This window comes from Dipteris shenzhenensis, chromosome 30 (genome assembly GCF_047967505.1).
Source record: "Dipteris shenzhenensis isolate YYH24624 ecotype China chromosome 30, Dip_SZ_1.0, whole genome shotgun sequence".
Lineage (NCBI taxonomy): Eukaryota > Viridiplantae > Streptophyta > Polypodiopsida > Gleicheniales > Dipteridaceae > Dipteris > Dipteris shenzhenensis.
Window position 1 is genome coordinate 47,547,555 of NC_141625.1, and position 72,089 is coordinate 47,619,643.

Consider the following 72,089-nt stretch of genomic DNA (forward strand, 5'->3'; position numbering starts at 1 on the left):
GAGAGGAACCATGAAGTTCTGGCAAGTTCAGTTGAAACAAGAGAGTTTTCTTGTTTTAATTAGTTGGTTGTTTGAAAATCCCCATATGCTATGTAGACCATGAACTCCTTCAATTTTCTCGCAATCATGCTAACTTCTCCTTTGCACTTCATCCACTCACTTCATGGAACACTCTGCATACTACACTATTGTTAAGGACTTGTTTACTGTATGTTGAATATGCACCTATGGAGAGGTTGGTTGTAAGCCATGCTATAGCATCATGGTCATCATTGAGTTTTTCTTGAGGGCATGTTAATTGGTGTTTAAAGAGAGCTTGCTTAATAACAACACCACATTCATCATGTTCACCCTTGCCACGGCTAGACTCAAAGAAATTCCACATCATGTCTAGACTGGTCATGGATTTGAACCTTGAGATAGAGTAGAATTCATGGGTTGATTTAAATTGAAAGGCAGCACCATCTAACCACACCCAATGTTGTTTGATATTTTATGCATGGGGATTTTCCTTTTTTAGCCATTCCTAATGCAGTAGAAAAGCATGCTCACAAATAAGGTGTCATGTTCCCTATCATCTAAAATCTAGAAATGGTATGTGCATTGCACTGACCTAGAATCTTGTGAGTCAGCAAATAGATTGGCATCAGTCCATCGAAGAATCAAGCAAAGGACTGTACGTGACATGCACAAGAATTGTTATCTACTTGTTGTACCAATATTGAGTACTTTGTATCTCATCTTGTTCTCAAAATGAATAATTTTCAGCAAAATCTATGACAGAGACAATAGTGCCATGGGGAAAATCGGCAAAGCATGTCTTGAACTACTTATACTTCCAGTTGGCCATGAAATTGTGAAGCACATATTTTAGGATGGATTGAATTGCATGCAATATAAGCTCCCTCACCTGAGTGCTCTTATGTGATAGTAGCCATCTCTTTTTATTCGATCCTTCAACATTGACATTTTCAAATCTCCTCCATTTTAGAGCAACATGGATGTCTTCCCTCATTTCATTTGGATAGACATGAAATGTCTTCTTCTTTAGGTTCAGACTGCAATGCTTGCATGTGCCATGAATGCATTCAATTTGGTGCCATTCACGGTCTCCCTTTGGATAAACCACTAGCTCCGACAGAGACCTTAGGCTACAAAACTTGCTCTCCCTTGCAACACATGATGAGGATCCAGGTGGCCTACAGACTAGTTTCTCCCTTCGCAAATGTTGCAAAGGTGTCTTTCATTTCTGTTTCAATACCATGCCATTTCTTCCCTCGACCCACAACCTACTCCTTATGCATTGACCAGGCTTTTTAGCTTTCCTGTCTCGTCGCTCTATCAACTTCTCTTGCAAGCCATCACGAGCTGCATGTTGCATGTTGTCATTGACGCCATGGTCACGATTAGTCTAGAATAGACCCAAAGAAGCTAGCTGGTGAGGCAAGCAAAGAATAGAAGATAACTAACCCAGAGGACAATGCCAAACCAAAGTCTCCGCAAGGTCATGTTGATATAGCAAGCAAGTGCATGGAAAAAGAAACAATTCAAAATTATAAATAGTGTTGGATTTATTAAAAGATCTTTGCACATGCACAAATTGCATATTTTCAACTTCTTCCATTTTAGGGTGAATCTAGATACCGATATCAACAATTATCAATGTTTTAAGACCACCATGCAGTAGTCCCACTAATTCAGATTCCAAATTTTCAATCCGTTTTGGTTCTAAACAAATAACAAAAAAGTTATGGAGCATGCTCTCAAATGGGTGTGCATCACTTTAGCACAACATTGGAGGCCCATTAATCCATGTATAAAGTTCTCATTTAGGTGTGTCTTTGGGTCGAGGAGAAGCTCATGTAGTGCACTTTTGGATTATTACTTGGTTGCATGTATGTACAGAACAAAGTTTTGATGTTTTTGAATAAAGTGCTATATCCTATAGCATTCAGGATGCATGCTTCACATGCAACATAGCACTTGTAATTGTTTAATGGCCTCATTCCAAATCCTTGTTCCATAATTTTCTAGTCTCATGTTCATGTTTGGAATGTGTACTACAACTTGAAGACAAAGTTTGCCGAATTCCATTGAGCAATGCATAGGTTATGGGTCATGCAAGATACCTATATACAAAAAATTCCCTGAACCTCACTAAAATGGCTACACCGAAGCAAACAATGACTTGGTTAGCCTAGGAAGTTGCATTATAAGTCGCATTCATAAATAAGCATCTTCACAAAGCATCATATCTTAAACTTGTATAACAATATTATATCATACGGGAAAGTCATAACATCACAATAAAGGCTAAAACTAAAAGAGGTTAAGTGCTCCTAATATCAACTACCAAAACAAGTTCTGCATTAAATCTCACTTGTATAGTTTTGAATTATCATGTATATAAGTGTTTTGCATATAATTTTTTTAAATTGGTATCACTCATTCATGATTAGAGGCACTCTATAAGTATAATTTAAACGTATGAAGGTTCTTATGATATCCTTTAACCCTTGTATTTTGAATTTAGTGTGAATTATAGCATAAGAAACAATCAATATACGATTTGAATTTGGTGTTCTACATGACATTAGGTCACCTAAAAAGTCACGCTACTCCATAATATCCTATTGAGACATATACGAAGTATGGTTGAGTTTGGAACTTGTTAGACATGTCAAAGAATTTGTAAAAGATCAAGTTTTGCCTCGCCATCAACATTCACTAAAATTACATTTAAGGCCATAGATCATAATGAATATGATTATCTAGCTCCAAGGAAATATAAACATATGTGTTATAGATATCCTTAGACTCTAAGACTTACAAACTGTAAGAAAACTCATTCTAAGTAAGAAGTATGGCCATTTTATCTAAAACCTGAGAAAATAGCTTGAAATATCGGTGTTAGGTTGACCTTAAAATTTTAGGTAAAACTCAAAGTAATAGGTGTAAGTTCCAATCCATAATAATTCCAAGTTTTTTCCAACATATAAGCTATTATGGAAAATAATAAAAACCCCAAAATACCTTATCAATGCTTTTGAATAATTCTAGGACGTGGCTAAGTTAACAAGACATAAAAGTATCCTAGGACATTTTTATGTCCTTCTACCAAACTAGTGTTAATAAAGATCACAGGCAAATGAGAAACATAATGCTCTAATAGTGTTAGAGACCACCAAGGATAAAATCATCACCATTGTTTATGATTCAATACTAAGCACGCCTTCCTAGAATGCTATACATGGTGTGGAATCTTTATCTCCTTGGGGTGAATTATGGCTTTTTATACCCCCACGACCATACCACCAAATCAACACATTCCCATACATATGGATCTAAACTATTCTCTACCCAATACTTGTTTTAGCAACACAAATAGGCATCTAGATCACTTATACATTTTTCTTAATTGATGGTGCCCAATACTGAACTATTACTTTCTTAACATTAGGAGATGTTGCATCCATGCTTGATTGGGCAAACCCAAGCCATATGGGATAAATAGGGTTATATGGCCTCACTAAGACAAAGTCACGTTGCTTAATGCCTACCATTGGCCTAAACTCCTCCCTTGGTCTTAATGTCTACAATTGGTCTAAATTCCTCCCTTGGCTTAATACCTCTTACCTCGGGGGTCCACTTCCACTATATAAGAGTCCCATATAGCATGTGCGATGAAGGGGTATAAACAAAACCCCCTAATTCTGGATTTTTATAACCTATCTAGAGAGTATATACACCCCTTGTGTAAATTTTGAGATGATGAAAGTATCCCTTATTTATGAAACCTTTCGCATTTTGAATTAAAGAACCCCTTATGTAGGTATACTTTTAGTAACTCTATAAAAATATAAAACCCCTTTGGTTGATCACACGTGCTAGCTTACATATTAGTGACCCCCCCAAGGACCCCTTAGAGGACCTCCAACGTTATTGTCTCATAGCGTAAAAAATCATATCTTCCCGATTAAGTGATTCTATTCTTGGCCAAAAATATGTTTGTGCACTCTTATCTCTAGGCCTTTTTATTATTCAAGTTCTCTAATCATGTTTTTCTAATAATCTACCAGTGGCCTATTACGAGATTCATATGATGCATTCTTTCCTCTTACGCATGTCTCCCAAATCCTAATGTAATCCTTTATTGTTGGCCCTTGGGTTAGGCCAACACATGAACGAGAAGCAATGGCACCTGTGGGTGGTGACTAGGCGAGCAACAGTGAATGGTGGGTGGTGACTAGGTGAGCAACGTGAGCACCAGCACCAAGAAGCAATGACCCTGCATTTGAAGTAGAGGTTAACAAAAACCTTATGGTCGACCAATATCAAGTAGCGGTCCAACGAGCTGAGTATGGCAACTACATAAGGTGGTTTTGTAATAGACTTAGAAAAGCATTATAATAGGAAGTAGGGAGTAGAGAGTGACTTTGTGTGCTTCATGCTCTCCCTCTCACCTGGCTTGCTAGGTTAGGAAGTTTGCCACTGAGTGTTTGCTATAAGCAGAGGCGGCTAGGTTGTAATAGATTTCTTTAATATGTACATGTGTGACTTTCCTTCCATTTGCCTACTGTGCATAGATACTATAGTGTTATACTTTCTAACTGTTAAGTGTTCTCTATCCTCCATCATCGCATGGTTTTTCCTCCGACCTCCAAGTTATCTTGTTGACATCTGTTTCATCACCCTTGAGCATGCACAATTAGTACTTAAGGATTGCAAGATCAAGCATCTTCACTCGAATGCTACATAGGGTTGGGGTATGTTCACAAGCATCGAGCACATGCCAAATTAACCCGTCGAGAGTGAGTAAACTAGAGCATCAACATTTGGCGATTCTGCTAGGGAAGGGTCAATTGAATTCACAATTTGATGTGCTGTTAGTTAAAAAAATTGAGAGGATTGAGTTAGCAAGCCTGGACTTCAGTAGTCATTGAGAGGTTCATGCTAACTAATGATGAGTTGAAGCCGGTATAGGATATTGTGAGCTATTACAAGACAATTCTTTGACTAACTACAGACAAGTAGCGCAATCGGGTATTGTGTTTGAAGAGCAGAGTGTGGAATACAAAAAGTATTTGGACAGCTCGCAGCTCGCTAATCGGCTAATCTCTGACTTAGCCAATGGGTGATACACGTTCAAAACGAATACAAAAAGTATTCAGATAGCTCGCTAATCAGCTAATCTCTGACTTAGCCAATGGGTGATACACATTCAAAACGAAGATGTAGATATACAGTAAGGTGTGAAGAGGGGCCTGAGCCAAAGGAATTGGCTACATCCAACCATGAGAACTGATGCAATCTCAGATCCAGAGCTCAATGCCTAAAGAAGGCTAGTAGAAGCATCGATTGTCCAACAAGAGTGCAGAGTACGAGGAGAGAGACTCGACCACGCTACCCTAAGGGTGGAAGTTGATTGCTATGTAGAACTAGAAAGATAAATTGCTAGTAATGGGCTGAGGTGTTCGAGAAGGATGACAGATGAAGGTCCATTATGGCAAATGAAGTCCGAGCATTCTTCCACAAAAAGTTTGGACTTTGGACGATTGGCCATTTCCTCTCAGGAACATCAAAATGGGCATGCTAATTATGCTAATGGATGAAGAGATAGACTTCTTTGCTACTTGACTACCATTCTAGAAGAATCTGGTTGAGAAGGGCATGATCGAAGAAGACCAACCACCAAAGATGGCCAAAGAATCAATAGACAATGAGAATGGCATGCTTCTGATGGAGAAGATGCCACCGAGTACCTAAAGGGGTGAACATGGAGCAGTTAAGGTAATTTGCCTTAGTACCTATAACCATGGATGTAAAGCCCATTTGGCCCACTGGTATAAATCAACTTGCACCCTTAATGCCTAAAAATCTTCCTATGGAATAGTTGCATGTTGGTCAACAATGACCTCTTACACATGAAGGAGGGCATGACAAATGTAGATCTAGAGATTCTTCTGAGTGGACGATCTATTGACCTAGGTATGGAGCAAACCGAGTGGAAGTGCCCATGGAATGGACTTGGAATGGATATAGATATCAAGGGTACTCATGGCGAACACTCATATAGTCATCTTCAAAGTTTCTTGTGGATTTGTCACATAAATGGTGCCATAACAGCCCCATAACAGATGAAGAATACATGTATTATTTCCCATATACTTTAATAAAAAATGCACAAAGGTGGTTCAACCAATTTCCAATTGGATATTTTCTTGATCGATCAGAAGCATTCCTGCGATGGTTTATACAAAAAATTAATGAGGAAGATGTTCTGATGAAGCTGAGCGAGTTAAAACAAAATAAGGGAGACTTTATCCAAGACTTTGTACTTTAGATGTGAGCTCTTATCAATCAATCGACTTCTGTTCCAGTTGACAATTCCATGAGAGCCTGCCTAATTATGGGTGGTTGCATAAACTAGAAATAGTTAACCCGACTAAGACATATGAAGAGCTGCTTGACCGAGTTGTAGCCCTTGAAAAGAGTGAAGGTGTGAAAGGAAAGACAAAGAAGAAAGATGTCGATAGTGATAGTGAAGAATTGATAAGCTCAAGACCGAGTTGAAAAAGGCACTTAAGGAATTGGGCATACAAGGGAAACCAATCAGTAATGAAAAATGGTGTAATAGGTGTGCTAGGGGTGGTCACACTAATGATGAATGCTTAACTAAATATTGCAACACTTGCACCAAGTTTGGGCATGATAAATCTGACTGTTGGTTCAATGGCAAGAATCATCAAGGGTCTGCTAAGTAGGTGACAAATGACACCCGACATGACAGTGGTGGCAAACTACCATGCCCTAAGTAAAAAGATAAGGGTAAGAATGGTAAGGAGAAGAAGATAGAACCTTCCAAGATTTAATGTTCCTATTGTGGAGAGAATCATCTCCGTTCCGACTATCCAATTTGGGCTGAACATTTGAAGTTTCTCAAAACTAAAATGGAGCAAAAAGAAGTTGATCCAGAATGCCGAGAAGTTGTAGCTGAGCTACTAGACATAGTGGAAGCCCAAGTGGTTACTAGGTCAAAAGGTCCACTTGCAACCTCAGTCGATACAAGTCCATCAGATAAGGATGTCAATTGGAATGCACAAAAGGAATTTGATGCTAAAATTGCCAAAGATTTGAAGATCAAAGCACTAGCAGTGGGGATAGCATCCAAGCAGTCTCAACTACCCAACACTGAACCAGGTAAGTCTTCAAAGTCTAAGGAATAGCGTGCACAAAGCCCGAGCACTTCATAAAATTCTAGCGCAGAGGTAGCTCAAGTATGGAAAATATTCAAGAATATGAAGACGACCCTGAATTGATGCAGATAGCTCCGTATTGTCGTGAATTCTTTGCTCAACAAATTAGGGAATCTGCGAGTGTGCTAAATCCAAATAAGTGAGAAAAGAAGATGCATGAAGCAAGAAAGTTCCTATATGAGAAATTTATCACATGCTATTGATTCCAGTCAGACACAAACACCACAAAGATTTCCCCAATAGAAATTGGTCAGAAATTGCTCCATACAAATTGCATTAGTTTTGACTAACTTTATGGTTATCTACAGAAGAAGCACAACCTCCTAGAGTAGTGGACAAGAATAGTCCATCAAAAAAATACTTCGCAATGTCCTTACCAAAATATTGGAACCAAAGCAATTTGACTAGGCAGAAAACTAAGTGAAGCCTTATGGGCACATCTCGCCATGCTCAACGTTAGTACATGACTTACACCTTTCAATTGGTGTACATACTATAGATAACAGTCCCACAGGAATTTATCATAAGAAGCCTATGTATAGAAATACAAGAATGCTTGGGAGGTCAAGATTCCCTCCAACAAAGATTTTACCAACCAGAGAAGCATTTAGGGACAGAGTTAATAGCTACACACACACACACATGCGTGCACACACACATGCACACATGCATGCATAGATGCACCACGCACATGCGCACACATGCACACACATGCGCATGTGCATGTGGACACACACACACACACACACACACACACACACACACACACACACACACACAGAGTTTTAGGGTGGATTGAAGTAATTTAGGCATTGACATACTATAAATTTTTTAGAGGGACTTCAAGGTTGATTTAACCATTGAAACTTGTCTTGAAATTTCTTGTAATAGCATCATTACAAATGTCGATAGAAGAATCCATAATAGATTTATTGACATTTATTATTACAGGTGCACATCTTCTAATGCTAGGTCCAAGTTTGCCTGCTAGTGAGCTGCCAGCCATCATCTCGCATGGTCGCAGTTCACCCATGACTGCACTGAGCTCTCTACGAAAGACATCTACAATATGCCAAAACTCGTTAAATAGATTGCCGTGGGAATGCATCACCTGATTGATTGTAGCCCACTATCTCTTGTGATTAACTGATTGGAAGAACATTTTTGATAGGCAATCCCCGACTGCCAGCCACGTTTGTCTGCTATAAATGCGGGCATGTTCGACCTCCTGGAGCTCCCAATCGTGCATTGCGGATTCAGTATTAGTCAGCAAGTAAGCTACGTACTCGTCTTTGGGGGTCTCTTTCAATGCCGCTAGAAGAACCGCTCTTATGTAGCTGAGATCTTCCCAAGACTGCTTTCTTCCTGCTCTGAATAGAATGTCCCCCTCCTTGATTACTTTCATTACCCTTCACATGGCGGCGTCCCATCTAGCCTGTGGATCGGTGGCCCCTTGATCGGATTCCTTCCATGTCTTCTTAATGGTAGTGCAGAAGTTTTTCATTGTTGTCAGCAGCCTCTTATTAAATTTTAGTGGCAGATCCATGGATCTCACCAGCTTGTGGGGAAGATTGAATCGCCACATGACCGGGGATGGTTAGAAATGGAAGTCGAGAGAATGTATTCCCCCCTCAGTGGAGCTCACAGCCACCACCCTGCCCTTGAAATGTAAAGCTGATCCAACCTAGCCGCCGCTTGGAACCCACCCGCTTTCCTCTGCTTGCTCGAAGAAAAGCTCGCGAGGCCCTCCTGATCTAATTCAATAGCATCAACCAAACCCAGATCATTGAGGCTTAATTTTTCCCAATCCTCACATTCAACAACTAGGAGAGATGGCCCCACATGAGTCTAATCTTCACTCCTCTTTGTGAAATTCCAGTCCTTGCTTAGGACCTAATGATCTCCCACTAACTCAGATTCCATCCACGCCCAACATTCGGATCTCTCCGAGGGCAAGTTGGGTGCATACACACTTGCTACGCTAAAAACAAACCCATCTACTGTGACCGTAGCCCCTAAAACCCAACCTTGAGGATTGTGGATGACTTCCCTATTGGCTAGATACTTCATTGCCAGTATCGCTGTGCCTCCCTTCCCCCTCACCGGGAAGTGCACAATTGTGTCATAACCTAAGGCCCTAATCGAGAACCAAAAACTATAATCGCAACCACATTTAACTCATGAAGAAACACAATTTTGGGACGTAGACGAAGGAGCATAGCCATACAACCTTTTTGTTTATTCTTTTTACAATAGCCTCTCACGTTCCACGACAACATCGCCACCTTCACCTTGGATGAACCCAAACCCCTCTGCATGTTAGTGCATGATGGACCTATATGCATCCTTTAAAAAATTGAACCTATTTTCTCGACTTCCCCTAGCAACTTCCTTAATCCTCTTGGAGAAACCTTTCTGCGCAGGGGCTGGGTCTTTCACCTGCTCTTTCTCAGAAGCATCGGTCTCTCTATCCTTATCTTCATGGAGCCTCTTCTTGTGGTTGGCGTCTGTCATGGTTTCTTTCCTCTCGCCCCCATCTTATGTGAGTGGAACCTACAAAACAAGATCCACCTCTTGAACCAGAGTGGGGCTTTTGGCCTTACCTTTATCTACTAAGGATTCATGGGGCACAGACATTCCTTGTGTATGTGACAATACCGGATCATGATGTTGTAGGATGAGTTTTTCCTTTTGTCCCACCACCTTCCAATTAGCCACCCTCTAAATCCCCGTTGCACATCTCCTCCAAAGTCCAGCTCCTCGCACGCTTCAAGGGTCCTTCATTCGTCTAAGACTCGCTAGAGCACGTGGACGACATGCACCGGGGCAAACTAGACTTCACTCAAGCTAGGCGACTCACTTCACTTGTATATCTACATTAACAAGGAAGTGAAAAACTCTAAGAATTTGAACTTCATGTACAATCAACACTTTGCAACCAGACATAGTAAGAGTTCTGGTTATTCTTTAAAAGACATGTAAGGATCCAAGCATCGGAAGTGAATAATAGTTGTAATTTTATTATACAAATGAGGTTGATAAAACCTTGATGAGTGTTAAATTTGTATTTATAAAGACATCATATCATAACTGAGCTCATTGTATCAAAACTGGTTTCTCAAACTGTGTTGTCTTATTTGCATGTCCATGGTTAAGTCTATTTATTGATGCTTAGAGAATTTTATTCAAATTGTTAGCACATGTAAGTATGATTCCCATTTTCAATCATAATTGAGCATTCTTGTTATGAAAGGGACATTAAAGCAAAAACTAACTCATCAAACCTAGTTGTATATTCCACCAATGATTGAGACCATTGAATGTTCATATTGGAAAGACTTCGTTGCACTTCTTGTTAATTTCCTTAAAAAAGGTGCATTACTTCTAAGATAAGTGCTTGACACCTACCCCCACCCCCACCCCATGAAACTTGGTTGCCCCCAATAATTCTCATTATACGCTTTCATATACTTGTAAAGCATCAATCTTATCTTCAATTATTTAACTTTGCCTACCATACTTTACATAAAGTTTACTAGGAATAACTTCATGCCCAGACGTGGATGATTCTTCTAAACCTACCATACCTGTCTCCGTCTTTCGCTTCTCTCTCTCCCCCCCCCCCCCCTTCTTGTTGATGTGTGTGCCAAAACGATATTAGAGGCTTGTCATACATGCCCCCTGCCACCAAATCAATATGTTTTGGGCTAATTTAATATGATCACACAAGAGGCTTTGGGAAGAAGCTTGGGCCTCTTTTAGCCCTTCTTAGGATAAGTAATTCCCCAATAGCACCGTGCACGTTTAACTTCTCTAGCCAACACGTTTGGGATGGGCCCAATTATATCTTTCCCAAACCTTGAAGATTTTACGCTAACATAAATCTACTTTCACCATTGAAGATTTGGCAACAACTCTTCTGAACCAGAAGGTGTCTTGTGAATCTTAAAGTCCACATTTCAATACAGAAGACGCCGTGCCAGTGGAAGTCTTCGGTCTATCCTGAAGCTGGAAACTTGCCGTGGCAGGGAGGCTTGGGGTTGTCTTGAAGAGGCCTACAAATTTTCATTAAAATCTAGGATGGCCAGTTCGTCCTATAGATTGAGCGACTATGATAGATATTGTGAGACGAATTTGACTAAAGTTTACTGTACATAGTCCTTCTGCGAAAACGGCCGTAGCGGTATCCACGTTCTTCCCGTCCAAAAAATACTGGGCTAATTTGCCGACTGGATTTCGCTTTCAAGGAGTTTAATGTGCTCTGGGGAACGAGTCCTAAAGAAATTGAGCATCTCCGTGATTGAAAAAAAGACGACCTCACATCCACACTAGAACGAAGAACGCTGAAGTCATACTATTTACGCAGCCTCGCCCATCCATACTTGATGTGTATAACATGAAAGAAATGGTATTCCTCCGCTCTCCAGCTCCCTTATATTTCTCATGTCATATATAGTTCAAGCATGCTATTTCTCGCCGCATCCAATTCACAGGAGATTATACGCCTGAGATTTTTTAAACGATTGGTGCTTCCTTGACAATGGGATGCCAAAGGAGAACGTGAAGTGTTCCAGCTAAAAAGTGTCGTGGTGAACGGTTGTCACCGAAACATACGTCAATCGCAAGTTTCTAGCAAGCCATGTAAAGTTGACCAGCCGGACTCAACGGCCATTCTTGAAATATCGAGCAAGGCATCAAGGTCCGTCAGTGTTGCAAGCTGGACGTCTCCGTGCCAGAAACCCTGGCCTTTTCGTGTTTCATTCTGTGAATTAAGTTTGAAGGCTTTGTGTGAAGCAGTACTGCAGTCGGGCAAAAGTTCCAGCGCTCGCTGACCTCTGTACTCTCCAGGTTCGCGGACGGCTCAAGTCACTCCACGCTTGAAAAACGGGAGTGTTGACGTTATATACACAGAAACCAAAACGGCACGGCGTGAGTACTGTAAACCTGTTCCCCGATGGAATGCCGCTCAAGATTGCGAAATCAAATGGCGCACAGTCAGGTGGTCCAGGGTGTTTCGGTCTTTGCAGAAAGGGCGAGGACCTTTGAAAGATCCGAATTCGAGCACGACGTTGAGAGAGGCAAGGACGACGCAGAGCGCAGTGCGCAGGGGATAGCCTTTTTATAGGCGGGGCTGATTATTGAAAGCGGTGGCGAGTGGCAGAGGGCGGAGGCCACACAGCATGGGAAGCCTCATGATATTCAGCGTTGAGGGAGGGTGTGTGGAGCTTGTTGGCACTGAAGGCTTGTGAAAGACGGGCCAATAAAGCTGCGAGTTTTGATGGTCGTCCGGATAGGCTGTCTGTGGCTTGCCAGTAACAATAATAATCAGTGTGGAACGTGGAGGGTGAAAAACTAAAAGAGCTTGAGGCTTTTTTGACCGGTAGAAATCAAAGTTCCCAAAGAGAGGGCCCCCCCCGCCCATTATATAAGGACTCAGCATCTACACACGTAGGGGAATGGGTGGCGCACGAGTCACCACCCACCTCCCGCGTGCGTTGTGCACATGCCTGTATGGCGCACGGGGAGCCTACAACAAAAAACACCGGCCATTGGTTTCCTTCTATATATTTTATAGACGGATTTTTTATAGAGTCTCGCACAATCCACTACCGCCAATTCAGCGCCAGTGGCCAGTCTGGCGGGTCTGACCCCACGGTCACCACGCGTTCACATTCACATTTGCATCTACGACAAGGACGGCATGGCCTTTCGCAGCCCGCGCGCTTCGAGCTGTAGATATTACGGAGTGTGCACAGGAGTGTAAAAGGGGAAAAAAAATTGTTAAAAAGCGTGTATCAGACAGTATGACTGTGTTGTTGTGGGGCTGCGGCCACGGGGGTGGGTTTTTTTAGAGACTGCAGCGCGGCAGGAGTCAGGCGGCAAGCCGTAAACAATGGTCGTGCGCGGGGCACTTCTTCAATGTTGCTTCTGGCGGGGACCACCGGTGTAAGAAAGGAGCGTCAATGGCAATTATATAAGGGGCGCGAGCTGACATATCACCAAACCGAAAGGGGCGTACGCGTACGTGTCAGGCTTTGTGCCACGCACAGTTTTTTTTTAAAATTATTATAATATTTTTCATATATATTATAGGAGTGTGGTAGCAACAATCATCATCATCATTATCCTCATCGAAATTGCAGTTCTCTTGTTTGCTAATGAGCAGAAGCAGCTTCTGAATTTCTGAAAAGGTCCCTTGAACCTTCCTTCCGCTAGCGAGCGAGCAGCTTTGCGTCTGTCTCGCCTCCAGCTTTGACGCGTATCACCATGTTCTCTGTTGCCTCTCTCTTTTGTGTCTTTCTTCCCCCCGTCCCCCTCCCCATCCTCGGTCGATCCATCCACAATTCTCAGCCCCGTCCCATCCTCCCAACCTCAATACTTTCGTTTCTTCCGACAACGACACCCCAGCTGTGTCGCGTCTTTTTCGGGCTGCAGACAACACACGCGTACGAAAAAGTCTCGTACTCCGACTGTAGCTCTAGAGCGCTAGTAGTAGCTAGAGGTCGGAACTCGGACGAACTTGACAGAAGGTATCGTTTTTTAAAGGTATTGTGCTTCATTTTGGCATGGTTTCGTCTTGAAATAAATTGGTGGCGCACAACCCGCATCATCTTCATGGCTCACGGGCACGCTCTACCACATCACAGGCCTAGGTTTCTAGTTGTTGGCTCCTTGAGGCTTGAGCTAGGACCCAACCGGGCCAGCATCAACTCAGCTTCAGTATGATGATGATGATGATAGGCGTCTTGACTGGTTTGCCTGGTGGTCACTCTGGGTCACTGTGGGTGCGCTACAAAAAGACCGCCCCAGTTGAAATTGAGGCGGAGATTCCACTCCATGAACGCCATCTTTGAAAATCTCGGATAAGATTTCGAGCAATCTAGGCTAAAAACTGGCAAACCAGTATGTTCATTGTTTTCAGATGCACGCATGGGTAAATTGATGGCCGTTTAATTTGATTGGTTGGTTAGGTTAGCCCATGTCACGTAGTTGGGCTAGTAATAAAGTGGCTGCCTACCTGTGCTTAGGTCACGAGCACCACTAGTGACTATACACTACTACACAGCTACTGTTGAGTAGGGAGTGGGTGCTGCTGCTGCTCTTCCTCACGAGGATCATCGTCTCCTCAAAATTCCTCCCTCTTCCTCTTTCTATCACTTTATGACTCGAACGGACAGCCCAACATCGAAATGTCATTCGGAAGGTGCCCTCCTCATTGCGGATCAAACACTCCATCGGAGTTACAGTCCACTGCGAGCGAAGAGCTCTCTTCCACGCTTGTTTTCGCTGGGCTTTTGTAAGTTCTCAGAGTCAACTTCCATCCTACAATCCCACAAACCTTTTGCCTCTCTGTACTGGCGCACCAGTCCGTCGTTGCCCATCCGAAACGATCCTGTTTTCCTTCTTCGATACTCCTCTTCTAAGAAGAAGAAAGTTGCAACGCTTCTCTAACATAATCCATGCTAACCTGAGGATCGTCAAATCTTTAAGCCATCTGGCGCCTCACTTGATTTGTTCGCAATCTTATTGTTTAAGGATTAGCGTCATATCTTGCCGTCATGTGTAGACGGTCAGGCCAATCATCCGAGCTCTACTGAATCAATTGTATTGGGATCATGGCCTCTCTTCGTCTACAGAGTCTGCCCTGGCCTCCGATTAAAGGCTGCACAGTGCACAAGCACATACTCCATCGCAAAGGGACGTGTTTATCAAATGTACTTTGGGTTCTCGACCTTCTGTAATACAACTGGCGTGTCTGTCGGACCTATTTGCTGTTGGGTCTCGCTGAAGCGAGGCATCTCTATCAGGTGGCGTATGTTGCCGTCTAGTCGCGCAAGCAGGAAATGCTCATTCCAATGAGTCGATCACATCCATGGAACTCTCGTGTCTGACCACATACCTTTGATTTTATAATTGTTCTGCTATGAAAGGTCATCCTTCTTATCAGCTGAATTCGTCGTATGCATAATTCATGCCTGCAATGCAAAACTTATTTTACCTGCCGCAAATAAACATTCGAACGAAGGCATTCTCTACTGACAGTCATTCCAAGGGCCGGAAATATTGATGTGGCTGCTACTTACGAGTTCAGGTCCGAAGGTCTAGAGTTGATTTTTTCTTAGTCCGCATGCCTTCTGACCCACTCTTTTAAGCTAAGACACAAGGATTTCAATTGGGTCGAACCTCCCGCAATTTAACTTTGCTGCACAGCTTCTAGTTTGAGGCGCTCATATATATGTTCTTAAAATGTGCGCCATTGGAAACATTGAAATATCTCAATCGTTCGATTTGGATGAATTGGCTTTGAATTTTTTAGGTCGGAGGGCTTAAACATTCAAGTAGATAACAAGTGGTGGATGCTAATAGTACTCGAGTTTGATCTTCTGTTGCCCAGGACAGGAAAATGATTCGAGGGCGCGCGATATACACGTTCCCCTGTAAAGATAGTGGCTGCTGAGCCTCGATTTTCGGCATAAGTACAGGAGAATGACGGATGCAGGCGGTGTTCGAAAGACGCCTCAGGCTTTGACGTGTACGGATGGAGTATTGCACAGCCCGAAACTTTCCGAGTCTCACAATGCTTTCGATCTGCCTGTGTCAAACATCAGCCTGCAAAGTTTCGCTACTAAGGCCCGTTTCGATGATAGAACGCTAGGTTTAGGGTCGCTGAAGGAGATTAACGCCCCCGAGCAGGGAGGTTTAGCATCCGTCGGAGAGATGGAGTATTCTTTTCTTGACCCTGCAACAGTCCATAGCTCCTTCAGTCGGATGAACCATCTTGATCAGCAGGCCCACATAACCCAACAACTTCGAAAGGAAAAGCTGCGCGTGCAAGCCTCGTACCACTCTTCTCCCGCAGAATCGTGTAGACAAAGCGAGCGATCTGCGTTCTCTTCATTGGCATCACAGCAGTCGGGCCAATCACCTCTATCTGAAAGCTCTGAATTGTCCTCGAATCCCTTCCGAACGACCAAAAAACCATCGGCACCGTTTTCATCGCAAACGGCTGTCGCGGATGATTTGCACTCCGCTTACAATGCCGGTTTAGCCTCTTCACAGGTTTACAATTTCTCGGAAGTTGAAACTCCTTCTAGCGTCGTTAACAGCGTGTTCCGGAAGCCTGCACAGCCGGAATTATGTTTTGCTGAGCAGTCGAGAGAATTCGGGAACACTGAGTGCGAGGCAACAGCACCCAGAGTCAAAAGCTGGACCTTTGGAGAGAAAAATATGCAGAGCACTCTAGTTCTACAAGGAGATGACGCCACGGACAATAGCAGGGCATTTTTAAGTTCACAGGCAGGTCCTTTCCTTGGAGCCAATATGCAAGCTACTTTTGACGGCCCGAGGCTCGGAACACATCAGAACATGCAGAGTTATTTTAGCTCCAACAATCCGCAAGACGGAGTAGAGCCATATCTCATCAGGTATGGTTACAATAATGGAAACACAAACTCCTCCAATCTTGAAGATCTGAGAGTGGGTTTCGGACAAGCCTTTGGTCATCATTCCAACGATGATAACGCGCGGCAAGTGTACGAAAGGGTCTCCGTATCGCCCTCTTTTCAAGCACAAAGGCAGCCTGTCATATCGGGAATATCGGCCAGCCATGACACAAACGGTCGTAGTTATAACATGTCCCGAACAGCGCAGTACACTAACAGTGGTGAGTGGGGGAACGCAGGGACTGAGCTGCTGCTTTTACCAGGGACTGGAGCACTAGAAAGTGCCCATGAAGGAAAGTCGAGCGCCTTACACGGGAGTAATGTGAGCTCAATGCATCATTCTCTTCAATTGCACGACCTGGGGCAAACTGCGCTAACGTTTGAGCAGTGTGATAGGCTAAACATGACGCTCGGGAAAAACGCTGGAGGGATTTTGCAGGCTGGTGGGAATTTGAGACAATCGCCCGGCCTCTCTCTTTATTTGTCATCCGGGCAACATCGCCAGTCAAATGTTTCAGCGTTGGATGCTAGGTTATCTCACTCAGGTGTGCTGACATTGTGCTTATGAGCACATCTCCTTCACAACTGACGTGTGATTGCCATCCTATGATCTCTGTCTTGATTCCCAGGTGCTCTCAATTTCACATGCAGGTTCCTTAGGTGTGCTGCGGCATTCCAAGTATCTACGCGCAGCTCAGCAAGTCCTTGACGAATTTTGCAGCGTTGGAAGGGGAACTTCTAAAGGCCTGCCTGTCCAAACACTGGAAACACCTCAACCTTGGATGGATCAAGGCTCGAAAAAAGTAGATGAGGACGAAAGGAATGTTCAGGAGGCTATTCGTGCAGACCAAAAGATTTCACGTGCACCAGGGTCCAGCTCAGTGCAGCTTAAGGCCACTTCCCAAGATATCCAACCGGATGCCACCTCCAAGCAGATGCCTCCAGATGAGAGATGCCAGCTGCAGATGAAGAAATCTCGACTCATCGCAATGGTTGAGGAGGTATGCTCACACTTTCCTCCCATTTTAAAAGAATGCTTTGCCTTTGATAACAATCCGATTACTTTTCCATTTTCGCATTGTATATATTAAGATCAGCCCGACGCAACAAACGCAAGTTCTTCTTTCACGTTTGATAACCCGATTACAAAGAGGATCCTTGAGTGCCTAACGAGCGTACACTTATCTTTTATAGAACTAAAACTGACAACAGGTTTTCCATGATTGTAGACGTAACCTGATTTGCTTATTAATTCGGGTTAGATTGGACATTTGCATCATCACTTTCCTTTTCCATTACAATCCAAAATATAATTGAGGTGGGTAAAATGAGAATTGAAGTTTTGTGCTGAAACTGAGAGACCACGACAAAAGTGTCTAAATCACATTGATCTTTGCGACTGCTTGGAATCAACGTGATTTGGAAATCACCATCACAAGATGGCTTAGGCTCGTTAGAGGTGAGAAAACGTGATTCAGTAGAGTCTTGCTGGAAAAATCTAAATAAATAGAGAAGAGGATTGAGATGGGACAGATGTGTCTCTTCCAGAGTACGTAATGAATGTATGGGAGATAAAAGAGAGGAGCGACCATAAAATATAAGCGAACAGACCAAGAAGGATGAATTAGAGAAGTGTCATTGTCCGTGTCCAGTAGGTCTCTCCTTGGGCTGCTATACAATGCCCCAACAGATGCATCTCAGAGCCGCCTGGACTGCTTAAAAATGTCCCAACGTTTGGATACATGATTAGAGACATCTGTTATGATAAATATAGTTCATATCTATAAAAGTATATGTATACACATATATATTTAACCACCTGGTTGTGTGAGGAGGGAGAAAAACTTTTTGTTTTCAAAATTTAAAAGCTAACTAATCCAAAAGTGTGGGTTTGTAATGCCAACCAATCATGTAGATAATATTAGGAATTGGTTATTAAGAGAATCAAGATCCAACATAAGTATGATAAAATTTTTACTCAACTCTAAGAAAAGTTAAGATACTTAAACCTCTTGCTCGAAATCCAATATGGCTGCTACTAGGAAGCTTGGAGCCTTCCAATTTTGCACTATAGTCTAAAAAAATGTCCGTGCTAGTTGAGTTGTGCAATGCTAGCTTTTAAAGATCTCTTGTCCTCTCTAGCTCATGAGAAGCCTTTGGAAGCCTCCATAATGAACCTAGAAACAATCATTGTTAACATGGTTTATGACTCCTTGTTAGCGTAACTTATGTCCCTTTACTAGCATCCACCTAGGGGGACTATAAACATTTTGCCTTTACAGGCAATCAGATTGCCAGGCCTATCAGTGGTAGCAATAATGTGGGATCCCTTATAATTTGTAAGGTTGAGGGTACACAAGTCCCATAATGGAACTTCTAGAATGAGTCTATCAACGCCTACCTCACTCATAATCATCATTTAGAAGAAGGTACATATCCAAAATGTGACTATTGTGCCAGCCACCATTGAAATTTGATCCACATGAAAGAATAAGTAGGATGATGGTTGCTTTCGATAGATGATGCAAATAAATTTTGAACTCATGTAAGCATTATGATTGTCACTACTGTAAAAACGTGTGGACTTGCTCGTTGAAGCAATTTGTGTAAATACATCCACATTTTTTGCTGAAATCGAGGTAGCTTTATTACTTGTTGCTCATTTGACATGCAATGAGTTAGCCATGAGATAATTTAAAGATGATGTTGCCATCAAATGGAGGCCATTGATGACATTGCAATTAAATGGAGGATATCAATGAAGCAATATCTAGAAAAATATCAATGTACTTTACTTGAATGCAGGATATTTGCATCTTTACTTAGTTCACCTCCCAAGCTGTAATGAAGTAGCAAGAACTTCTTTTTAAGAAATTTCCACTTCAATTTAATGCTATTGCTAGTAAAGAAGACATTTTCATGCACAGTGTACACAACCTTGGACCATCATTGGTGCCTATCTAGACTATATTAAAGGGTTTTACATAGTAAATCACTAGGGGGCTAGGAATGATTTTTGTGGTAGAGTTGCTACTAATACTTTCAAGAAAGTAAGCCAAGCAAACAAAAGATATTTAGTGGATGAAAATAGGGAAATTTGTAATCGTGATTTCACAATGAATAAATATGCATTTGAGCTTTCAAAACATAAGTGGGGTAGGGTGTACTAATGAACTACATGCTACTATTAAGACTAAGAGTGCTGGCACTTAAAAAAAAAAGAGAAAAAGATTGCTTGGCACTTATACATTTAAAGATACAAAAACTCATCACTAGATGTCTATGTTTTTTCTTAAAAAATGTCACTGCATGTATATTATCTTGAAGTGAGAAACTATGCTTATTAGAGGCTTATCATTGGAGGCTACATACGTGTAGGTGTTTATAATGACTTGTAGCCAAAGGTCTTTGCACTTGCCACTATCATCACCTTTGGAATCTTAAACAAGTCCTCACACAAGGGATAAGGTAAGTGCTTTACAAGCATAAGCACAAGCATGGATTATTGATGAGTGTAGACGCGCCTAGGTTTACTAGCTGTCAATGAGAGTCGTTGATATGACAAGATCCGATGCTTCAAATTGGATGGCGCACACGATTATTAATGTGGAAGGTGGTTGGCTTTGGGCCATTGGATCTAGCCTAGATCTAATGGCTATGGTATACTGTAGAGTGGGCAGGCCCTGTGCATTGACAGGCAGCAAACTCGCCTCCCAAGTCTAACATGTGGGAGTTAATAAATGTTTTAAGAGAGATCAACGATGCACATTTGGTGGTAGTCGTGCATCGTTTGATCTTCAATCATCGCACAGTTTGAAATAGGTGCTGATTTCCTGTCATTGGATCATCCCTCCCTCTACCATGTGGCGTTGCGCATCAGCATGAGGTCTATTTATGGCCATTGGATTCACTTTATCATCAAATGGACCAAATTGGTGATCGTTGCGCATCGTTGGATCTAGTAGCACTCCAAGGGTCTCCAAAACATATGAAATTAACACCATAGATCTTGATCAAAGATCAAATGGCCATAAAGGGGCTTTACTCCATTGGATGGGAGGCGGAATGCATCTAGGCCCTCCAAATGGCAAAGCAAGTCTTTAATGCCCCTCGTCCTCTTTTAGAAAAGAAAAAATTTCTTCAAAATCATCCTTACCATGGGCTTTTCACCTACAATTAAGAAACTAATCCATTTCCCTAATCTTTCCCTTATGAGGTCCTTTCTGAGCTCAAAATTCACCTAATGTATCATAATCAGAAATATCAAAGGTTCAAACACATACTAATGAGCATATAAAACATCATGCAATTTGGTTGTAATTGACTTTATCGAAAGTTTAACCCAAAATAAATGCAAGTAGGATTGAACATGATGCAATTTGGTGCAAATTGGTGGACTTACCCAATTCATGAAATTTGCTACTCTTTTCTTGATAGAATATGAGTTGGTAAAATCTTCCTACTCAATATTTTTGAGATTTTGAATCTATGATACTCTCATGGCATATTCAATGAATTATACTCAAAATTTAATCAACAATCTAAAAGTCCAAGCTAGTGCTTTACCCTAAGGTCATTTAAACATGGTTGACATGCAATTGGCTTATACTTGCCAAGGAACTCAAAACACAAGGCATTCAACTAAGGAAAGGTCAACCCCATGAGCAAGCTCAAATAGATGTAGAGGAGAGGTAGATCATCTCGAAGAAGTTGGTAGTAGCAACGTGTCAAATATAGTTCATCGTAATGTCATAACTATAGACATTATGATAGATGTTGCCACGAGAAGCTATATGAACAATAATAAACTCTTGAGCTAGATGAATTGGATTACTATAAATGTACTATGGATCTTGATCTACATATCTTGTACTGTCAATAGGGTAATTGTAATAATAATCATATGCTTAATAACTTTGAAACATATTTGTATCTTATTTTCTTTCAAAGTGAGAATATAATGGTGTCTTGGAAAATCAATCTAATAAGAAGATTAAAAAAGTACTAACAACTAAGAATATATTTTGGTTAAGTCTATTCTATGTATATCATATTTTTATTTCATCGTTTTCCATGGCAATAGCAACATTGATTTAAAGATGACCTTAACTCAAAAGAGTATATATTTGTTTATGCTATTTTAAAAAGTGCTTCACAAGGCATGCAGTAAAGGCATGGTATCTACCTTTCTTTTCTCGGTGTTCAAGGGTTACACTACTAAGAAACCTATGTATCATGTGCATTCATGGAGCATTTTAAAAACACCTCACCTAAAATTTCCCCCCTAATAAAACCACCCTTCTTTACTTATGAACTAATAGGCTTTTTTAAAAAGTTAAATAAAAAAACCCTCTCGGTATTGCAATCGAGCTAAATTTTTTGCTAACACTGAATGAACAATCATCTTCTTTTTTTGAATGCATGTATTATACTAATATTTTGTGAGGTTAACCCCTGTGGCCTAATATACATAACCACCAATGTAAGAATAGGTTTCTTATCATATGAAAATACCTTGTAGACCCACATGACCAAGAGATTAGGAAAACTAGTATTAAATTATGTATAAGGTAAAACTAGTGTTGATATATAAATACTCTATACCATATGAGCTAGTGGGGTATTAAAATCCACATGACTTTTTTAATATTTAAGGATGCTTCAAAATTCATATTTTGTATTTCCAAAGTGAATAAAAAATCCCCTCATGTATATACATTTGTTTGATTATAAAGATGCTTCAACAAATTTTTAAAGAAGATTTGTTACTATACTAAAAATACTCTATACCATATGAGCTCGAGAGGTATTAAAGTCCATATGACTTTTTTGATATTTTAAGGCTTCTTCAAAATTTAAATTTTGTGTTTCCAAAGTGAATACAAAATCCCTTCCTAAATCTAAATTTTCATGATTGAAACGAGGCTTTAAAAAATCCCCTCTTATTAAAGATTTGACCTCAACCTACAAAATTTAAAGTTTTCCTCTTGCGAGAGTCACAACTATAATCACATGAATGATTCCACTTCCTCGACTTGCATCTTGGTTGAGAGTTGCAAATCCCTTCATGCATATAATTTATTTTTGGTGAAAGAAGGCTTCAAGAAGTCTCCTCTTCTTGAAGATTCCCTCCAATTTCACTCATTTATCTTGGTTGAGAGTTACAACCGGCATAAATGATTACTTATATAAACTATATGATAGATCTAAACCATGATTAGATGTGCCAATTCTTATGAGTTTCAAGGATAACATTGTATATGGATTTTCTTGATCTATAGCTTATGACTTGCTAAAGGGCATTTGATAGACTTGGTATGTAAACTAATCTATGCATTTCAAACTTAAATTGAATATGAAACCAAATGTTATAGTATTGTTCCTTCTTGAATGAAATCATTACACCATTCTAAACGCTAGTTTGCATATGCATGTTAGAGAGTATAGTATGCTAAAAGTTTATACAAAAACATTATAAACTTATTTTGTACATACACAATACCACCACTGTGCCTAGGAGGTAGTGCAAAAGTGACTTATTGAAGTGCATGGCTTGAGAAGTTAAACCATAGCTACTATTTTAGTTTCAAAATTTCGTCTCCCTATAGCTTTAGAAATTTCATGGTTCTCAGTCCAATGAACCTTAAAATATTACATATGTAATATTATCTTCCCATTTGTATACTATCTCTTAACCATCTATACTACCTTTTTTCAAAAACGCTGTCCCCCACCCATCCTCTTGTTCTTTCCTCCTCTCTATGACCCTATCTCTTGAATTTGGACTTGTTGGTATAGCCATAAAGGACACCTTGATCAAGAATTGGGTTATGTTGTTATGTATTCTTGTACGTGCTCTTTATAAGATAGTTGTCTAAAACTCCCTCTTTTGAATTATTTCGTTAAATGAAGATATCATATAATATGATGTACCTTGTCATGACTTGTTGCAAGGTAACTAGCTAGAAGATGTGGGATAAGAAAAATAAAAAGCTTGTCCGAGGTACAATGGGGATGTCCAAGGAAGAGAGCTAAAACTAATGTGGGAATTATATTAAAATAACAACAAAAGTGCACACTGCGACATTTGCAGAGAGAGAACGAACGATGAGAGAAAGGCCTCCTAATTGAGAAGGAAGTCTCAAAGATAGTAGATGCACATATTGGAGCATTGCCACAGAGCAAAGAGGATGACATGTAACATAAAATTGGTGGGATGATTAAGAAAGCAACATTTAAATGACTATACTAGGCGAGTTTTGAGCTTAAAAAAGGCTTCATAAGAGAAGGATTAGGAAATGGCCTAAATCCTTAATTAGAGGTGAAACGATCTTCGTAAGGAGTGGAGTAATTCCTTGTCTATAGGTTGGAAGCTCATAGTAAGTAGTGGATTTTGATTTCTCATAAAGATGAAGAGGGGCATTAATATTGGCCTATGTAGTTGCATGTTTTTGGGTTAATTAATTTGGCATTTCGAGGACTTGGATGCATTCTAACTCCATCCAATGGTGTTTACTAAGAATCTTATGCCGATTACTTCTCTAATGGAAATCCTATGGTATGTTTTCAAGACCCTTGGATGGCTACATTATTTGATATTGCAGTGTGCATGAATGGCATTTAATTTGATTTATTGGATGAGTTATTGAATCCAATGGCCATAATTTTCCCAATCAAATATAATCATGGATTTGGATACCCTCCAAGCTATGTTAAACGAATTGGGAGATGTGAACCATAAAGGCAAAGATCCAATGAAATGCAATGGGCCCCTATTTTTTGAATGTGGGATCGTGGGATCCTGCTATCCAATGGTGTGAGATTGGTGTGAAATGTAGGTCATGACAAAGTTGAGACTAGTCAAATGCATCAGAGTAGGGCTAGTGTTCAGATTAGTTTGAATCAGCTGCCACATTAGAGCAATTGCAAACTACTCATGAAGATTTAATGGCATGTAGCAAGCAACTGTTTGAAGCGATGTATCCCATCCAATCTTAGCATCCAATGATGCACGAATTTCTATTTCAAGCACATGGATGATTAGGTTAGATAATATGTATGGCTTGAGACAAATTATTGGATGCAATGATTTGAGAGCATATTGGGAAGACCATGTGGAACCTCTCTCGGCATCCGTTACATCAAAAAAGGAATTGAATCCTCAAAGAATTTACCTTGTACCCTTGGATTTATTAGATGCAAACTCTACTAGTGTCCTAGGAGTTGCACGCTCGATAGATTACTCTCTAGCTTGGGTGATGGCCTATGTACTATGAAAAGGGCCATAGCTTAAATCAACAAACTAAGTAATATTTGCTATGGTGTATTTTGTATAAATAAACATTGACAAGTGGCTTGGGTGCATAACAAGAAAAATGTTGTTGATCAAAAAGACCAACATGCATCATCCCTTACTTGTAACTCAAAGGGGGATGGGGTATCACTATGTATAAACCCTATATATTGCGTGCACTCAAGGCCTATTTGTAAAAACTTTATCTATAAATTTATCAAGAAAAAAACACATCCTTCTTCTATTCAATCTATGAATACCCCCTTTATATGATATTTTATTGTATGTGAAAAATGTTTAAAAAGGAAATTTAGAAAACTCCTTCTATTGAACCCACTTGCTATGCTTACATATTCATGTGTGGGCCCATGAGCCTAGTGAAGAAAATGTAGCTTGAGGTAAGAAGCCTCTATGCATCAAGAGAAGGAGAGGCAGCCTAAGTGATAAAGTCATCACTATAGTGGAATTATTTTGTATAACAATACTAGAGAACCTCTACATAAGGACATCTATATAAATGGATGGTATGCAAGAAATATAATGAGCACATCATATAGATGCTTGTACACATGCTTAACACAAAATAGTTAGTATATACTCATATTTCTCAGTCATTTTTATCCCAAAAATATTATGTCAGTCTCTTTTCATTTGCATCAAGTCTGAACTGAGAGAGAGAGAGAGAGAGAGAGAGAGAGAGAGATAGAGAGAGAGAGAGAGAGAGTATATTCATCAAGGCAATATTATTTTACAAGATAATCAGCAATATAGTGATAAAAATAGCAAGCTTGTTGGTAACCAACATCGTTAGACTCTTGTCGAATTAACCACTAGGTCCCAAAAAGCATTGCACGATCCATGAAAAATCAAAACAATAAGCCTGAGTCAAAAGCCCTTTATCTCTCTTGCATGGTGGTGTTCAAAACTATCCCTTAATGATTGAAACAATAAGCTTGTTGCCCTAGCTAGCCCATAGCTAGCTAGCTTGGTGGTTGTATGAACACACTAGTTGGGTTGAAAAACCGAAGACAACTAGGTTGCTAGCCACAAATTCATATACCTAATTAAGGAAACAACAATATGGTTTAAAAATCAAGCAAATATAGCTAGCTTGCTAGTTAATCAATTCCCATTGATTGATGAATGTATGCCATGTATATTAGGTTTTTCTTATAATAAAGCAAATGTTCTTTGTGTGTTAGACTTTCATTTTCCTTAAGATTTCGCGTAGTTTGATGTATACGGTGGTTTTTCTTGGTGTGCTAGAAGTTTGTCTTCCTTAATATTTTACATCATTTAAAATAAGGATATTACCATTTTAGTGAATATTCTTGGAGAGATTTATTAGGTACTCTTTATATTCTTTTGGATGAGAAAATAGATCTTTACCTAAGATTTGTGCGTGAGAAACTGAGGAGAAACTAAGATAAAGATCCAACAAAAGAGATTTATACATTACAAAGCCTTTTTTATGGTTTTTTTTTTTTGCCTTTTTTATATTAATAGACTCAAGGATATGAATGTATATTACTATTAAATATTCAAACTTTGACCTAACCCAATGAGATTTGAATGTCTTTGAGATATGTTCATTATGGACAATTAGTACATGGAGAGAGATTTCCATGTCTCCTAGGTCAATGTCCAATCTTTTGGAGACCTAGAACCTCATTATGTAATAAGTCTAATAGCCTAAGTTCTTTTGGAGCGAATGCTTTATCCGAAAGAAGAGCTTGATGCCCATGTCTCCTAGGTCAATTTCTCATGTTTGATACCTAGATATTGTGTGCCACAAGGATAATAAGCTCAATAGGCATCATAGTTGCCAGCCGAAATGGAAATGGAAGAAACGAAAACAGAAGAAATGGAGTTTCTAGCCCCTACCAAAATGAAAACAGAAGAAATGGCAATATGATACAATTAATGTATACAAATTTATTTTTTATACATAATATAATTATCAATAGAGTGTAAATCATACATAATACAACTATCTATACTTGAAGCATCAATGCATCATGCATGCTTCTATGATTCTAAATTCTTGAATGATGCTGCAACAATCAACATATGTCATCACTAACAAGTTTGACGTTACAAGAATATGAAATTTAGAAGTTTAAAGTACTTTAAACTTAGCAGACAAGTTGAAACTTGAAACTTGAAACTTGACAGCATCCAATGTCCATAGATGATCATGATTCATGATCCACAAATTCCATGATCATGACTCATGAGTCATGCAAAACTCAAAATAAAAGCACCCAAGGATGATATTAACAAAAGCAGCTACCACTTGGTGCTAAGGTCCAAAGTATACTAAGTACTGTATCTACTATCATAAAAAAAGAAATAACATAGTCTAGGATGCATCATGCTGCATGCATTATGCATCTGAAGTGTCATGACTAGGAGTAGGCTAGCACTGTAGTCTGTACAATCATAGTCAAGGACCAAGGTACGGGCAACTGACGGCGAACCCAAGGAGACGGAATTTGCAATGACAGACACCAACTGCTCCAATTGAGCCGTGCTCAATTTGTTCTTCTTCTTTGTGTGAAAGAGGGCCCAAGTGCTCCAGTTCCTCTCACAAGGACCGGAACTACAGTCTTGTGAGAGAACATGTATAGCAAGGCATTTTTGCCATAAGCCATTTAAGCAAAGATAAGTATCAGGACTTAATAACTTTAAACATATTTGTAGTAGATAAAACTTCAAATTGCTTAACTATACTAAATTCTAACTAGTGACGTTGTAACTTGTTTCTTACCAAAGTAGGAGTATAGTTGCCATATTTCTCCCACCAGGAGACAAGCTACAACTGTGTCTCTTGAAGCCTAGCCGTAGGTCGACCAAAGGAGAGGTTGTGATTCCGAAACAATAGAAGTTCATCCTCTCTTCGTTGCATCTCCAAGTCACCACCCGCCCAATTTTGTAGATACTGTTGCATCCCCTCCTCCAACTCGTCATTCTCATATTGCTCTTGACTGCCACAGAGGGGATGCAATACATGTGCCACCGCATGGATTGGACGGTGGAACCAATTCCACCGCTTATTCCATATAGCATGGATGGAATCAACCCTAGATCATGCTACAAGAAATTAGAATGCATTATGCATGCAAAATTCATAGTACATACATAATACATACTGAAAATTCCAGGCTCTACCCATAAGCTTTGATAGCAAATTGCAATAATTATACATATTACAAAAGTAAAAAGTCTTACTGATCAGGTGATATGGAAGTGTTTCTATTCAGGGCCTCTCCAATCTCGTCCATAAACTTGTACAAGAGCGCTAATGTGCTTCCCTCCATGTCCATGATGCGAAGCATCGTGTAGATAGAATTAATCGATTTGATTAAGCCTCCACCTGATTCCACCAAGACTCATCCATGATCATGCAGACAAATTTGATAGACTTTGCTTGGCCTTTATCATCCCAATCTCCCCACTCTCGAGACAGAACCATGTGCAACAAGCCTTGGCACACTCGCACAAGCCTCTCCACCACTATGAACATGTATTCAAACCTTGTGGTTGGAGGTTTAAGTAGCTCAAGGTCATTGTAAGCCCAATCGACGATGAGGACTTTTGGTCTCTTCATGACAAACTTCACGATACTGCAGGCTGTGGAGAAGATGGCATCAATTCAAGGTATCTTCCCTAGGTCCCTCGATCAAAAGATCAAGGCAATGTGAGGCACAGGGTGTCCACACAATCTTAGGGGACTCATCTTCTAACATGGCACCCATTGACACACAATTTCTGCCATTATCTATCACCACCTGCACCACATTCTCAACACCTATCGCTGTAATGGCTGCCCATATATGCTCCCAAATATACAACCTTGTAATCACTGTACCTGTATTGGAAGCATCTATGGATCTCAAGAACATGGCCCCCTTGCAAGAAGACACTAAAATATTATACTCACTCCTCTTGCATGTATTTGACCATTCATCCAATAAAAGTGTGCATCCGTATTTTTTCCAAGTCTCTTTCAAGAACTTCATTTGGTTTTCCACACATTCCCTCTCTCTTCTTAGCTCTCTTGTTTGCAAGGCCTCATATGTAGGCCCTTCGCATTCATACCCAATGCGGCTCATGGCTCTCATGGCCTTCCTCCATCGTGTAGTCTTCGCCACATGAAAGGGTATTGCATACTATATGAAGAGCTTTGTGAGCTCACTAGTGGCCTCCTTCATTGCTTGCTTTTGCAAGCATGCTTGAATGCTAGACCTTTGCAGTGATCCTCTTTTTCTCGCACTAGCATCCACACTAATTGATCCATGTAGCAAGGGTGTTCTTATAGCACTAGGACCCGCGCTCGATGTAGTTGATGCCCCTCTTTTTCTCTTTGTAGAACCCAATGTGCTGGCATCATCCAACGGCTCAGTGTCAGCATCCTCTTCTTCATCTTGCAACCCTTGCCCTCCAGTTTCCACAACCAAGGTTGCCATGCGCACACGCTTCCATTCTGTTAGGCCACCTTTCACTGGAGCAGGCACAAACTCACAAGGTCCTATATCCTTACAGGGAACACTTGCTAGATGGTCTTTCACCCGTGTGATGGACCCCGTTTTGTTTATGTCGTAATAGTTGCATCTCCATTTCTTGGAGCCACCGCCTCCTTTATAACTATCTAGGAGAGACATGGACCCAATAAGGATCTCTCGGCATTGAGGAGGATGGAGAGGTGAGGAGGAGGATGAAGAGGTCACAAATGAGAAAGGATGAAGAGGTAGAAGGAGGATGGCGAGCTCAGAGGTAAAATAGGATAGAGAGGTAGAAGGAGATTAGAGGATCAGAGGTAGAAGTGAAGGAGGATGGAGAGAAAGAGGATGGAGAGGTTACAGGTAAGAGAGGATGGAGAAAAGGAGGATGGAGAGGTCACAGGTAAGAGAGGGATGGAGGGATGGAGAGCAGGCTGCCAAGTTGTAGCTTGCAGGATGGAGAAGATGGAGAGAAGGATGAAGAGGATAGAGAGAGAAGGATGGTGGTTTGAGGGAATCGGGATGGAGAGTCCGAGAGCAAAGGATGGAGGGATGGAGAGAGCTTAGAGAAGGTGGAGAGAGCAAAAAGGATGGACAAAAGGAGTGCAATGGGCGGGAGGTGACGAAAAATGGAGCCAGGCGATGAAATCACATTTTTGGGGGTTTAGGTCAAAACCAAGTTTTACGAAACGACGTTTCTATAAGAAACGCTGTTTTCATTTTGCCATTTCCGTTTCCTACTAAGAAACGGCCGTTTTTGGCTACTATGATAGACATAGACTAAGATCTATTGGGAGGGCCTCAGGCTCCTTTCAGGCTCGAGGATATTGTGAATGGAGCCAGAGCATGACTAGTGCAATACAACTGGTTGCAATGCAAGGTTGGATAGTGGAGGATGTAGCAATCACCATCAATAGTACTATAAAATCTGTCTTTCCGTACATAAGTAAAGAGAAAATTTAATAGAGGTATGGAAAGCATTCAAGGAGATGTTTGAGATGAAAAAAATGGTAAATAGTTGAGGTCCTTAAAATTGGTCTTTGGAAATGAAGACGGACAAGGAAGATTCGATACAAGACCACATCATGAAGGTTAAATATTCACTATAGTTAGTCAAAATTCAAAATCGTTTAGGATTATTAGAAGGGTTCTAGACATGCTTTCTCAAATCTGTAAAAGATTTGTGATGAATAATGATTATAGGACAAAGGTTGGTGCTCATTACTTTTAAAAAATTATTCTATAGATCCTATGGGATGACACCTAGTAGAAGATCAAACATGGTTCTACTACTTATGAAAAATGAGGTCTTGGAGTGGAAGATCTGGAGACTAGTAAAAGGAAGTAAGAAAGGCAAACCTAATAAGGGCAACACAAATGAGGGAACTTTGAATCTAAAAACGCTGGATCTAAACATGGGGCATTAAACACGTGTCAGATATGGTAAGCTAGCACATTTTATGAGAGATTATTGACGTAAGAAATAGCATCCATAACAAAATGGCTCAAAAAACACAAATTCAATTTATGAAAGAACAAAACAACAAACATCAAGAATGAGGACTTGTTTGTTATCTAGTTGGTGTAAAGGTGTTCCAAGCTTGTAGTAGTAACCCTAGTGGTGAGGAGGACTGGTGCATCCAAGAACATGTCAAAGATTTGGGAGGAGTTCTAGACCCTCATTAAATTGGGTTCTATATCTAGTGGTACAATGGAAGACAGTGAAAGTTGTCCAATCAAGCTTTCATTATTAATTCTACATAATATAAATAAATAGAAATAACATGACAAGATGAATATAATTATAAAAACTTGTCATTATCAATTTCAATTTACATTAGAAATTCACTATGACAATAGGTGAATTTGGATTGTAATCCAATTTTGTAATAGGTCAATTGGCTAGTTGCTAATAGGAGCTACCTAAGAGGCATTGCTCATCTTATTTCTAAGGACCCTTCATTAACCAGTTTCTTTTTGGATGGATGAGACTTTAGAGATCCATGTAGTGCCCTTGTTAGTGATACTCTTTTGTCATGGATATTTTGAATAAATAGGCATAACTAATTTATACATGAATTAGATAAGGAGAAGTGACAGATTGGACATTTTGATATTATCTTCATGTATACTCTAGAGTAAAGTAGATGGTAAGGGTGGCCACACAAGTGGCATTCATCTATAATGGGGCTACTATAGTGAATGCATTCAGCATCCTACAACATGGAAATGACATGTTGTTGTGAGAACTACTATCTAATTTGCTCATTGGTAATTTGTTGCTTGATTGTTATCTCTCATGATCTAAGGCTGCATATATTCTTATTAAGACCATCCTTTGCTTGCTCTTGGAAATAAATACATCTAACTCTCCTAGCTGTTCTTAAAGTAGCACTTGTAGTAACCTTAGCAGAGATATCTACAGGAGAGGCACTTGTCCTCTCCACTTGCAGAAGTTGGGAGGACCACCACTATAAATTATCAAGAGCTAACATTAATTGGGAGGACTAATACTATAAATTCTCAGGAGCTATGGTTAGTTTTGTAAATCAAAATATATTCACCAATATTGTGTTAGATATCAATGCTCCACTCTCGTGTAACTACGCGTGTAACTACGCGGGAACCAGCTAACTCTACTTGTAAGCCCCCAATATGAGGAGAAGGCATTTGAGTAGCTCGATTATTCAGTAGGTCCTAGTTTGGACACCAGATGGGGGCCATGTGTGGCCTGACGGCTGGACGGCTTCAGATAGAGTTGGTACACTGCCAACTTGGCTACATGCAAGTGCAGGAGAAGGCATCCCATGACTGACCGCACTGAGGGTAGATGGAGCATTTCTCGAGGCAGCCCACTCTTAGGTTACGGGGCCCGTTTGGAGCCCTAGATGATCTCGGATGGTTCTGGGACGAACGGACACTATAGGTGAGTTGCTCTATTTTACGCCACGGTTCTATCGTGTGGTCGGTGGCCTATTTCGGGACCGACCCCCAGTCGATCGTTTTGGGCGGACTGGGTCGGTCACCCAATTGGGTCTAACCGACTACGACTGGTGGCTATATAAGAGCAAGCCCGTGAAGCCCATTTTATCACTGGCTACAACAACCCTGATTCCTTAGCATCCAGCCTCCGTCCTCTACTATTTTCAGCATGCCATCGAAGCTTCTCTCACAGGAGCGCACGATTGGAAGGCAGCGCTATCTATTGTATCAGTTCTATAGTAATCAAATTTTTGATTCTCCATACTATCTGTTTTCTCTCTTGCGTACGAGATCCTGTTATCTGTTGAGCACAGACATTGTATTGTTTTCTTACATGGTATCAGAGCCTGGACTCTAGCAAGAAGATTTGGTAGTGTGTTTCTGTTTGCGAGCAGATTGTGAGAGATGGCCCAGCCCACAAGACTGCGAATAAGCGAAAAGTTGGACGGCTTTAACTATCCACTCTGGAAGTTCAAGATGAAGACCATCCTAAGCGCATATGAGCTACTAGGATGGACCTGAAGCTGGTTCCGAGATCGAATCCGGCCAATGTAGGACAACAGATAGTACCAACTGTGGATGAGATTCTCGCGTGAACAAGAAGAAATGCAGATGCACTGTGTTCTATTGTCTGCAGTGTAAGTGACTTTGTCATGGCATTAATTCAACATGTCACCACAACGGAGGAGGCATGGACGGTCTTGAAAAATTAGTACGAGGCCATAAATCAGATGCAGATTCAGAATCTGGAGACTCAACTCGCGAACGAGAAACTGTCTGAGTCTGAAGTGACAGAGAAGTTCATCACTAGGGTGAAGAATCTGCGTGATCAGATGACTGCGATTGGCATCACCATCACCAGCAAGAATCTAGCACAAAGGTGCATACGAATTCTCCCACCAAAGTATGACGGTCTTGTTACGGCGCTGAATATGTAGAACAAAAATCCACCCCTCAACTTTGAGGATTTCAACGCAATGCTTTTAGAGGAGGAGATGCATCAAAAGACGAGGACTGGAGAAGATTCGGCTTTTTACGCTGGATCAAAGAAAGGTAAGGGTAAGGACTCTGGTTATCCATCTTCTTTTGATGATGAAAAGAGAAAGAAGGATCAAGTGCTTCTATTGCAATAAGGCAGGGCACAAGCAGAATGAGTGCCGGAAGAAGATTGCAGATGAGAAGAACGGAGTAAAGAAAGAGTCCAGCAACAGCGCGCATGCAGTACCAGTAGAGCTGTTCATAGCAATTGAGGAGATTTGCATGGAGGCAGTTCATGTACCTGCAGATGAATCTTGGATCATCGACAGTGGTGCGACTAGTAGGAAGGATTGGTATACCTCTCTATAGCCGGTAGGAAATGACATCCTGGTAGTAGTCGGCAAGAGGTCGGCAATGATGCAAAATGTCGAGCAAAAGAAAAAGGCACAATTGCTCTCAAGTCAGATGGAGTTGTAAAACAGTTGTCCGACGTTCTTTATGTGCCAGATATGAAGAGGAACTTGTTGTCCGTTTTTGCGATCACAGATCGGGACCTCAAAGTTCAATTCGATATGAATGGTGCACAGATTCTGGATCTTCACAGGAAGGTCATTGGTAAAGATACACGGTGTTACAACATCTACGAACTCTCAGCTTTCAGTGCTCGAGCCGATGTGAAGAACACTAAGCTGTGGCATGAGACGTTTGGTCGTCCAAACCTTAGTTCTTTAAAGGAGATGCATAAAAGTGGAATGATTGCAGACCTACCAAAAATTATAGATCTGACCGATGTATGTGAAGCTTGCATGATGGGCCGAAGTGTCTTGAAGAGGCACATGGTGATGCTAGGTGGATGGAGGCTATGCAGTCGGAATATGGCTCCATAATAAAGAACAACACTATGGACCTTGTGGGTCGACCACCAAAACGCAAGGTAATTGGCACCAAGTGGGTGTACAAGACCAAGTACAGGTCCAACGACATGTTGGATAAGTACAAGGCTCGGCTCATGGCAAAAGGATTCACACAGGTACATGGTTTTGATTATTAGGATACTTTTGCTTCCACAGCTCGACTAACCACAATTCGCAGTGTTTTAGCTTTAGCAACCCAGGGAAGTTGGCTTGTGTTTCAAATGGATGTAAAATCAGCCTTTCTGAATGGAGATCTCAAGGAGGAGGTATACGTGGAATAACCACCAGGTTTTGTGATCCCTGATTCAGAAGATAAAGTTTGTAAACTGAAGAAGGCACTTTACAGGTTGAAACAGGCCCCACGAGCGTGGTACTAGGGGATTGATGCCTACTTTCTACAAAACATTTTCAAGAGGAGCTCATCTGATGCAAATTTGTATATCTTCAGAGAAGGAGGCAAGTGTATGATCGTGGTCCTTTATGTGGACGACCTTATCATAATAGGGAACCATGAAGAGAAGATCTCGCAGACAAAGCATTTGCTAGGAAGAGAGTTTGAAATGACAGACCTCGGACTGATGCATTTCTGTTTGGGGATTGAAGTTTGGCAAGAGCCAAAATAGATCTTCATCTCACAGCTGAAGTATACTGGAGAGATACTAAAGGCATTTGGCATGGCTGAGTGCAAGACAGTTGGCACCCCTATGGAGGTTGACGTGAAGCTCTCAAATGAGGATTCATCACCATTGGTGGATGAAGCAAAGTATAGAAGGCTTGTGGGCAGCTTGATTTACTTGTGCAACGCACGGTCGGACATCAGCTTTGCGATTGGTGTACTAAGCAGGTTTTCCAATAAGCCCCGGGAGAACCATTAGAGGGCAGGGATGTAGGTGTTGAAATACATTAAAGGCACACTTGATTATGGTATCACCTATACCAAGGGCAACATCTTGACCAGATTCTATGACTCAGATTGGGTAGGAGACGTGGACAGCAGGAGATCAGTGACAGGTTACTATTTCTCACTTGGATCTGGAGCTGTGTCATGGGTTAGCAAGAAGCAACCCATAGTTGCTCTTTCTTCTACTGAGGCTGAGTACAAATCAACATGCTTTGCTTCTTGCGAGGCAGTGTGGTTGAGGAGGATTTTAGGGGACATGGGTGTAGTGCAGAACATGCCTACACAGTTATCATGTGACACTCAGAGATGCATGGCCATTGCAAAGAACCCTGTGTTCCACACTCGCACAAAACACATTGAGATTCAATATTACTTTGTACGCGAGCTCATCATGGATGGAGAGGTCGACTTGGTGTACTGTCCGACTACAGAGAATGTTGCGGACATCTTCATGAAGGCTCTTGGAAGAGACTTGCTGGAGAGGCATCTTCATCGACTTGGCATTGGGCCGAAAAAGTAAGTTCACTTGTGGGTGGGCATTGAGGGGGGGTGTTAGATATCAATGCTCCACTCTCGTGTAACTACGCGAGAACCAACTAACTCTACTTGTAAGCCCCCCATATGAGGAGAAGGCATTTGAGTAGCTCGGTTATCCGGTAGGTCTTGGTTTAGACACCTGATGGGGGCCATGTGTGGCCTGATGGTTGGACAGCTTCAAATAGAGTTGGTACACTACCAACTAGGCTACATGCAAGTGCGGGAAGGCATCCCATGATTGACTGCACTGAGAGTAGACGGAGCATTTCTTGGGGTAGCCCACTCTCGGGTTGCGGGGCCCGTTTGGAGCCCCAGATGATCCCGAATGGCTCTGGGTCGAACAGTAACCATAGGTTAGTTGCTCTACTTTATGCCTTAGTTCTATCGTGTGGTGGGTGGCCTATTTCGGGACCGACTGTTTTGGGCAGATTGGGTCGGTCACCCAATTGGGTCTAACCGACTACCACTGATGGCTATATAAGAGCAAGCCCGTGAAGCCCATTTCATCACTGGCTACAACAACCCTAATTCCTTAGCATCCAGCCTCTGTCCTCTACCGTTTCCAGCATGCCATCGAAGCTTCTCTCACAGGAGCGCACGGTTGGGAGGCAATGCCATCTATTGTATCAGTTCTACTGTAATTAAAATTTTGATTCTCCATACTATCTATTTTCTCTCTTGCGTACGCGATCCTGTTATCTGTTGAGCACAGACATTGTATTATTTTCTCACATATTGCACATCTTCTTGATGCCTTCTAATATGGGTGCTCTCTCCTAGGATTGAAACTTTAGTCTAGTTTTCTCTTTGTCCTTTCATAGTTCTTTTATCATGTTGTCTTTGTGGTATCCTCGACATGTCTTGCATATTGGCAACTAGATAATCACTTTATTTTTAGGACCAAAATGCCTCCAGGGGTTCACCTAGAAAACTTTAGTGTATTCAAAAGGAGGGGTATTTTAATCTAACTTTTAATAAAATTACATTAATATGAGGGGTTTTTTAATTCAAGTTTTGAAAAAAAACAATAAGTTCATAAGTAAAGAGGGGTGTTTTTATTATGGGAGAAATTTTGGTTTTAGAATTTTTATACCCCTTGAACACACATGATACATAGGGTTTCTTAGTAGTGAACCCCCGAGCAAAATGCTATAGCCAATCATATGTATTCCATCTTAATATTTGAACCACTTGTTGAAGAAAAGATCACAAGCTTGCCAGTAGTATTCATGCTCGTGGATTGCACTACTTTGGAACCCTATGTATCACATGCATTCAAGGGGTATTTTAAAAATCCCTCAACTGAAATTTTTCCCTTTAGAGAAACACCCCTCTTATTTGTAAACTAAGTGAATTTTTCCTAAAGTTGAATTAAAAACCCCCTCTTATTATAATCTTGCTAAATGTTTTGGAAAGGTTGAATTAAGATACCCCTCCATTTGAATGCATGTGGTACACTACATTTTTTTGAGGTGAAACCACTAAGTATTCATGTCAATTTATAGCAAATACGACATTCTTTTGGTCCAAGATGAGAGGTAGACCCAGAGGAGATGTAAAGAACTAGTAATGAAGGGTCATATTTTGGAATTTTGAGACACTTGATGTTCTACTGATAACTCTATAAAAAATGAATCTTCTCTCCTCGTTCTCTTCGAGCTTGGTTGTTGTTATCTCCATGGTTTTCTATATGTTTTGCATTAACATAGATATAGAGACAAATTAAAATGATTTGGCTTTCTTCTTTTGCTCATAGCCATAACTTACCAAAACTTTTGCCTTTTATTATATTAGGAAGTGGAAATCAAGGAAAGAAAGAGTAGGAAGGATTGCTCAAAAAATCAAAACAAAGAATAGTTGAAAGGTTTGCTTAGAAAATAAAAAACAAGAACAGTAGAAAAGGTTATATGCAAAGAAGCACCTAACTACTTGGGAAAGGCACATATTTTTAAAATTCGGTTAATCAATGGTTGATGGTAAGAAAAAATTAACACATGGGGCAACCATAAGACAATAGTATCAAAATCCCTTTTTTGAAGAAACTTTAATTAAACTACATATAGGGTGATACCTCACAAGATTATTAATGTGGCCCACTAGATTGACAGAGTACAATTGAAGTGACAACTTGAATATCATTATGTTCAAGGTTGATTATTAGATTCCAATTAGCATGGTGGATGAGGGGCCATGGAGAGTTTACACACTAGCATGAGTATGATTGTTTGGTGCATAAATTAAGCAAAAGTACCAAGGTGGTATGAAAATATTATTCTAATAAGGATAGATGTTGGCATGGTGAATGTCATGGTCCATTAAACTTACTCATAGGGATAGTTTCAACCATGGTGTAATAAATCAAAATTGAGCCAAGGATGTCGAGAACATGACTTGATACAATCATGACTATTTGCAACATTTGTGGGCTAATATTTACAATAATGTTGACTAATTCTTTGACTTTAATAGTTTGATATCTTGAGTAAGGATGAGGTAAACTTAAGTTTGTGTGAAATTTATATACTCTCAACTTTTATCTCCTCCTTACGTCTGTATGAAATCTATATATTTAAGTTTGCCTGAAATATGTATGCTCTAAACTTTCGTCTCCTTAAGCTCATCTTCCATGATCTCCTAAAGCTCCTCTTCCATCGTCTCTCTCAAACTCTTCAATTCTTGTCTTCCCCAACTCTCTTCTTTCACTCATCATGATAATGTAAGTACAAGTTTAAAGACTTACACAGCTATATGCGTATATGCTTGACTACTTACTTCAAGCTTTGCCCCTTATTTTATTTCTCTTTTATTTCAATTCCATGCCTCTTATCCCTCCTCCATGTATCAAGCCTTATGTTAGTAGGTCTTATTCCATGAGGCATGAAGATAGAATAGAAATATTATATTTGATAGTTTTGGTAAGATCTCTTACTCTATTGAATGAATCTTTGGCATATATAGCCAAGTTCCTTTGACTTGTCCCTTAGGAAAATGGCCCGTAAGTCTATGATTTCTTCCGTGACATGGGCTATCATAGATGCCTTTTTTTGTATTTTGAGACATCATCATCATGGCTCCTTAATACTGTTATAGATTTTGAATGGCCTTGGAATATTAGGGGATATGTCTTTGAGATCAAATGTACATAGTGGGCTTTAATGACTCATATGTATGGTCTCATAATGTTATCACATTCTATTGCGCTAACTATTATTGGGTTCATACTTTTGATTTGTCCACAAGTTCTATGAATCCTCTATCGAGTTGTTAGGACTAACCTCAAGATAATAGAAAAGTTTGAGTATTGTTAAGTCTCCTCAGGGATTTTAGTAACCAATATGTAAGATAGCTTATGTCTTCAATGGAAGGGGTTTTATTTTCTTATGGAAATATAAAAACTATACATGGATGAGGGGTTTTAAAATTCATAGTAAAATTGCCCACCTAAATAGGTACTTTAATCATATCAAAACTTATAGAAGGGTCAATATAGGTTATGAAATTTAATAGGTAGGGGGTTTATTGAATACCCCTTGAATGCACATGCTATATGGTTTTTAACATAGCGAACTGCCCAGGTTTCCTACTTACTAAGTCTTATGAGATCCATAAGTACTCTTTATTTGTTGGAAAGATTTATAATGCATAGGTCTTGTACCTAGTGTGCTAGGGTAAGGGGAACAAGAGGGGAACAACAATTGAGTCATGGGAGGATAAGGGTGAAGAAGAGAGTTTTAATTGTGGAAACTTTTGTTGAGTACTCCAATATTTGGTGCATTAGGTAAGGGTTAGTACTATAATTTGAAGCAAATGAATGTGAATAAGATTATGGAGGAGAGTTAGGTAATGAGATTGCTAAGAAATTATTTTCTCATTTTTATTGGGTTTGATCTTGATGCAAGCTGCATGCACGAGAGTTTATATTCATGTAGATTTAAATAGTATTTAGAGATATTATGCTGATACCTTTCTATGATTTTGTGATTTTGTTTCAAAATCTATAAGTATGGAGACAAGAAATAGATGGATAATTATTAGAAGAGGATGATTAGAACATGACCAGGAATTATTTTTTCTTTTAATTGGGTTTGAATATTGATGTAAGCTACTTGCAACACACTTCATAAATGTGTAGGTGTTGATAGTATTTAGAGCTATTATACTCATACAAGTCTATGATTCTCTGCATTTTGTTTTGAAATCTCTAAGTAGACAAGAAATAGATGCATTATTACTAGATACGTATGCAAACAAGAAATAGATGTATAGGTACTAGATAAGTACTATATAGATATTAAATAGATGCGAAAGTACTAGAAGTACAACAAGAGAACCATTGATACCTAGAAGAAGTCTTGCACAATCAACAGAACAAGCCTCAAGTAGGAAGAAAGTTACAAATATAGCTAAAAACATGCTAAGCCTCATTCTTTCATACTTTGCTTAATGTGGTTAATGAGCCTATGATTGAATGTGTCAAAGCTATTTCAAATCAAAATAAGCCTCCTCAACCACAAGTGAATGCAACATCCTCTCCACTTTATGCTCATGAGACTTCTAGTCGTGGTATAGCTGAAGTCTTTCTTGACGCTTCTTGAGTTGCAAAAAGGAGTTGTACAAGTACTAAAAAACATAAGTTTGTTGGGTCAAAATGAGAGTAAGCAAACAATTTGCATAACTATGTTGAATGAATATGCAAATTTTGTCATGAGGAGAAATCTAGATATTCCTCCCATATAAGGGGTCACATTAATAGTTTCATAAATCTTCTGTTATAGTTTGCCATGCTCAAAGCCACGCTCAAAGAGCAGAGGTAGCTACTTGATAAACCAGAGGACAATGGAAAAAGGAAAAAAATAGTAATTTGGAAAGTTATTAGTTTTGACCCCATCATTGGAAGATAATCTACAATCATACAACCTTGCACAAGTGGTGAGGCTATTTGAGCACATTTTAGTAGTAATGATGCAAGCATACCTCAATCGAGGAAGTTAAGGAACATTGTACATTGCATAGAATTGGAGTTACGACTCAAAGTGGAAGCTAGAGCATGGGACAATCATTAATTATAGAGAGTATTTGGATCCGAGACTTGGAGATTGCTTTATACATTCTTGGTCCATCTATTTTGCATTCCAATTGTCCATTACGTATCGTGGACAATGCATACATGCAAGATGAATGGAATGGTGTAGGTTTTCAAACTTCTACTCATAATGTCTTGTGAATAGCTATAGTAGACAAAGCATATGCCAAGGAAAAAGATCACATGGTCTTGCATAGAATTGCATTGCATGGTATGCTGCATGGAATTTCACATGTAGCATGGTGCATGTTTTAAGCCTCCTACTTATAATGCCTTGCAAAAACAACTATTATTTAAAGCATATGATGAGAAGAATATCACAGTAATTTATAGTTCTTGGACGATGCAAGATGCACAATCATTTTTCATAGATGGACTAATCAAAGACAATGTACTTAGGCAGAAACCATAAGGGAGATCTGCCCAGACAAGGTTGTCTAGATCATTAGGTGGATAGCTTTACGACATGCAAAAAGGTTTGAAGACTATTACAAAGAGAGTTTCAGCATTTATATGCATGAACGTGCTACTCTCACACCTTGAACTTGGTGTAAAAGATTGGTACAAGCATATGCCATGGTTGAACAGATTCCCAAAAGTCACATCTTGCCAACCTTAGATGTAATAAATTATTACTTTTCTCTACATAAGACACTAATGCCAATTCCTATTTTTTGTTGTTGAAGTTGTGAGAATCTAAAATATCTGATGAGATCATACATTGAGCTAAGCCTTGAATCTTTATTCTACTGAGCACTTATTAAGTATGCAATCACGTCATTACCATCAACAAATGAAAAGTTTTAATTCAAATGACCATGAAGTATGGAATCATAATTATATGAATTGACTTCCTAGCCTTGACTAAAAACCTTTATGTAAGTCATCTTTGTGAATGCAAATCAAAGAATAGTCCCTCTATATGACTACCTTTGGTAATCGGATCAAGATAATTTATCTTTTGGAATCAAAACAATTTATTTGACCTTTGTTGAGATTAAAAATAGTTAATACTCTTCTTGGAATCATATATCTTATTGGCGGGGACATTATCATCCAAACATTTTAACATGCATGAAAATAATATTCTCCTTCTCAGTCTCTTCTAGAGGTCACGTGATTCTAGTAATCCAAATAATGTCATCAAATAAGCTTGTATTATATGTGATTAATAAGTTTATAATGTCCTAGATATAGTGATATAATAACCGAGTTTTTACATGCAAACTTACTCTTTTCTTAAAAAAAGGGGTGGTTTAATTGGGGGAAAAAATTTAGGTCATGGTTTATTACCCTTGAACACACCTGATACATAGGGTTTGTTAGTAGTAAACCCCCGAGGATTAAAGACTATGACCTCCGAATATGCACCTATTCAATTTGTGACAGTAAGATTATTGTTCTCTGATATTTACTAAGTCCATAAATTGAGTGTAAAGTTATTTATTACCAAGAATATTATACAAATCGTAGTGTAGAGAAAGTATTTGCTAAAGTAGGTATATCCTATAATTGTTGAGCTTCTTGCTTAGGCTCCATAATTATCCGATCTCATATTTTTTGTACGATCTTTTCAAATAAGTCCAACATGCATTTTTGCAACAAGAGCACTTTATTTTTTGAGTTAGTAAGTACATATATTGTAGCACGTGGGTTCAATAGGACTTTTTAAAATCCCATTTTTACACATTTTTCACATTCAGAAGGATATTTAAAGGGGGCATTCACATATTGAGTAGAAAAGGGTCCATTTTATTAATGATAAATATACAAATAAGGGGTTTTATAAATAGGCTTTGAATACACGTGATATATAGGGTTTATACATAGTGATCTCCCCGAAGTTTCAGCCAAAAACGTTGTTAGGTTTAAAAGCACCTTTGCACTTAAAAACATTGGAAGGCATACATTGACTTTTTATGATGTGTTATTCTCCAACACTTCAAAATTTAACTCTATAGGTCTAATACATTTTTGGAGCCATGTCATCAATAATTGCTATAAGTCCAACCTTTTCCAATGACATTGAGAGTATCATGAAACAATTACGTCCCCACATAAAGTCATAGTGCAAATGAATGGTAGCTCCTAATATTCTCATTGCTCATATTAGATTTTGAGTTTTTGCAAGAGTCTACCACTTGAATGCAAGAGAAATAAGGAGTGGCGTCAAAGTTTTAATATTTCAAAAGTCTCGATGAGCTATCTATGCATGGCAGCTCTCAAGTTTCCCATTCACATTCAAAGAGGAGTATGGTGATCTAACCATTGAGGTGATTCCATGGCATCATGAGATAGAAGGTGCAACAAAAAATAAAAGGATTCTCTTCTCTTTTATCATCCTGTAGTAGAAGGCAAGACGATCCTCTTCCCTTCCATTACCGCTAAGTGTTATTAAAATGGATATCTACTCCATAGCACCCTCTATGAGTGAGATTCCTCTTTGCTCCAGCCTCAATCCAACCCTTTGTTTTTCTTAGTGTTGCAAGAAACATTTCTAGAATTCAACATGTGTTTCATCTAGAAACACCTATAAATCTGTATTTTACACACACACACACACACACACACACACTTATCTATAACATAAACACAATGCACACATATCTCAGATACACACATACACAGTGGGCACTCTAAAAATTTGAAAGACAACATTGAATAGGCTAACAGCCAGGAGCTGCAAGCATAAGGCCTACACAACCCAGGTGACAAGTCATAAGCCTACATAGTATAGATGACAAGTCACCTAGTGGCACTGAGCAGCCTACAAGTGTGAAGTGACATTGGACAAGTCAGTGGTCACAAGTCTACGGGCTACACCCTACAGAAGTAGTAACTTTTAAAATTGAAGTACAACCTTCAAATTAAGCACAGCTGAATCATCATTCATTCAAGTTAAAAGTTAAAGTATAAAGTTTAAATTTCAAATTTCAAACTTTAATGCCTACTTAAAGTTTATACTTTAAACTTCGAAGAAGCATTGATAATTGTGAAAAATGGTCCACCGTCCATGCTAGTTGAATGGCTAGTGTCAATCATAGTCAATTCGAGATTTGATACAAAAGGAGTACAAAAGATAACAAAAGACTCATAATGTCAAATAATAAACAGATAACTATCCTTTGAAGATGAATCTGCATCCTTTGGAGAGGAAGAGGAAGTATAACCCTCGAACCAATCTATGGCTCGCAACTGATCTGAGTCCTCTGAGTCTATGCCTGTAGTGTCTGCCAATGCCTCCTCCTCCTCCTCCTCCTCCTATGCCTCATCTAACCTACCTCGATGTCCTCAGGATGAGGATGTAAGAGCAGGTACATGTGATCTACCTCAATGTCCTGCGGCTTCCACTCAAGGCTACTAGTACCATCTGCAAACTTGTATGTCTCTAGCAGACATAGGATGACATTTACATACACCAATATGTTGAGTTGCTCCATGCTTAACCTGACATAATTTGTGAAGGACAGAGAAGTCAATTGAAGGCCGAAGATATTTTTTAAAATATAAGTTATAACTTAGAATCTACTAAGCTTAAAAGTTAAAGTGCTTAAGAGCTTACTTGTTTCCCTTCCTAGTGTGTGTGTCTGCACATATACTCCATATCCTCTCAGCTAGACCTAATGTGCAATCTTGTGAGAGGATGCGAATAGCTAGGGTCTACAATGAGTGATTTAGAATCCCAAATTTCTCCCACCAAGTAAGAGCCAAGAGCCTGTCTCTTTCCTTGGCAATTGCACAGAAAAGATGACCCATGTCATTGTGGAACTCCACTATATTCTCTTCAATTCAATTGAAATTTGCAATATAAAAACGATTAGACAAATCGTCATATAAACTTGCATATGACGTCAGTGGGGATGCCATAGTAGCTAGTCCCTGCTATGCATGATGGAGTTTATGGTTCTCAATCTTATGAGTGACTCTCGTGAGATTGAAACTGCACTATGTTGTGTTTTAGAGGATGAGTTTGGGAATGTTCCTGGATTCATCTAGGTATAAACTTGCAAGTTGCAAGCCATGTTGCCTGCTACTAGCGACTACCAGCCACAATTGCTAATCTTGAATCTAGATTCTAAAATCATATCAAGGCTCAGCTATTTTGGACCGATGGCTCACATACTTTGTCCAAGTACTGGGTCCACCTGCTTAGCAGGCTCCTTCTACAAGGGATGGAGCATATGTGCGACATTGTGGATTGGCCGATGAAACCAATCCCATCTCTTCCATCTTTTCTGAAAAATTAGTGTTTACCAAAAGGAATCAAGTTAGAATTTAGAGCTAAGAGATTGGAGGAATCATGAGTCATGACTTAGAAGTTAAATTAAGGGCAAGTTATAAGACTTGTATTTTTAATATTACCTCCTCTGCTCAAGGAAAGTACAATCCTCTGTGGCTTTTTAAAGCTTCAACATGAACTCACAAAGCAAGCCCATAGTACAACCCTCGTGGTTAAATAGTCAAAGCACAAAGTACAAGGGCTGTATGAACATCTGAATGGAAAGGGCTTCTTGCCAAAACTGATTGTCTTGAAGAAAATCCCCTTCATATTCTATCCAATAGACAATCTTGAATCATTCTAGTCCAATAAATATGAACTGGTCATGATTTGACGAAGGCTCTCTTTGGTCTTAACCAAACTATAAAAATAAATCCCTTTGTGAGCCCTTGGTGAAGAAGAAGTTTCAAGAGAGAATTACATACCTACTAAGTTCCAGGAAAAAATAGCCAAAGCATGCCTTGGATGGTTTCACAAGCTCACACTTGCACTCTCTTCTAAATAGGGCCAGTGCATGTGGCTTACTAGTGATGTAGTCACTAATTGCATCGCTTTTCGACCACAACAGACACCCAAGGCAACTTTCCAATATTCTCCATCATCAAGTCAAGGGAGTGTGAAGCACAAGGAGTCCATACAATCTTTGGATACTTGTCCTCTAGGATACTTCCCATTCTCCTACAATTGCAGCCATTGTCGATGATGACTTGCACTGCATTGTGTTCACCAACCTCCTTGATGGCTGCCTCAATGTGACCCCATATCCACTCTATGATGATGTGTAACCCAGCATGTGACACATCAACCACCGTGAAGAAGATTCTACCCACACAACAAGTGACCAAAATATTAATCATGTGTCTCCTCTTTGTGTCACTCCATCCATCGGAGACAATGGTGCATCCATACCGACTCCAGGCTTCCTTGAGTCCCTCCATGTCTTTTTAAATTAATCCCACGTGCTTTTTCAAACATGTGGTGCGGAGAGCCTTAGAACTAGCAGATGGAAGAGATGATGCTCCTGCTCTACCAACGGCTACAAGTGCATGGTAAAACATCTTGTAGGCAGGAGTTCTTGCAACATGGAAGGGAATATTGCAAGCATAGAAAAATTGCTTCTTTACAATTTTAGCCTCTTGCTTCAGGTGTCGTGCCCAAGTAACCTCTCTATAGGAGTAACTCCTAGAGTGGTAGCAGCTGTTAGACCATGTGTCCTCTTAGTAAGAGGTCCTGGAGGAGCTGATGGCATAGTGGACAACCCAACTCACACAGATGTCGATGGAGTGATGCCATATAGAGGTTCAGTAGAGACACTCCTGTGTGCTTGTGATGTTGATGTAGATGGGCCTCTCTCCTGCTGTGAGAGAGACATACCTGAACCCTCCACATCCAAAGCATCTGATTGAGATGATCTGGTGGTTGCCTCAAGGCCCAACTTCTGTCACTCAATCGACACCTTCACTTGAAGAATCTGATCTGCAACCAAAGGATGAAGTAGGTGTCGAATCTCAGTAAGTATGGTAGAGGTACCTCCATATGCCAAGAATATCCCCTCTAGAATGGCATGGCATGAACCTTTACCCTGGCCTCCCTCCCATAAGAAATGCACTCAAACTTGAGGGGCAGATCTTGTCAATGTGTCACCATAAAACTTGCTCACTGACCTCCTTATGCCAAATGGCCATATCTCTTAGTAAAAATGGTATCTTGCTAAACATCCGGCCTTGTGCTTGTAGCAGCACATTTCAGAGGAGAGAGGAGAGACTTGAGACGTTGGAACTTGGAGAGGATAGTGCTAAGAAGACAGAGGAGAGGTTTGAAAGGAGAGAGGTTGGAGAGTGTAGAGGACAGAGGCTAGGTTAGCAAGGGAGAGGTATAGTGTAGAGAGGAGAGAGGTTGGAGAGGTATAGTGTAGAGAGGAGAGAGGTTAGAGAGGTATAGTGTGGGGAGGAGAGAAGTTGGAGAGGATAGAGGATTGAGGAGAGGTTAGGATGAAGAAGTTGGAGAGGTATAGTATAGAAGTAGAGGCATAGGCTAGGATAGCAAGGGGCTTAGCAAGGGAGGGTAGAGTAGGAAGATAGGAGGCAAGCATGGAGCAGTAGCAACAAAACCCGAGATGATTCAATGCAAAAACCTATGAGAAACGTCCCGTCAAGTTGTTTTATGCGCTAGACATTTCACCCTAACATGCCGCATTTCGCATGTTTTGTAGAAACATTTCGACGTGTTTTGGTGCCCTGAAACACGTTTTTTAGTCACACTAATTTTTCTCAAGTCTAACTTAGACTATCATTGATTTCAATGTATGAGGGAGTGGTGATTGAGGTGGTCACATAGCTAGGCACTCTTGCCCTTAAAGGAAACTTTATTGCTTAAAATCCTTCCTTAATAATGGGATAGAAGATAAAGCCATTGCACAAAAAGTCGGCATCAATTATTTGTGAGCAAAGGTCATCAATGATTTTCTTTAGAGAGAGTTGATAGAGTATCTTATTTTTAAATGTGAAATGGAATTACAGGAAATACATTGCAGGTGGAAACCATAATGCACAAGAGAACCTCACATTGAATTCTCCCCAGTCCTAATAGATGACCAATAGATATCACCACATCCATCTTGGAAATGATTGAGAAAAAGTTTCCTAATCTATCCTTAGGGGGATCAATATGTATAAACCCTATACATCACGTGCGTTCAAGCCCTATTTATAAAACCCCTTATTTGTATTTTTTAAATTAATAAAATGCACCCTTTTCCTATTCAATCTATAAAATTTTTCCCAACTTCCTTTTTATGACACCCTTCTGTCTCTGAAAATGTGAGAGAAAATGAAATTAAATATGCCCTTATGTTGAATTCACATGATAGTCACATATATTATTAAGTAACCCCACCAAGAGTCTATCCAATTTGGATCTGGGTTGTATCCTCATGAGATCTATACAAAAGTCTACTTGATAAAGGTGTTTTCCTTGATCCATAATTGGATGCTTAAGGGAATAACTCCAGCACATAAAGCTCATCCTTTAGGAAGGTAAACCTGAAAGAAGCCATGCATGGTCAGTATGAATGGGATCATATAATTTGTTTTTATTTCTGTACATTGAATTTTTGTTTTCTTATTATGTTCTTCCCTCTTTTATTGTTACTCGGTGGTGTTTTCACTTTGTCCACTATGGCGGGGACTTATTGTTGTTGTTGGTGTTATTAGTGCTGCTCTTCTTCTTTGTCTGCAAATTTTATTGTGTTTATGGTGGGTTATTCTAGGATGCAGGGAAGATTTTGCAATCCCTTAAAATGTTCTTAATGCAAGCCACATTCACTTGAGTGCACATTATTATTGATGGTCTCTCATGTGTTCAAATTACTCTATCTAGGTCTCCTTTTGTTTTGTGGTAAATATATACTAAAAGAGGCAAATGGTAGATTATGATTGGACTGATAAGAAAATAATCGTAGCTTTGCTTACTAAGTTCTTTTACTTCTTTTTTACTTTCCTCATCTACTCATTTCTTTTTAAAAAAATTCCTTTGTTCTTTCACTTCTTCTATAGAAAAATTTGATTTGTAAGATTGGATACATTCTAGTCTTATGAAGGTATATACAAAAAGAGAGATAGGGGGGAGGGGACATTAGCATCTTCTTTTTTACCTTTAACCATCATTCCTTAAGAAGGCATAGTTCCCTTGAGTACTGGTAGAAGTTTCAATGTGATTCTAGCTATTGGTGGCTCCCACTTTCTATCTTCTTTCATGAAATGTCTTTTGAAAGGACAATGAGAAATTCTTATAGAAGTAGTTTCAATTTCCATGCTAAATTTAGTAAGAACAATTTTTATGAATTTATTAAACAAATTGTCTATTAAATGTTCTAAACTTAAAATATTTACACACTAATTAGTACACATGATGAAAACAATAATATAAGGGTCTTCGTAGGCTTATCTACTTGAGAGTTAATATGCCAATTACTTCTCTTTTAAGCCATGTTAATAGTAGTCTCTCAGTGCAAGAATTCAAAAAGCTACCAAAAGGATGCTCTAAACTTGACATATCTTGTTTCTAAGAGCACCTATCCCACAAAAGAGCTTCTTCATCCTAGAATAAAATAATCTATGAAATAATCATTTTATACAAGAAGCAAAATTGGTTCCCTTCAATTCTTCCTATTCCCCTTATGATGATGATTAGAATAATCCTTTGTGAATATATTCCTAGGAATTTAAATCTGGTTTAGAGGTCAATCTCTATAATGAAAAGCATGAACATGATGACTATGCGGCCATGAATATCGTGCGTCTGATGCCTTAATTGACTTGTTGTGGATGAGTATGTATTAATTAGTTCTAAATGTTATATTTCCCCCATGGCTTGTACAATGAAAAGTGTTTGTAACTATCAATTTATTGATTCAGCCCGTTTACATCTTCAAAAGAATATAATTCAAGAAAACAGCTAAGAAAGTAGTGTTTGGTTCTATGTAGTAGTGGTCCATCTTTGGAATTTAAAAATATTGAAATAGGGACATTGCATAAGCCACAGTTGAAGTCAATAGGCGAAATATTTCTTGTTCTTTAGGTTCATACTAGTCTACATGTTACCAAATTAAACTAAGGATTTAGAGTGGGCCTATTCATCAAAAGGGACGAGAATTGTCTCCTCCATCATGAAAAGGAAAAATTGGAATTTTCAATCACACGAATTTTTAAATTTTAAATTTAGGCAAGGAATGTTTTTGCCTGCCTATGCATGCACACACCCAACTACCACAAGGGGGTTAGAAATTTAGCCATTTTTTGTAGGCATTTGGCATGCCATGAGATGAGCTCCACAAACGAGTTGCTCAATCGATTAGATTGAACAACATGGATAGTGTAGTTAGGACTATGTGTTGCAAGGAAGTCATGATCATTGATGTTCATGGCAGCCAACATAATTTGTCCAAAGTCGATGATGCATGAGAAGATTGTGGCTTTGAATTGATGTTCATGGCAGCCAACATCCTTTGTCCAAAGTCGATGATGCATGAGAAGATTTTGGAAGCCACAGACAAAAAGCAACAATGATAGCTAATGTCGTGTCCAGCTACACAAGGCACACACATGTCAGGCATCTCAAATGGCGACAATAAAAATGGAAACCAAGACCTCCCTAATGGGAACAGTTCTTATCCATGAGGTTGTTGCCTTGGAGACAATCTTACCAATATTCATTTGATGGCCTCTGTATTTATATCCCTTCTTGTAGTCGCTCCCTCATCCGAATTATTTCCTCTTTAATCTCCTATTATGACAATCCCCTTATCCCCCAGCACTATCTTTGATGATGTAATGCATTTGATATGGGAGAGTAAGCGGTTTCTACTTTTGAAGCTTGATCAGGTGTTAGATACTTATTCGTCATTGAATCTTTTTCTTTTTCTCCCTTAAAAGGGAAGGGAATGCTAGGGGGCACTCATGTTACCTTTGTTAGCACTACGCAACGCTCTAGTTACATTTTTGTTAAAAAGTGTCCCACACACTTTGTTGCCACGTGGCCCCCTTCTTTTTTGGTTCTTTCTCACACACACTTTCTTTTTTTAAGAACTCTCTCTCTCTCTCTCATGGAGTTTGCAAATTAGTCAAACTTTCCTATACACGGGCTTCCATCACAGGTGTTGAAAATTAATCATTCATTCATCTTGACAATTGTTTTCCTTTGAGAGAACCAATTGAAGGCAATGCTCACTTAGTACTTGTACTCCTTTGTTTAATGTATGCATTATAGCCCATCTTTAGGATAGTAAAGGTCATTGTTGTCACATTCATACAAATGTTGAAGTGTACTTATTCTTGTTTTGTCCTTTCTCCCTAAGGGGAGAAAACTCAGCTGGTAAACGAAACTAGAAACTTTTTGAATTTGAATTCGAAAACGGGGTAGGGATTGGCCATGCAGTGCACTCCTTGTGCTAGCGAGATTGAAGAGTTTATACAGGTCGTAGGTTAAGTATTTCTAACTCGTGCATTTGTTAATTGGACAGCTCGACAGGAGATATCGTCAATACCGAGATCAAATGCAGTTGGTCATTACTTCCTTCGAATCTGCTACTGGACTTGGCACGGCTGCGCCCTACACAATCTTGCTGCGGAAAGCCATGTCAAAACACTTCAGGGGATTGCGGGACTCAATTAGTGATCATATCCAAGAAGTGTGTAAATCTCTTGGAGAGGAGTTGTCCAGCGTCCCTATACTCAATCGAGGAGAAACGCCTAGACTGCGGGTCTTGGACCAACGATTGCGGCATCAGCGTGCTTTGCAGCAAATTGGCATGCTACAGCAGCAAGCATGGAGACCCCAGAGAGGACTCCCCGAGCGATCCGTTTCTGTACTGAGAGCGTGGCTATTTGAACATTTTCTACATCCGTAAGCACATTACTTTGATGTGGATATTTCTTCTTCTCATAACATTGAGCATGCAACTGTTTATTTGGCTGACAAATCTTTACAGAGAAGGCTGACAAATGTTTCGTTTCAGGTACCCCAAAGACTCAGAGAAACTTATGCTCGCTCGATTGACGGGTCTCACAAGAAGCCAGGTAAGTTCGGTTTCATTTTGGTTAACGACATTTTTCAATGCTCCTGAATCTTTGATTTTGTATAGGAATCCTACCGGTATCTCAGGCAGGCAAAACTCTTATAGATTTCTGAAAATATTGTTGAAAGCAGGTTTCCAACTGGTTCATAAATGCACGAGTTCGATTATGGAAACCCATGGTGGAGCAGATGTATGTAGAGGAGAGTAAAGATATTGAGCATGAGACGACTCCAGCAGCTCCAGATGGAAGAAGAACACAAGATGAAGAGAAGGCAGAAGGCAGCTCTGGGCTGCAGCAAGCGGCGAGAGACCCTAGAGGCAGTGGCCAGGAGAAGCATGAAACAAGGGACATGGCTAATTCCTGCTCTTACGCACTGGTCTCTAGACAGCCGGATTTCGTTTTCGGAGGCAGCGCAACTTCGATGCCAAATTACGTACCGCGGGAGAGCGGGAATGCTGGATTAACATCGTACGTAATGCAACAGGGAGGGAAGGAGGGGACAAGTAATAATGCAGAGATGCAAATGATAGGAGCAAGCTTGCATGAGGAGGTGGGCGGGGCAAGCATGGATGAGATGGTGGGCAAGGAACGGGAAGGTTACGCCGGAGGACTGATGGGCGTGAAACAATGGATGATGGAGGCTGCGACATCGCTGCAGGAGCAACATGAGCAAATGGACGATATCAATGCAGCTTACAATATGTTGCTAAGCAGAAACAACAGTCCTCAGGCCGGAAGATCATCAACAACGAGCTGGGCAGATGGGCATGGCTTGCAACGCAGCAGCGACATGAACATCAACGCCAACTCCATCTCCAATTCCACCACCGCCATCACCAGAAACAACGCAGTCACTCTCACGCTGGGCCTTCAACAAGCCGCCACCTCTACCTCCCACCTTAATTCTACTCAGCAGTTTCTTCTTCCTCATCATCCTCAGCCACCACCCGCCTACAATGTGTATGAGCCGCGTCGTCCTCGGGAAACCTTCCCATTCTGATCTTTCTTGTCTCCAGTTGTTGTGCACTGAATGTGTATGGAGGTGACATGACAAACTGATGTGGATTAATGTTATACCTTTAGCAAGGGAACGACTGCTTAGTTTAAAGACTAATAGAAAGTCTTTGTAATACTGTTACACACTGTGATTGTCGTCAGCAGCAACTCTTGCTAGCGTTCGATCACGCTAGGTCTCACGATGGACAGCAGAGGCCGTGGGAAGTGCATGCATGATACAATGTTCACGAAAATCATTTTTTACAACAAATCAAACTTTAATAGCAAATATGCCTTCAAAATCTTTTAATTTCATACAAGTTCAAACATCGGAAAAAGAAATACGCGTTTGGAAAAGTAACGTGTGAAATGAACGGGAGTCGTCCATAGCCCAGCTTTATGGACAAAAACATTATCCAAACATCCCACAACAAAAAGATTATGCAAACATCCCTCCTCGAGAGCATTACCCCTACATTTTTATCATGCTCCGCGAGTTTAGAGAAAGAAAAGAAGCAAAACATAGAGGGTAAGCGAGGGAGATAGCACTTGATATATGGAGCTACAAAGCCTGAATCTACATCTAACTAGTGCTTCTCATCCCAAACTTCTAGAATGCATGTTTGCTTTTTAACAGTGTCTATAAGTTGTATTATGGATATCTTTCAGATGTCTCCTTGGATTATTCCCCCCTCCAAGATACCTATATACAATGAATTTGAAAGAATTCCATTGTAGACCACATTTCAAATTCTGTTAAATTTGTCTTCAACTTGTAGACCACATTTCAATCTTGAACATGAGACCAAAAGAATATAGGAATAAAGATTTGGAACAAGACCATTAAAGCATTACAACTGCTACATTATAGGTGGAACATGTATCTTGAAGAGTATAGGATATAATAATTAATTCAAAAACATCAAAATTTTAGTTTGCATATACATGCAACCAAGTAATCATTCAAAACTACACTAGGTGATCTTCTCCTCAACCTAAGGACACACCTAATCGAGAACCTTAGGTATCATTTAAGGAGTGCTAAATTTTTTCACACCCACCCCACACCCATTCGAGGGCACGCTCCATAACTTTATCTTGATTTGTTGAAAACCAAAATGGATTGAAAATTTGGAATCCAAACTAGTGGGACTACTGCATGGTGGTCTTAAAACATTGATAGTGGGTGATATTGGTATCTAGATTCATGGTGGTCTTAAAACATTGATAGTAGGTGATATTGGTATCTAGATTCACCCTGGAATGGAACAATTTAAAAATGTCCAATTTGTGCATGTGTAAAGATCTTTTTATAAATTCAACCTTGTTTACAATTTTGTATTCAACCTTGTTTACAATTTTGTATTTGTTCTTTTTCCATGCATTTTTGGAGCTTGCTATTTGGCTCATAAGCATGTCAAAGTTCACCGCATTTCAGCATCAAACCCAATAGCGTGCTCTTTGGCGTATTTGTATTTTAAAGCAATTTGGACCACATTACACTTGTATGAGGGCAATCGGTATATGCAATTTTGCTGACATGTATCATCGGAGGAGAGAAACATGGATTTGTGGGCGGTATTAAAATGTTAGCTTTAAAACATTGTATTAAAAGGTTTTGAACGTTTTTAAATTAACCCTGGGGGCCCCAGTAGCGAATTTTATCCAGGATCGGCTCTAGCAGGTTCCCGAGCGGTATATCCATACACCACTCGGTATTTCGACAAAACACCACATGGTAATTCATTATACCGCTTGGTGTTATGTACATAGAGTGGTGTTTCACTACTTCGAGCAGTATAATTAACTACACCAGCCGATGTTTAAAGCTACACCGCTCGATATTGTTAATGTTATTTAAACCAACGTAGTGCTCGTACCATTCACAGAATCGAGATTCCTAGAATACTGAGAGAATACTATGGAGTCTTGGGAAAGACAAAAAGCATAAGAAAGAGGATAAACAAAGCTACAAAGAAATTTGTAAGTTTTGTTAGTCCTTGTAAGTTCAAAACAGTATCTAGTGCTAGTGGTGGGCTCGCTTTTGCCGGTTGGAATCCACTCACACTTAGATACTAATTGGATAATTAGCATTTACTGAGTATTAAGTGAAGAGTAAGTTAGTTGCATGTGACATTGTACGTAGCTTTGGAAAAATAGATGATTTTCATTTTTTGCATTTAGTATTTAAGTTGTAACTTGTCTAGATTCTAGATTCTTGGGTCAACATTAGCTTGGGTGTAGCCAATCACGAAACTGTTTTTGGGGCCATTTTGGGGCTGCGATGCGATGTGCTTTTGGGTGAATATTTGAATTTTACGCGGACCCGTGCTCTCGTTGAAAATTTTTTCGACGTCATGAAGGCACACTGGCGTAATAATGAGACACAATCTATTTGTTTAGAACACCGCATAGCTCGATACATGGGATCTCTGTACTGCTTCATGCAGCATAGGCTCTAGCCTACCTCACCTGGTCACTTATCATAGTGCAGCCTTTTGTTGTAACTTTGCCACCTGTCACTAGGCACGCACCCATGCATATCATTAAAATTGAAGGTTGGCTTGGAGAGACCACTGCACTAGTTTTTGCCGTAATAATTAGATGCAATCTATAATTTTGAACACCGTCGCAATGCAGTCTCTACCTCGTCTCTGCTAACTACTTGTAATCATGCAGCCTTTTGTCGCGCTGCTTTTGCTACAGCCCATGCAAATCATATGTTGGCTTATAGAGACTACTCCACTGGTTTTTGATGTAATAATGAGACGCAATCTATCATTTTGAGCATCGCCTCAGCGAAGTCTCTGGCCTTTGACCACTTGTCATCACCCAGAATTCTAGGTTCTCTTGAAAGACCACCGCACAGGTTCTTGGAGTTATAGCTCCGTTACCTATTTTTATGTATTATAGGAGGAAATCTATGAAAGCCACCACGTTGGTTCTTGGAGATATATATTTGTGTACAATTGAACTTTCAAAAAATGCAATTGATGATATGGCCCTTGAGGGGTCCCCTCTAGGGGCAAGGGCCATATCTACGTGCATTATACAATATATAGGATGCCATTGGATAGAAATGGCATGTCGATATGGTCCTTGCCCCTAGAGGGGACCCCTCAAGGGCCATATCATCAATTGCATTTTTTGAAAGTTCAATTGTATTTTTCTAGATGTATCTCCATGCAACCACAAAGGTGGGGTCGTTAGAGTTATGTTAGCACTATTTTGGTCATAAACCAAGGAAATTATAGTCCTTCTTTCTTGGTATTTTAGTCCTTGTTACAGTAAATATAAATGATGGCAAAAGTATAATTTATTGATTGAAAATTGAGCAAAAGAGATTACAATGTACATTTACATCCAATAACAGGTTATATAAAAATTATCAACTAATACCAAGCAAAAATTGAACAGAGGATCTTACATTTATAAAAACTCGGCAATTGCTAAGAGCCTTAAACAAAATATTACAGGCAGTGGCTATAACCATTCAAATACAAATATAAAAGTTAACAACGGTGCATACTGAGAGCCTCAAATTGAACAAAAAGAGATTACATAAATGCCTTAGAGACCAAAACATTACATCCAGTGAGCCAAAAGATTGTTGAGAGCCCAAAAGATTACATCCAGCCAATTGTTGAGAGCCTCGTCTGAGCAAGAGGGAATTTGTACAACTCAGCTTTCCACCAGTCTGGCTTGTTGCATTAAAATTTTTTAGGGAGCCAAAGGAGGATACGATGGAGAGGCCAAAGACATGGACATTGCCAGGACTCAGATTACGGCCCCCCCAACAAGTTGAGAGTACTTTGCTCTGAAAATATTGAGGCCTTCGTCGACATCTAGGGAGAACCCATACAGCACAACCATAAAGAGGCCCTCTATGAGCATGTTATCTAAGGTGATGACATTCAGATGTGTGGGGAATCTCTTGTGGGAACGAAGGGTCTCCACTAGTGCTAGCATTTCTACTCCAGGTGAGTGCAATGCAATCACCTTATATGAGAAGGCAAATATTATTGGGATCACAGAGCATCGAGGGGGGGTGGTACTAGGCATACTGAAGATTAGCAAGGAAGCAGATGCAGTGATGAGAGTTGGAGGAGGGAGCATGGAGCAAAGTGGAGTAGGGGCAAAAAAGAGCTAGAGGAGGGGTGTGGAGCAGAGTAGCAGAGCATGGGCAGATCAGAGCAACGTAGCAAAATGCGAAATGCCATGGATCTTATATATATTATAAAGTTCGAGCAACTGTGGTGGCTGGAGCCCGGGGTTCCATCCATATTATTGGAGGCCACCGTGGTGGAATCCCCCAGACGGGTTGGTAATCATAAAGAAGACGCCATGTGGTGCCACTCTGGTGGTTGGTAATTAACTACCAGCTTAGTGGAATCTTAGCCACGACAGACATGGTTGATGAGAGCCACCACCATCGGGTAGTAATTCTCATTACCATGTCTAATCACTCATTACCATGCACTCTAGTACTCTACTCAGCATGCGAGCCCGTTGATTGTTGGAAGTGTGCCAAGCTTTAGTCGAGACTGTTGCTCATAGACGATGGGCGAATTGGCTTAAGAAAAAGATGCAGTACGCAATACCAGGCTCTAAATGTGTGCATCTTGTACAATCATCTCTATTCTAGAAAAATGTCAAAAGAATAAAAGGTGTAGAGCCATTTGTAATAGTATTGAGGATGGTCAAAGCTGATGCCTTTGTTATGGGTAAAGTGTAAGGAAGATGTCTGAAGCAATATGACAAGTTAAAGAATTTGTGCGCTTTGCACCTAGGGAGAAGCAAAAAGTGGCATATTTAGCCGATAAGAGATGGAAGCAAATGCACATCCCTTTGCATGGAGCTGCATTTGCAGTACATCCACAATATCAAATGCATGCTCAATCACAGAATCTTGAAGTCATACAAGTAACTTTCAAGAGGTTTGTAAAAACTTACTTCTGGGAGATCAAGGAAAATTGGCCTACCAGCAACGAGTGAGGTATACGAATCGTGAAGGCTCTTTTGGAGATCCTTGGAATCTTGATGCTACTTGGTTGAAGGAATATGGTGGAGAGACATTGGAGTTGCAATATGTTGCAACTCGTGTGCTCTCTATTGCTACATCATCGGGTGCATGTGAGCGAAATTGGAGTGCATACGATTTTATTCATTCTAAAAGATGCAATCGCTTAAAGCCATCAAGAGCTGCAGATTTGGTATTTTGCTTTGGAAATCTACGATTGTTGAAAGGATTCAATGTTGTAGCTAGGGCAGCAAGTGAAGCCACTGTAATGAGAATTGCTAGATAGTGATTGACTACTAAATTAGTTGCTGAGGGTGCATTCAGTGAAGAGGAAGATGAGCTTGAGCTACTCAGTGACAATAATGAAGTCGAAGAGATAGACGATATTGTACCTGTGTTGAATGCAATATAGAGTGATAGAAGAATATGATAGGTGATAAGCTCTAATTATATCAGATATAATGTTGTATGCGAGGGGATGGATGGGAGAATATGTCAAGCGATGGAAGAGTGCATATGCTCATATCCATCTTGTCTCATTTTGTACTTGTTTGAAAGGTTAGAACCTTGTGGGCTACAAGCGATGTTGTGTTGTAATTATTGCGATTGTGGATGATTTTGGTATACATAATAGTTAGAGACAACCTTGCGACTTGCAAATACTTTCAAGGCAACATTGGAAAGTTGGAAAGAATAATCGAATATGCGCAATTGAAGTTTATATTTTCAAGTCTCAAAGGTTGATCTAGCTATTATGTGCACTAATTCACGTCAATATATTTTAATATTTTTGCATTAACTTTACAAGTCCACCTAATCCACTGAAAACCACTTAAATCACTTATACCAGTTAGTTCACTTAGATCACTTAAATCACTTAGTCCACTTAAATCACTTAAGTCACTTAAATCACTTAAATTACTTAATCCACTTAAATCACCTAGTCCACTTAAATCACTTAAGTCCACTTAAATCAGTCAAGTCACTTAGTCCACTTAAATCACTTAGTCCGCTTAAATCACTTAAGTCACTTATATCAATTAGTCCACTTGAATCACTTAACTCACTTATATCACTTGAACCATCATTGCATAAGTTGGAGAATGATAAAAATTGTACAATGAAACAAATGCACTTAATCTAGATTATTATATTCGAAGAAGAGTATTATAAAGTTATATATGAAGTTTACAATGTACATAATTATGCAGTAGGATCCACATCTACTGTTCCCTGAGTGCTTGAACCTGCACCCTGCGAATCTATATTAGTGAGGTCCTTAAAATAAAAAATGTCAGTATCCTCAGCTGCATCCAAATCTCCAAAGTCCTGTTTGTAGCATGCAAGCTTAGACTCCAACATCTGTACACGTGCTTGCAGGTCCTCGATCTCTTTGGCTTGTGATACAATGCGATCTTGTAACTCCTCAGCAGTAACACCTTGTTGACAGAGTGGTATGGCAGATGTGGCCAAGTCAACAAGATCACTGTGTACCTGGGGAGTTAGCACGCGAGGCTCACGCGAGGTCTCTAAGACACAGGCTCTCTGCTCTCTTTCCTTGCTTGCTTGTACTCTGTAGGATGTCCCTTTCCTGACAAGTGATGCTTGTCATTCCAATCCACATGTCAATGCAAGACATCATAGACATACACCTGCTGAATGAAATACATGGGTATTTGTTGGTTGTTGGGGATGCTTCCTTCCACCTCTGTGAATCGTTGAAGAAGGATGTGGGGCTAGGGTTTTTGCTGCAATTCTGACAACTTGGGATGTGCACATTTATTCCTAGCATTTCCTAAACAAAGAAACAAGGTGTTTCTTACGAACTCTGATGGACATAGTCTTTGTCCTTGTCAAAGAGAGACTAGGTCGCCTTGCATGGTATCGTCATCCATTGGACCAGCAACAAAAATACCTAGCCCCTCTCTGCCTAGCATCTCTCTTTGCGCTTGTAAGATAGCTTGAGACTTGGCATGATTTAGCTGGTCTACTAAATCAGCCTCTTGAGGCACAAAAGCACCTTGTGGGCCCTCTTGGATTGGAGGTTGCTCTGGTTGGGGAGGATCCTGTGGGAGAATGTTCTCTAAGTTCTCTCCCTCCATGCTCATAATTAGCCTAAAAAATGACAACAAGATAGAATGAATTTGTAACCACAAATAATATTAAACAATTAAACAATATTAAACCTATACAAACAATATTTAAATATTTATTGTTGCATCATTTATCATATTTTAAAATTGGACCATCATTTTTATCACATCATTCACTTATACAAATAATATTTAAACATTAATTATTGCATCATTTATCATATTTGACAATTGGATCATCATTTTTATCGCATCATTTACTTATACAAACAATATTTAAATATTACTTATCGCATCATTTATCATGTCATTGTAAATATACAAACTTGAACAATGGAGTGGATTCATACTCGGATGATATATAAAAATAACAATGCTATAAGTATTCATGATCGGTCACTCATGTTACATACCGTCCAAGAAATACTTAGTCATTTGCTGGTCTAAGTCCTTGGTTTGGACGAGGTTTGGACTGAGCTGTATACCACATCTTGGAGCAATGTCAAAAACCCCACAAAAATCTGCAGTACTTGGATGTCTATTCGGTTCGGCTGACTCTCCCTAAACCGCAAATCATTGAGATGCCCGATTAGAGCTTCTACGAGTCTTGTACTTAGCGGTGGTGCACAAATGTCCAAGATCTTCACGATGTGAGGTGATGGTGTACACATCTTATGCAACATCAAAAGGTGGGGGATTGGTGCAAAGGCACTCTAGAGCAACATGACGAAACCTAGCAATGGAACTCCGCATAGTGTTGGGGCTGTCACTGAGTAAAACGGGATAGTCCTTTCTAGTCTTGCATGGGGTCATCATTCCCCAATCACAAATGCCCAGATACACCTCCTTAGATGACTCCGAGAAGTGTAGCATAATGTTTTGCACATGCAAATAATTATGCAGGACATTGCGTTGGTGCATATAATGAATAGTGCAAACTAGTGCAATTAAAATATCAAATACATGTTGACGGACCCATGAAGCTCTAGCAGGCATTTTTGCATCATCTCTGTGAAACACCTGAGATGGTCGCTTTCCGTCATGTCCAAGGTAGGTCAGCCATCTTTTCAAATGATTTCCATCCTAGAACGGAAATAGTATCATTGGGTTATCATCATGGACTAGACCTATTGCTCGGATGTACAACATCACCCAAGCACATGACTTCTTCCAATGCTCTGGCCTTCAATGCATCAGTTGGTACAGAAACCCTCAGAACCTTACATGCATAAATCTTATGCGGATCAAAGGGAGCAACAAGAATATTGCACATGTTGACCATTCCTTTCGTGCCTATGTCCATATCTGCACTAGGCATGAATCGGATGTCTTGTCGCTAAAGCAGTATGGGCCGCATGGGTCTTGGCATTGCTACACGATCATGCAAGCCATGTAATGTGCGTGGTGCTTGTGCAGGTGAGAATGAAGGAGATGGGAATGTATCTACTTGTGCAGATAGATTGTGCATTTATGGTGCAGGTGAGTATTATGATAGGAGGCACAAATGGAGAAGCAAAAGATGTGGTGAAGTGTGATCGTGCATGTGGCGGGAGATGTGGACCAGGAGGAGAAACTTCTTCCAGGTATGGAAGATCTTGGAAAAAAGGGATATGGGAAAACACATGTTGTGGTCAATGCACTGGTGCATATGCATGGCATGGCTATAGTGGTGCTTGCAGCTTATTGGGTGGAATGTGGCATGTGACTAGGGACGTGGGTGCATTGGTGCTTGTGGTTGTGGTGGATGCAATGCGGCATCTGACTGGGGGCGTGGGTGCTTTGGTGCACGATGGTTGCGGCTGCGCTTAGGGGTGTGGGTGCATTGATGGAAGGGAGGTCGAGGCAGCTCCTTTGCCTTTGTAACCTCGCCAAAAATTCTTGATGTATGTTTGTGTCACATGAGTTTATGTCTCGATCTATTTGACCAAGGCATCGTCGACCCTCCATCACTAAGTGGTACAAATACTGGTCTATAGACTCTACTGTGAAAACATTTGGAAATCGATCACACAAGGTCCTCCCTCCATGCTTTGCCATTGCCCTCACCAAATTCTGTACACCACTTTCACCATTTTGGAAAGCTATCTCAATGATGTCCTGATCAACATTCATTAAGAAGTGTACATTCTCATTTTTCACCACCTTCCTCTAAAACTTAGTTAGATTAGGTTGTTGGCTGATAGTTCCTCTTCTCACCTATGTGAGCCATCTCATATGGAGTAAGCTACAACACAGAATTCAAAAAAGAATTCAGTGCTAGGTGCAATAAGAAACTCATTAAGCCATAACAATTAACAATGCAAGCAGTCTAAGAAATTACCTAGATATAACCTCTCAACTCAAGCTCACATCATGTAATAGACTACAAAAAATTAAAACACAAAAAAAAAGCATGTAACCTGCACAAAAAATGACCTAGGTATAACCTAATCGTGGACTTCACCATCTAACGTTAGGCTTCAACTGCAACACACAACTATCAAGGGACAGTCGAGTGCCAGTCTAAGTTTCTAAGAGCACATCGCATGATATCTAACTTAGACTGCAACACAACTATTTAGGGACAGTGCCAGACTAAGTGTCTAAGAGCACATTGCATGATATCTAGCTTAGGTTGCAACACACAACTATCAAGGGATAGTTGAGTGCTAGACTAAGTGTCTAAGAGCACGTCGCATGATATCTAACTTAGACTGCAACACACAACTATCAAGGGACAGTTGAGTGCCAGACTAAGTGCTTGAAAACATCTCAACTTAGATTGTAACACACAACTCTCAAGGGAGAGATGAGTGCCAGAATAAGCATCTATGAAAACATCACTAAGCTTGACTACAACACATAACTCTCTTAAGAGAGATGAGTGCCAGCCCAAGAGTTCCTACAAACAAACATTTTTATACAAACTGAGACTGTAACACACAACTCTCTTAAGAGAGATGAGTGCCAGCCTCAAGTAAGAAACAATTATTTATATTATAATTAAAATTGCAACACACGACAAAAATAGACTTCAACACACAACTCTCGCAAGAGAGATGAGTACCAGTCTGTCTACACACTTAAATACGATAAAAGATAAATATTAAATAATTTAAAAAGACTGCAACACACAACTCCCCTAAGAGAGATGAGTGCCAGTCCCAAACAAAACAAAACAAAAGAAACATTAATTACTAAACGAAAGACTGTAACACAAGCAAGGGTGCAGTAAGGTACCTATGACGAGAGCTAGTAGGTATGGAAGCAAGCAGGAGGTAGCAGGTAGGCAAGCAGGAGGTGCTAGGGCTGGCAAGCGAGTGGCTGAGGTGGCAAGGAAGACAGGTGGATGTATTCGTACAAATACCAAAAATGGCAGTGGTTGCAAGTTTATGCTATGTATATTCATACGAATAACTTTATTCGTATGAATAGCTATTTATTCTGAAAAATAGGTTATTCATATGAATAGATTATTTGTACGAATAACATATTCGTATGAATAAATTATCAAAAATCATTTGAAACATTTTAAATTGCAAAAATGCATATTTGGGCATTTTTTTCGAATTAAAAAAAAAACTCTCGAATTAATGCAATTTAGAATCAATTATACTCAAGGCATGTAATAAAGCTATTGTGGGATTGTAAACTCCAATTGTGCCTGAATGAGCCTTGGGAACAGATGACAATGGACTTGTTGCTAACTAAACTTCACGCACACAACAATGTTGATGAAAATGAGGCAATGCGACCAATTGATGATATGAAAACTTATCTATAAAATGTGCAATTTTGACATGTCATCATATTTCAATTTACAAGGTGGATAGCCTAGTATTCATAGAATGATGTTGGTAGTGCGAATTGGCCTGCAAACATTGTTCGTTTATAAGTTGTGTACTTTTTAAATATTCCTAAATCATATTTTGCACTATTTTGAAATGGATGTTGGATAACATCATTGGTTGTTTAGGGTTTATGGTTTGATATTTCTATGAAACAATCTTCTATAGTTGTATGAGAAGCAAATGTTTGAATATATGTATGTCTCATGTCTTGAACTCGTATCTTTTCTATTAGGTTTAGTATTTCATCAAAACAATGGCATCATCATCAAGAACACCCTCTCAACCATCCACACAGGCCAAGTACCAAGCCCAAGATCAATGCATACGCTATAGTCAAGCGATGAAGTTCATGATGGACATGGCTGATGCCACCATGCAACTGCCTAGGAAAGAGCAAACAAAGGCAATTACCATTGCCAGTCCTGCCCACAACCCTAATGGCATGAAGTGGGCGGCTGTAAAGGCCCTCATCTCGAATGACAATTTAGTGGTTATATGGGATCCAAGCTCAATTGTCGCTAATCATGGATGATGGCCCATTTTGCGGTGTTATAACAACCAAGCCATGAAAGAGAATGCAAGCACCATCTCGGAGATGATTTTTGCAAAGAAATGTCGCTCTGATATTCCCCTATACTTTGCAAAGATGCTATACACAAAGTTTGTGCTTGGTCATGAAGTAGACTTTGCCTCAAATGCTCAAGTATGCGAGGAAAGACGTACGACAAGCGCCACACCCGTGGTAGCTGAACCTCCACAAAGCATCGACAGTCCAATGTCAGATGCATATAATATTTAAATATCATGTCAACTATCTGCTTTTGGGTCTTTTTGGAGAATTCCAGCCCAACATCGATTGATAAGTTTGTATGTGACCTTATTGGATGTGTAGCCTCGATGACAACTGAAGACCTTTATATGAATATCGACGAAGAGGAAGTTCGAGAGGGAGAACGTGTCGAGAGATATGTCACGTTTTCTACCGCAACTATACAAGATGCAACTATGGAGCATCAACAGGTGCTGCAAGAACTTGAGCGGGTGAAAAGTGACACTGAAAGATTGCATGCATTGTTATCTTAAACCAACCAACGGCTTGATATCGACAATACATACGTAGATATGTGCCTAATAGCAGCCAATTATTCTCAACAGGCATGTGATGCACAAGCCGCCTTGCAACATATCAAAGAAGGGGGCATAGTCTCGGCAATCAGTCATGATTTTGTTGGCCTCGCCATGCGCAAATGGTCCACAATATCTGCACAATTACAATTCATCATGGATGGGCCATGTTGTCCAATCTGCCAAGATCATTTTGAGAGGGCCACAGGATACTATGCCCTTCCTTGTGATCATGGCTTTCACCTTGCATGTCTTGTGAATACTTTAAAGGAGAGAAGTACATGTGCAGCATGCACTTCTCCTGTGGCATGTGAGTTGTATGACATGCTTGGCATTGACACAACGTACTCTCTTGATCCGAGGCTACGTAGAATTTAAATGATCAGAAGAGGAAGAATTTTGTATACAAACAAACACATAATATTAAATTATTTTTTGGGCATGTATAATCTATTTGGAATAATTGTATTGAAGGTTTGTTTCAATGGTGTATTGAATTAATATTCATTTTGTTTTCAATTCTGGTTAAATTTGTTTACGATAATATATTGAAATAATTCTTATTCTCATAAAGTGTAATACTTTGTTTTAGTAGTCGATCATCCTGATGTCAATCATCCTCATGATTTTGATGCTTATCGTGAGCATGGTGCTCAGGGTCACAATTGTTTGTGGATGCTTCATGGTGTTATATTGCCACAGGGTGCATATTCTAGTCGGGGCTCAAGGCACCCATGACCCGCTGGCAGACGAGGCACCTAGAGAAAAGTTTTGGCTGATTTTATTTTGACTAGCATCTTGTATGAATATAGCCAGTTTTGATAGCATCGTGTATGCATGTAGCCATTTGTTGGCTTATTTTTTAGCTGGGGCAATTTTGTATTGATATTGCCATATACTCGATATTGTATGAATATTTCCATGTTCTGGCTTACTTTTCTAATGGGCTCATTTTGTATGGATATTGCCAGCCCATTTTTTGTAGCAATAATATTTTTGGATGGTGCAAACACAATCTCCAAGTCACTAATGAATAGTTTACAACTTGAAAATATAACAATGTCTTGCTTCTTATAACATGTTTTGTCAAATTATTATTGTGAAAAGGTTGAAGTGCTTCATGTCGAATTGTCATACCTTTGAAGTAAAATTGTAAAAAAGCAATGATTGTTAAAAATTGTTGAAGTAATTAATGTGGATGCATTGATTGTTGAAAATTGTTAGAGTAATTAACGTGGATGCATTATTATTGTCATACTTATTGCAAAACTAGGAATAAGTGCAATTGTTGAAGTAATTGTTATTGTCATACTTTGAAGTGGAAGTGTAAATAATGCAAAATTAGTTTCACCATATGCATCATATGCAAAATTAGTTTCACCATATGTCAATTAAAAAGAAGATTTACAATGTCTCATAATAGAAATGTTGGACCCCCAAAATGGTAGCAACAACGGTTTGTAGGGCCCTAAGCTCTTAGCCCCTTGCATTTTGCAATTCCTCTGTGCACATCACCCAAGAAATGAAACCTCATTCTTAAGTGATAGCCAATGTATACCTAACGGCAAACATTACATCTCCACTGTCTGTCGTCTAGCATTGTAACATTATTTTCCACGTTTGTAGCAACTTTAACCACATCTATAGATTGTGTTGTTATCTTAGTGTCAATACTAGTAGGTGGCTACAAGATGGCGGCCACTCTTTGTGCACCGTCGCCTTTGCACCGTGGCATTATCCTATTAATATCTCCCACAAAGTATCATAACATTCTCGCCGTCGAGCCTTGAAATTCTTGATGGAAGATATCACATCTCCAACGATTTCTTACTATCATCATAACATAGTTGCATGCTCCTATTGAACCTGCAGTCCTTTCTAGAGCCATTAGGTGCTGTCAAATTAAGGATTGCAGTTAATTCAATTGATTTCATAATCATCAAAAACTTTTGAACCCTTTGAAATGCATTTTAGTCCTAACTTCCAACATGTGAGTACTCCATGCAAGCTTGCTAGACCTCAAGTGAGAGAAACCATCCAACTGTCTTGCCCCCTCCCGACATAGTTGGATGATTGTGAATGTGGTAATTTACCTATTAAAATAGTCGTGGGATAGCAAATCGCCTTTTCCCACGTTCTTGTCTCTCCTGAGTAAGCATCTATTTTGCACTATGATCATCCGCAACATCATGCTCTATTGATGATGTTGGTATTTTACACACACTAGTGCACTAGCTAGCATCACTTACACAAGTACATACAGGTTGCAAGCAATTGGATAATACATTCCAAGTTTGAACATGGAAATAAAACAATTGTAATACTATCTAAATGCTTTAACATAACTTCCAATGGGTATGACATCAATCAACAACATTGGTATGATGTCAATCAACAAAATTGGTATGATGTCAATCAATAAAATTTAATTTAATAATCAGAATGTAAGCATGATCAACAATGTATATAGTATTTCAAGCCTGTGCACTTTTTTACATGTTATAGGAGTTCCCTTGTTATCCCTTTCTATCTTAGTAACCTTTGCAACCCAAATTGGGCCACCTTGGTCATCCAACTCTGAACTTGGATCAAATGCCCAAACTGCAACAAATATACCCTCTTCAATCTCATTAGATGGTATAAACTCTGGTAAGGGTTTGTCTCCCTTCCTGCCACAATATTTTTGAGGTAAAAGGCATTCCTCTGCTTCCTCATATCTACTAGCATATTTATATCCAAAGGAAAACTTGGTGACCTAGCTTGTTCCGGCCAAAAGGATTCACATTATTCAATGCTCATTAAGTTTTCTTGTCTTTCTAAAGATTGGATAAGTGCTTCAGTTGATTTATTTGTCTCCAAATTCTTAGATTGCTCAGGATATTTCTGCATCATACTTTGAAGATGTTTAATGAAGGCTTTCAAGCCTTTCATTTCATCTATGTCAAGTGATTTGTTTTTTGCAAGAACAAATCTAGTTTCCTCCAATGGAATTATTCGTTGTACTAAAGCATATGACTCACTCCATAAATGATCTCCATCTACTGAGTAGTGCTTCCATTGCATCACTGGAATATTGTTATGCATGTGAAACCGAAAGTAGTGTGGATTTGTGTGTCCTATTAGGGCATCATCTCCTATTTGTAAATGTGGCTCTATGAATGCTCTCCAATCTACCATCCTCTCTAAGATAGCCACTTCTGATTCTGCCTTGTGAGAACCTCCAATTTTTTTCCTGATTCAAAATAGCATATCCTCCATTGTCAAAACATCCATTGCCTTCAACTCACCAGAGATAACACTGAAGATTTGATCTATGTCTTCATGTGTATGGCCAACAAGAAGAAAGCCAACTTCCACTTCTTCAAATATTTTCAAACCAACCAGCATAGAGCATAAAGAAAATATATATTTATTCTTGTTCTCTCTCCAACAGATATCAGCTTGTATTCGCAATGTGTTAGGTAAACATCCATGAGCATCTCTAACCTTTCTTATTGCTTTCATGATTGATGTAACAACCTGGTTACTATCATGGTCATGCAAACTATCAATCCATACATCACAAAAGATTTGGTATCCATGTACTAATACTCCACACAAGTGTGTTTTTAGTCCACATTTGCCCTCCAATGCCGGTGGGATACGTCTATATCATGGCAAAGTGGTTGTATTCTGGTCCATGCCATTAATGGTGATGCACATGGACTTATCGACATGTGAAATAGCTTCCTCTCTCCAAGAAGCATACAACTTTCGAGCATCCTGCACATGACGTAAATGGATTGATCACCATTTAATATATCTTCCTCGCTACTGCTCACATTTACTATGTTCAATGGCATTTTTTAATTCATCACATGTCTTACATTTTGACATCCTTTGCTTTGATGGTGTCTTGACATGGCAAAAATCTCTACGCCAAATTTTGTACAAGTTTGAGCATAAAATCATGCTCTCGTGTCTGTCTTGTAAAGTTTTATTGATAGTTTCTAGGATGACCTTCTTTGTCATTCCCAAAGGAAGATGTTGTTGGCATTCGACACGTCCATCTAGCATTGTTTGTTGAAGATGAGACTACGGTAATGCATGGTCTTCAAGAACTTGCTTTAATGTTGCGGTTGCATTTATAGTGCTTCCATGGCATTTAAGCTTGTAGGTATTTCCATGAATTATATGAACCACTTTTTCTTTCCTCTACCCAGATGGTCTAGTATGTGCCATGTGATAGTCCAGTTAACCATTGATATCCTCGATTGCAAATGGGTCTCCCATTAACCATGGGTTTCAATCTAGGTTTACAGTGTCTTCTGCTCAAATCTTGATTGGTGCCTTGATGAAGAAAGCATGAAAACTCTTGAAGAAGATAGTTATGTCTATTAGGCACTGTCTTACTCTAAATACCAAGGCGTATGGCTGCACAATCATCTTTCCCAACTTTTCTAATGCAAAGTCTCTTGCAACAAAATCGCATAAGCATCCTTTCCATACTCTCCTCGGATAGCATTACATGTCTCTTTGGTTCTGGAATTGATGCCATGATTCTTCGCCTCTTCACACTCACATACTTTCTTTTTGTAAATAGTGTCTTGCGTTTTCTAGTTGTAAGACCATCAAACCTCGAATCTATTTCCCTTGAATCTTCATCTTTATAATCAAATGCTGTGTGGGATTGAGAATTATTTGATACCTTATAATATCTTGGAAATGGCAATCTGGTAGACATGTTCATTGATGTCAATTTGTTGCCAATGCCTCTTGAATTTTGTGGTTGAACTGTTTCTTCTTTGTAACTCAAGATTCTCCCATCTATATTCTCTGGCATGCTAGCAACAATATTACGAACAACATGACAAGTCTCAAATTCTCTGCCCCTTTTGCCTCTTGTGTTCGAGTGGTAACATCATGATCATTGTCACTAATATCATCAATTCCTATTATTGCATCACTTATCCCATCGATCTTTGCATGTATTTTTCTTTGTGGTCCCATCTTATTATTCTCAACACAAGACAAGTCTCCTATATCAGTAAGCATGTTTGAGTCACTTGCAACATAAGACAAGTCTTCTATACCAGTGAGCCTGTTCGAGTCACTTGCAACATAGGACAAGTCTTCTATACCAGTGAGCCTATTCGAGTCACTTGCAACACATGACAAGTCTTCTATACCAATGAGCCTGTTCGAGTCACTTGCAACACAAGATAAGTCTTCTATACCAGTGAGTATATTTGAGTCACTTGCAACACAAGAAACCTTTTCTACATCAACATCTGTTACTATAATGTCCTCAATACGTGTGAGCATGCCACTATGATACTCTTGATTACTACTATAGCTTCTTATCAATTTGGATCCCATTTGTGTTATAGTCTTTTTCTTATGATAATATTCTATTGTGTCTTCCATGACATTGAAGGAAACTGTCTTGGGCAAACTTGATTTCAAGAAAGCTAACCCCCATGTACGAGTACTATGAACTTATAGATGAGACATAGTATTATGGATGTCTAGATGTAAAGTACTATCCATTGCATTTTGAATGACACCTGCACTAGTCAACTTAATTATCTCCACTATGCAGAGAAAACTCTGAGCATAGCCCTTGAAGTTGCCAATTGCTAAAACTTCTCCAGAGCAAGATAACATCTCTACTTTTTCCCCCTCAAAATAAGTTTTCTTGATATCTTGAAAGTATGTCTTTGAAACAATTTCGTCTTGGTCCCAGAGTGTTCTGTGTGCTTGCATATCAAATATGTCACATTGTAAGATATCTCCCAATGTTTCAAAGTCTCCATGTGGATATTTTAAATGTACTTCAGGATTTATAACGTTGGTGATTATCACTACACATCTTCTCTCACCACAACGTTGGAAATGACACACATTCATAGGATCAAGACTATGAATTCGTCCAAAAGCCACCACTTCATTCTTCTTATATAACACCACATCCATACCCTCTGTTAGGGTGAATACCAGTTCTATGTACAAAAATAGATTAGCAACTTAAAATGAATATAATAAATAATCATTGAGCTTATTATTACTTAATAACTTCTATATCAAAACTAGCAGAGAAGGCATTAAACCTAAACCCTACATCCTAAACTTTAAATAATTAATACCAAAACATCTTAACCACCGTAAATCCTAAACTCTAAACATTTAATTCCTAAACCCTAAACCCTAAATCCTAAACTCCTAAACAATAAATCCTAAACCTTTAAACCTAAACTCTAAATCCTAAACCCTAAATCTTAAATCCTAAACCCTAAACCCTAAACCCTAAACCCTAACCCTAAAATACAACCAAAATTTAATGAATTTTTTTAATTTGTGCAACATGTTGGAGATATCCCCCAACCTGTTGCTCATTAAATTTTGGTTGTATTTTAGGGTTAGGGTTTAGGGTTTAGGGTAATCAAGAATTTTTCTTATTTGTGCAACAATTTGATATACAATTGAGGAATATATCCAACCTGTTGCACAACTCAAGAATTTTCTTGATTTGTGCAAGGTTGGATATACCCCCAACCTGTTGCTCGAGCAATAGGTTGGGGGGTATATCCAACCTGTTGCACAAATCAAGAAAATGGTATATCCAACCTATTGCACAAATCAAGAATTTTCTTGATTTGTGCAACAGGTTGGATATACCCCCCAACCTGTTGCTCCCCAACCGAGGCCTGTTGTTGGGGATATATCCCCCAACCTATTGCTTGAGCAACACGTTGGGGGGTATATCCAATCTGTTGCACAAATCGAGAAAATTCTCAATTTGTGCAACAGGTTGGATATACCCCCCAACCTGTTGCTTGAGCAACAGGTTGGGGGGGTATATCCAACCTGTTGCACAAATCAAGAAAATTCCTTGACTTTTGCAATAGGTTGAGTGCACCATTAACCTATTCCACTTGCAACAGTTTGGGGGATATATCAAACCTATTGCACAAATTGAAAAAAATCATTAAATTTTGATTATATTTTAGGGTTAGGGTTTAGGGTTTAGTATTTAGGGTTAAGGATCTAGGGTTAAGATTTAAGATTTAGTATTTAGGGTTTAGGGTTTCGGGTTTATGATTATGTTTTTAGGGTTTAGGGCTTAGGATTTAGGGTTTAGAGTTTAGGGTTTAGAATCTAGGGTTTAGGTTTAAGATTTAGCATTTAGGGTTTATGATTATTATTTTAGGGTTTAGGATTTAGGATTTAGATTTTAGGTTTTAGGCTTTAGGGTTTAGTATATAAGATCATGAGCTTAGAGTCTAGAATCTAAGGTTTAGAA

General features: G+C 39.6%; 1 protein-coding gene across 7 annotated transcripts; it reads left to right on the forward strand.

Moving 5' to 3' along the window:
- The first annotated feature begins 13,724 nt into the window (after nt 1-13,724).
- On the forward strand, nt 13,725-53,002 carry LOC147882235 (uncharacterized). Of its 7 annotated transcripts, XM_087401734.1 has the most exons (7): nt 14,229-14,553; nt 15,652-17,021; nt 17,088-17,244; nt 17,351-17,700; nt 51,188-51,570; nt 51,683-51,743; nt 51,874-53,002. In XM_087401734.1, the coding sequence occupies exons 2-7, from the start codon at nt 15,744-15,746 to the stop codon at nt 52,741-52,743; spliced, it is 3,099 nt and encodes a 1,032-aa protein (XP_087257860.1). In that variant the 5' UTR covers nt 14,229-14,553; nt 15,652-15,743; the 3' UTR covers nt 52,744-53,002. The 7 variants fall into 7 exon arrangements, with proteins under 7 accessions (XP_087257856.1, XP_087257860.1, XP_087257853.1 ...); XM_087401730.1 differs by lacking the exon at nt 14,229-14,553 and adding an exon at nt 13,725-13,786 and having other exon boundaries at nt 15,652-17,244; XM_087401727.1 differs by having other exon boundaries at nt 15,652-17,244.
- Nucleotides 53,003-72,089: the final 19,087 nt, after the last annotated feature.

Bases quoted from the DNA above. Each gene is read 5' to 3' on its own strand.
- LOC147882235 (XM_087401730.1), top strand. From the start codon at position 15,744: ATGACGGATGCAGGCGGTGTTCGAAAGACGCCTCAGGCTTTGACGTGT. The intron at 17,245-17,350 runs GTGTGCTGACAT...TTTCACATGCAG, and splicing joins TGCTAGGTTATCTCACTCAG to GTTCCTTAGGTGTGCTGCGG. The intron at 17,701-51,187 runs GTATGCTCACAC...TTAATTGGACAG, and splicing joins TCATCGCAATGGTTGAGGAG to CTCGACAGGAGATATCGTCA.